A 72,089-nucleotide genomic window follows, 5' to 3' on the forward strand; every position below is an offset into this window, starting at 1 on the left:
TAAAATAACTCAGCAATGGAACAATAGGTTGTTTATGGGTCCTATCTCAGGGGCCCCATCTGTCTTTTTTTTCCTTTTTAATGGATCAATTCCTTTAAAGCTACGGCTCAGGTTTTATGAGTAGATGCAGTATTGTGGAAATCTGCAGTTCGAGGCTTGCAGTCACTGCTCTATCTTCAGTCCATAGAACCACATAGAATCCCAGGTGTGATACAACAATAGATGCTTCTTATTCTAGGCCAATCACTGAATAAAACAACACTCCTAAAGCTAGCCTTGGGGAACAACAAGGTTTTCAGGTTTGTTGTATAATTGAGTAAGCTTTATTTCTTTGTAGGAGGAAGGGCAATGTTAATTATTTAAATAGGTGTTTGGAAAGAAAAAGGAACACTGACTACTTTGTAACAAGCTGTTAGCTGGGCAACTCTAATGGAAAGCAGCACAGGGTGTGGGGGGTCCATGCAGTGACAGGGCTATAGAACGGAGAGATATTCATTAAATAGTGAAATGTTCTAACTTTACAGTCATCGAAATGCAGGAAACCTGTAATGTTCCAAAACAGAGTTTCACTTACCTGGGTCTTCTGTCAGCCCCCTGCAGCCTCCTTGTGCCTGCGCCATCTCTAAACGATCCTCCGGTCCCCTGGTGCGGGTCAGTATCAGAAGTCGCAGTCCACTGTGCCTGTGCGCGTCCTCGTTCCCCTTGCCGGGAGCATCCTGTGCAGATGCAGTGGGTGGCGTTCTCATATTTCGCCAGCGCAGGACGCTCCCAATGACGGGAGGCGGAGTGGCCGTCAACGTGTAAATCGTCGGTAACGAAACTGAGCCACAGCGGGGGACTGGAGAATCGTTCAGATATGGTGAGGGCCAAGGGAGGCTGCAGAGGGCTGGCAGAAGCCCAAGGTAAGTGAAACTCTTTTTTTAACATTACAGGTTTCCTTTATGTATCAGCTGCAGTTAAATTACTTTTTACTTTTTTTTTTTTGTAGCGAAATTGCTTTTTATTGTTTTAGTAATTGTCTACATAGCAGCTTTATCGTACAGTAGTTAAAACGGATTGTCTTCCTGTCCCTTGTGACATATGGAATATCGCAGAGAGGTCTGGAGTTGCTGCTGCCTGGAGGAAATGTTTTATGATCTGATGAGAGGCATTAACATTTCCAAGTTCCATCTCTCTCCCTGGCACCCCGGCTCTCTAGCCTCGGAGCCTTTGAAAACAGATTCATGTGTCATAAATGCACAAAATCTGATAACACAAAAATGGCATACGCACGTCTACAAAGTAAAATCTGGCTGTATACGTGCATGGCGTTCATCATATGATAGCTACATGGGAATTCACTTGAGCATCAGCCACCTGCTAAATACCTGGCCACTGTCCGGGAAGTGATTATAGAGAGATAAAATGTTTTGCTTTTTTAATTCAAATAAATTACAAAACAAAGAGAGTTCTTCTCTGTGATCTTCTTATCCCTTCGTGCAGACTAGTATTTACCGGGGAATTCACCGTTGATTCAGCAGGGGCTCTGACCCTTTGGCAGTATCAATTCCCATGTGCTGTGACAATGGGAGGCACCGTGGCAACCTTGCATACTTCTCAACTTGTAGATATTAGAAAGTAGGACACTTAAGCCACACCTATACCACACCCCTACCCACACCCCTGCTCACACATATCATAACAATTTCATAAAAATAAAATGTTGTTTTATAATTCAAACCACACTGGTCCTCTCTATCCTGGTTCATTTTCCTTCACATAAACATTTGAAAATAAGAAATATATATTAATTTAAAGAATGATGATAAAATGTAGAGTCAAATAAATGCATTGTCAATATAAAAAATACATATATTTACATAGGTCTATAGTGCTAAAAGAGGGACAAATGAGGAAGAATGAGGGGCAGAGGGATTGGGTTCCCAAAGAGGGACTATCCTTCCAAAAGATGGACAGTTGGGAGCTATGGGCCTATGGACAAGGAGCGCATCCTCAATTTTTGCTGAAAGTTGGTGAGAATAACTTACCACACACAGTTGGGGGTGAGACATATGCTGGAATCTGGGAGCCCCTTTTAATATTAAGATGACTCTTTTAATGAAAGAAGAGTTTCCCTTTAAAATTCTGTCTGAAGTGTTTCTAAATACAATACTCCAAAATAAAGTGCAATGCGTTTCGCAGGTCAAACCTGCTTCCTCAAGCAATACAGATAGGAGTAAAAAAGCATCTGCTAGTAACATCAAAGCTGAGCGCCTCTGACAGAGGCGCTCAGCTTTGATGTTACTAGCAGATGCTTTTTTTACTCCTATCTGTATTGCCTGAGGAAGCAGGTTTAACCTGCGATAAGCGTTGCACTTTATTTTGGAGTGCCCAATAAACGTTTTTTTGACTGAAAATCTACAGTCGTGTGTTCTGCTTGGAAGAGGTAAGTCCACCACTGCCTCCTCTATTACCAAATTGTTTTTTAAGCTCATTTAGTCCCTTTTATCCTTTTGGCACCTCTTATCTTATTGCTACATTGAGTCCACCCTAGGTGGAGGGTTGAACCCACTTCCTTCTTCTACTACAGAGAGCAACTTCCTAATCCTGAGTGGGGTCGGGACAATCTCCCCACCTGCCTTGACAGTGGTTGCCTGCTGGTGACCCTGGTTTGTGAGTATTACATTTTGAATTACTCTATAAATCTTCCATTACCAGTACATACTACACTATATTGGGCTCTTGGTGTTCTCTCCTTCTCATTTATGCTAAGTGATTAGTCTTCAGGAAATGATCCTAAATAACAATGCCCCTGGTATCTCCAGGCTTGTATACCGAGCAGCAGATTTCATGCTCAGCAGCATAGCAGTGGAACAGGAACAGTCAGATCAGTTATCTGACATGCTCAGAAAACACCCTATTGGGAATTTACAGCCTTTTGTTTACTGGATTTCTGATCAGTAAACAAGCATGGATAGAGCTAAACTATCTGTATGCTACTTGCCGTATATATACTCTAGTATAAGCCAAGTTTATGGGACAAAAAAGTAGCGCCAATGTGTGGGCCTCGGCTTATATTCAAGTCACTGTGTGCCCCTCCTGGAGCAGTATCCCTAGGTGACATCTGGGACCCCCGCATGTGCCCCCTGCCAGAGCAGTATGTTTAAATACAACCTTCACAGCCAGGGTGTTATTTGTAGTTACATGCCCCTAAGTGTCTCCCACATGTGCCCCCCCCCCGCCACCCAAGTGGTATTTGTAGGTACCTCTCCCTGAGTGTCCTCTTGTGCCAGAGCAGTATGTATAGTTACATGTTTTGGAATGTGTGTCCCGCCCCTTCTCCCCGGCAGAGCAGTATGTGTAGTTACATGTCTCGGAGTGTGTCCCCCCACCGAAGTGGTATGTGTAGTTACGTTACTTGGCATATGCAAATAGGCACATGGTATTAATCTCCAGCTTGTCCATCAGTCTCATTTCTATGACACCCTGCAGTGCACTTGACATTACGTGCGCCACTGGAGGGGGTCATAGAGGATAGACAAGCAAAGATGAATACTGGCAGTGGGAATCAGTGAGTGAACTCTCCACTGTGCACAGCTCTGCATATGCTGGGAAACACAACTACACATTCCAATACAGCTGGGGGCACACATAGCTACAAATACTGCTCTAAGGGGACAATACGGGTTCTACCTTTAATAAGTACGGGGCACATGTATTCACAAATACGGCTCTGGCGGGGGGGGAGGGGGGGGGTGAATAGGGGTGGCACATGTGAAAGACACTCTGAGACATGTAACCACAAATATGGCTCTGTTGGGGGCGCACGCGTAGGACACTGGGAGAGGTAATCACAAATAGGGCTCTGGCAGGGGGGACACAAGCGGAGGATGCACAAGCAGATTTCCTGATGAAACAGTATGTTTGAATGTAGGTTTTGATGAGCAAACTTTTTTCATCATCTTGCATTTTGCTGTTGTGCTGAACTTGCTTGGAGATGGCGTAAAGTTCATGAACCAGTTTGAAAATGTCAGTGCTTTGCTGCTGATCAGCCACCTAAGCATGAACTTTCTTCATGGATGTTGCTGCTTGCTGTGATGGACTAAGTTATGGAACTGTTTGTTAAATTGTTTGTTTAATGCCTAGTGTCAACTAAAGGACCATTTTAAAGGCAAATTGATAGCCATAGGTAAATGGTGATAAGTGCACTATTGTAAAGTTGATGCAATCAAGTGTGGTGTTTATGGGGCTCAGTGGGATGATCGGCGAGCCCTAGGAAGTCCTCAGGTATGCTGCCTTTCTCAGTAGGTGCAGCATTTTCTTACCTTAGGTTTATACTTGGGTCAATTATTTTTTCCTGTATTTCTTTCAAATTACAAGTTTGGGGGCTGGACTATACTTGGGCCAGCTTATACTCGAGTATACATGGTGGTTATAATATGGGTGCAGATAAGTTCAAGGTAGGGCCAGTTTACACGGGCAGTTAACAGCAGCTTGTTCAACTGATGCTAAGTGTTTTTTTTGCTACCAAACAGAAAATCGTTTGGCATTGGTTCCAGGCATTTCGTCTTCGCATTTAGAGCCCCTAGGGAAAAGAAAACTGTGCAAACGCAGCAGATGCTGGATGCTATACATACAGTAGGATTGAAGATGAGACATTGCTCCAATGCCAATTGCTGTCACGGGTGTAAAAACACAGTTTCTATTCATGAGAGTGGAATGGTGGAAGGTCCCTTTCAGACAACACATCCTTCAGCCTGTGAAAATGTTGCGTTTTCCTTGTGAACCAGATGAGTAAACATCGCTGTGTGTGAGTATTTAGAGAAGCATGACTGCCATTTTCCATACAGGAATTTCTGCACAGCACCAGACAGATTTTTGCCTCCGAGCAAACACTGCCTTGATAAAGGGGCCCCTACATGGCTCCAAAACTTTGGCCATATGCTTTTACATGGAACCGACAATGATTTACTTGCTGGATGTGCCAGCTCTTTTCTCTGTTTAATTCCTTGTTAACCATCCCTAAATGACAGAAGTCTTCTCTCTAAATATCAAAAAGATCAATGCAAAGAACATAGTATAAGGGCAATCTCACACATCTAAAGAACAACAGGAGCAACATTAATTTTGTAAATAGTGGGTACAGCTTCTGTCAGGGCAGTTTTTATGGCAAAGGCCTGGGGTTCCTTCTACTATATAGGGCACATTACTGTTTTGTTAAAATTCTGTAAGGGAGGGGTCACAGATTGTGCTTGGTGCACCAAATAATTCAAAAAACGGCCTGGCTTCTTCTCATGTTAATCAATAAAATTCCCAACTTTCTGGTATCAGAAAGAGGGACACCTTTAGACATACACCTGTCACAACTCCATTCACACACCCACTACACCCCTATTCACGCATACCACAGAGAATGAATGAGTAAAAAACAATGATAGTTAGATTCTCTAGTGGCTATTCAGGATCATGAGGTGGAAGATAGTGATTGAACAGGAAAATATTGGCAGCGCTCCTAAACAGGCTGGAAATGATAACCAACAGAGCCCCTGTGCAGAGCCCCTCAAGGGCTTAAATATACACCTTGAATACAAAGCAAATGCAAATTAATTATGCATTAATCCCTAAATATTCGAATGCAAACTGATACACATGGATGCAGCAAGCCATAACTAGACTTGCATTTTTTGTACAACAGGTCAGAAAATATTGGCAGCACTTCCAGATATAGGCTGCACCCGAATTGAGCAGCGGTATAGATGTGCAGAGCTCGAATCACGGGCAAATTTCACATAACAGATGCAGCAAAGGAGGGCGTTAGCTTCCTACTAGACTCCTCCACGGTGATGACGTGCCCTTGCAGAAGAGACCTAAGCACTAAACTAACAGTTAAAACATAATTCTTACCTGGAGCTGCTAGCCATAAATGGTCCACCCATTTTTTTCTTCCAAAGAAGACTAAAGATTGGCAGCGCTCCTAAATTCTGGGGGCTCTGCACACCTCTCTTGGCTTCATTTAATTAAACTAAATAAAACCAAGAGAGGTGTGCAGAGCCCCCCCAGGGGCTTAAATACACAACTTGAATACAAATCAGATGCAAATTATGCATCGCTGTGGAAGAGACTAGTAGGAAACAATCTGTGCACATACTGTTTGTTGGATCTAACAATGCTTAGTGTAATTTGCCTTCTTAACCTCTACAGGACCGCTCCATAGCAATTGGCGTGGATTCGGCGGCAGCCCTAGGACCGCCTAACGCAGATCGGCGTGCAGTCCTGGGGGCGTGTTTTGCAGGGGATCCCGCGCGCCGATGCGCGCGCATCTCCGCTTGGATGACGGAGTGGAGCTCTGTCATCAGTCTCCCAGCGGCGATGTAGGAGACTGTTAGGCATATATTTACAGTGTACATCGATGCGATCTACGGCGGCAATGTACTGGGGACCCTGAGCGGCAGATAAGTGATTCGCTGTCATAGACTAAAGCCTATGACAGCCGATCATGCTGATTGGCTGGCGGGGGGAGGGAGGGTTATCAAAATAATAAAACAATTAGTTTATTTATTGATAAAAAAGCATTTGTAGAAAAAAAATTAAACGTCCTGGGAGCAATCACAGCCCACCAACAGAAAGATTTGGTGGTGGGCAGAAAAAGGGGTGTGTGGATCACTTGTGTGCTGAATGTACGGCCCTGCAGAGTGGCCTAATTTGTGAAAAATATGACAGTCACTGAGGAAGGGGGGGGGGTTAAAACCTGTGGTCCTTAAGTGGTTAAAACAGAAGGAAATTTGCAGTTATTCAGCTACAAGTGAACATTTTTGGTGCTTGGTGTAATTTCCCTTCTTAAAACAAGTGTTTTAAAGGATACCTGAAGTGACATGTGACATGATGAGATAGATGATGAGATGTATGTACAGTGCCTAGCACACAAATAACTATGCTGTGTTCCTTTTTTTCTTTCTCTGTCTGAAAGAGTTAAATATCAGGTATGTAAGTGGCTGACTCAGTCCTGACTCAGATAGGAAGTGACTACATTGTGACCCTCACTGATTAGAAATTCCCCTTTTTATCTCTTTCGTGCTCTCAGAAGCCATTTTCTGCCAGGGAAGTGTTTTATAGTTGGAATTTCTTATAAGTGAGGATCACACTGTAGTCACTTCCTGTCTGAGTCAGGACTGAATCAGCCACTTACATACCTTATATTTAACTCTTTCAGACAGAGAAAGAAAAAATGAACACAGCATAGTTATTTGTGTGTTAGGCACTATACATACACATGTCTATCTCATCATGTCACATATCATTTTGGGTATCCTTTAACCAGTTCACCCCAAGGGTTTTTCTCTAACGGACCAGAGCAATTTTCACCAGTCAGTGCTCCTCCCTTTTATTCCCTAATAACTTTATTACTACTTATCTATACCTCGTTTTTTTCGCCACCAATTAGGCTTTCTGTGGGTAGTACATTTTGCTAAGAATTTTTTTATTCTAAATGCGTTTTAATGGGAAACAAACAAAAAAATTAAAAAAAATAATTATTTCTCAGTTTTCAGCCATTATAGTTTTAAAATTAAACATTCTCCTGTGGTTAAAACATACACATTTTATTTGCCGGGTTGTCCCGATTATTAAACCGTTTAAATTATGTCCCTATCAAAAGGTACGGCGACAATATATTATTTTGAAATATAGGTGTTAGTTTTCTGGGTTTTTTTTTGTTCTGGCCATAATTACAAGTCCCTATATAATAAATTAAAATTAATTTCCCCCCATAAAATATAGATTAAAAAAGCTGAGTCCCTAAGGCAACTATTTATTTATTTATTTTAAGCTGATTTTTATTTACAAGTGGGGTTTTTTTTGGGGGGAGGGGGAGGGTTGGAAGTGTAATTTTATTAATTTTATTAATAGTGTGTATGTATTTGTATATGTATGTGTAATATACTTTTTGGCCTCAAGATGGCACTAGTGAGTACTCTCCCGTATAGGAAGTGATTACTTTTTTTTTTTACTGTAATGATCTGCTCAGCTGTCTGCCCAGGCAGACAGCTGTTTGACCATTCCTTAGGTCTGGGTGCTGCAGGTCTCTTTAAGGGCTATCTTGCCCTGCATTGCTTTAACTCGTACAATTCCCAACTGGCATCTGTGGCAGTGCAGAGGCTGTGTTCGTCTGCACTCCACAGCTCCATCTGCCAGTGGGAATATCCCTCTACAGGTGCATAGCACCATAGCTGGGTTCTGTCTAATTATACGCTTGTGGAGGATTTCCGCAGTGTCGGCGCGCATTCTGTGCGCTGACCATGGAGATAATTCCACAATCGTTACAGTATGACCAGCCAAACCGAAATTCCCAGTGTAGAGGGAATTTCCGATTTGTACGACTTTGTCGAATATGGCTCTTATACCTTTAAGAGGTTTAAGAAACTTGACTCTGAAACCAAGGAGGACTTCCTGTCTGAATGTGTAAAAAATTTTCTGAATCCTACCTTTCAAATTACTGATTCATCCACATCGGCTCTCCAATTAGCTTATATTCTATTGCAAGGAGATCTGTTTGTGTGGGCTTATGAGATTTTGAAAAGTCATTCCTGGAATGATAATCCTTATCAGTTTCTTACATTGATTTTTTCCCACTGGTTTAAACTGCCTTGCTTACCATCTATCCTTGACGAGTGTGTACCTGCTAATCAGTCAGCTGTTCTATCCATTCCATGCAAAACCCTTCAGTGTGATAATGAATGCAGTAACAGCTCCCTTGTATCTAGACGGCAGCCACTTGTAGCGGCTAAAACTAAAAGGAGAAAATCTAGAAAGGCTTCACAGCGGAAAAATCCGTTGCCCATAGCAACTACTAATAACAAAATTATTTCTGTAAAGTCTGAAATGTGGAACACACTTGAATGCAGAGAGACTTCTCAGTCTCAGGTTTTGTTGCCCCAAGCAAAAGCATATGTGGATCCTATGATAGGCAGAATTATTCAGTATATTAAAGGTGTAAGAAAATCTATGCATGTTCCTGATCCCAACCCGTATGAATGTTACCTTGATACAGGGTTGTTTGAGCCTCCATTTGCTTCATGGGAGATTGGGGCTTTGATTGAGGAGTTCGAGATTGATTGGAAGGCGTTTTGCGATTTTTATATCGCAGAAAGCGAAGAGGTTCTTAAAGAGACTCCGTAACAAAAATTGCATCCTGTTTTTTATCATCCTACAAGTTCCAAAAGCTATTCTAATGTGTTCTGGCTTACTGCAGCACTTTCTGCTATCACAGTCTCTGTAATAAATCAATGTATCTTTCCCCTGTCAGACTTGTCGGCCTGTGTCTGGAAGGCTGCCAAGTTTTTCAGTGTTGTGGTTCTGCTTTGAACTCCCCCTTCCAGGCCTCTCTATGCACACTGCCTGTGTATTATTTAGATTAGGGCAGCTTCTCTCTTCTCTCTTATCTTTTACAAGCTGGATAAATCGTCCTCTGAGCTGGCTGGGTTTTCACATACTGAGAAATTACAGACAAGGGCAAAGCTGTTTGCAGGAAGAAAAGAACAGCCTGAAACTTCAGTGCATGAGAACTGCAGGGGGAAAGAAACACACAAATGATTGCTTGAGATTCAAAAGGAAGGGTGTATACAGCCTGATTGTGTATGGATGTATTTTCTATGTGTGGACATACTGTACATCAACCTACTTCCTGTTTTGGTGGCCATTTTGTTTTTTTATAAACAAACTTTTTAAAACTGTTTTTAACCACTTTTAATGTGGCGAGGAGCGACGAAATTGTGACAGAGGGTAATAGGAGATGTCCCCTAACGCACTGGTATGTTTACTTTTGTGCGATTTTAACAATACAGATTCTCTTTAATGCTTGTGTTAATTCTGTGTACACTTTGATTGATTCTGATGAGTGTGACGAATGTTTTGTGGATCCGGTGATTTGTGTGTGGCAGACGATTTTGGATGAATTGCACACACACCAACCAATTGACTCCAATAAAGAGACACCATTATCGGATGATTGTTCCTGCCTTTCTGGGGTAAAGCAAGTGAGTTCAGACACTGTGCGATCTAATGCCTGTTTCTCAGGCGTTCCTGCAGATTATGATCAACATAAATGTGTCAATTTTGTCAAAGATATGTGCGATCCCTTGTCATTTAAGAACAGATCTTTTTCTCCCAGTAATTTTTCAAGATCTTTCATCTATGATCCTGCTATGGGGAAACTTCCTAAACTATGCACCCTAAAAAGTAATGTTAATATGACTAATAAAGTTTCTCCTGTTGTTGTCACAACTTCTTCTGCAAATAAATCTATGTCTCACTCTGTTCACACCTGTAAAGGCACGTTGCCTGATGACAGTTGCTTCAGTGTTTCTGTCCTGAACACTTTGCAGTCTGGTCCACAGATTGCGGAGGTTTGCGCTTTGGAAGCGTCAGTTTCACAACCTAAAGCGATCTTGGATTCGCAAATTTTGCGTTCTGACTCCTCGGATTCGACATTGTTAGCCGAGTCTAAGGGTGAGACAGCATTTGGTTTTGTGAATCTGATACTGAGGGATCTTTGCCTTGTCCAGAGAAGGTTTCTGTGAGCCTGCCCTGTACCATGAATAAAACCATGATGTCCACTCGCACTGACATTTGTGAGTCCCTTTCTTGCTCTGAAGATAGTACTGACTCTCCACCCTGTACTCTGGATGAGTCAATATTGCCTTGCATAAAATCTCCTGCAGTGACCCTAGAGGCTCGTCTAGGTATTGCTACTATTCTCACCTGTTTTTCTGCTATTTTGGAATTGCAGTCTAGTCTGACTGCTATGCAGAATTCTGTGTACAGTGAAATTAGAGTTAGGGAGTCAGTGTGTGTTCCAGTAGATATTCCTGTGCATCCTGTTCATGAAGATGAAACTCAGTCTCAGCGGATTGTAGAACCATCCCTGGGACATTTGCTCTGTCCGCAAAATGTATTTGATGTTTTGCCCTGTAACATGGATAGTTCAGAATCCTTGATTTCTTTGTCAGAAAACTTGGGAAACAATGTTTCTGAGCTTTTGTTTGATGTTCTGGAGGTCTCTGAGTTCCTCCCGAAGGGTGCAGAACTTTTAGGAGGTGCCTCCTGCCCTGCAGGGCCGTCTGAAGTATTGCCCACTTCAGTAGGCATCGCTGCTATGCTGACTACTTTTGCAGCTCTTGTGGAGCTTCAGTCATGCGTAGTCAATGATGAGTTTTGGTTAGATACCATTACGGTCACAGAAATTTCTAAGTCTGAGTCCAAGTCTTCTTTTGAAAGTCCAGTACTTGTAACCACTACTCGTGATGATTCTCTGCCCGGTCCTGGTTTTGGTCTTGTCATGACGGACTCTGAGGTTGGCAGTTCCTCGACGTGTCCTGAGGTTTCTCTTGTGCTAGTTTACCCCGATGCGTTCTGTGACCCAGAAAGCCCAAGTGTGTCTCGGTTACCAGCATGCTCAGATGCTTCCTCGGTGGAGACATGTTCTGATATTGCCTGCCTGCCTGCATGCCCAGAAGTGGTCCCTGAAAGCCCTGATCTTGATGGTTGTCCTGGTAATCCTGAATCCGGAATTGTCATAGGTTCCATAGGGGTTCTTGGTAGTTCTCCATGTGAGCCTGGTGAGCGTTCTGGCCTCTTGGGATCTCTGCTGAGCTTCAAAGTGTTCTGGGAGATTCTGGGAGAATTTTTTCTTGGTAGCCTGGATGGGATTAACAGTGGCTTCTCTGTTGAAAGGGACACTTCAAATAGGTATTGTGGCAGGTTTGGTATTTTTGGACGCTACCTGGAAGGTGGTGGGTATTGCTTGGAGGGTGTTGATGGGTTCTTCCCTGGCATTCACAGTTCTGATGGGTGTTACGCTGAGACCTGTAGTACTGATGGGCATGTTTCGGTGGCTTCTGCTTCCGACGAGGTCGGTTTCGGGAGGATTGACTCTGGAATTGGGCCTTGTCGGGCTGACCTGACCTTCATGCACAGGCAGACAGCTGTTTGACCATTCCTTAGGTCTGAGTGCTGCAGGTCTCTGGAAAAGAGACCTGTCTTCACTTTGCACATTTCAGAGTTACTCTGCTGGTGAGGAATTTGCATACACTTGTCATGCAAATGGCTTAGCTGCTTCCTTTGATGGCTTGCAGTATAAATACCTTTTGCTTCCAGAATTACCTGCTGGTCATAGAGGTTTGTTCCTGCTAAACTCACCTGGAGTGTCAGCCATTGCTATCTTAGTGTAGTTAATTCTTGGGGAGTGCTCCTTGCATTCCTATTTAGTGCAGTCAGTTTGTGTATAATTTGTACTGCCTATTCTGGCTTGTCTTGTCTGTGCGATTTCACGGTCGCCAGCGGTTGGCGTTTGTGAATCGTTCTGTCTTGAACTTAGATCGCATTTGCTCTAGCATTAGAGGCGGTGGATCTTTCTAGTCCGTATCTTGGAGTATAACCTCGCCTGCGGTTGCTACTGGTTACTCCTTCTGTCTTGCGATTGTCTTGTCGACAGTGGCGGTCGACAGGAAATCGTTCTGTCTGTCTGGATCGCATCCGCTCTAGCGGTAGTGGCGGTGGTTCCTTCTGTACTCTGTCTGGGAGTGTAGGCCAGAGCTGCGGTTGCTACTGGCTACTCCTTCTGTCTGTCTTGTCTGATACGAACGCTTGCTGTAGGCTCGGTGAGGTAACCGTTTAGCAAGAGTTCGCGTTCTCTATTTTCGTGTTTGTGTTTCATTGGTTATTTAGGGTGGCACGCTTATCACTGGGCGCCTAACGCGCGGTGATCGTGTCTTAAACGCGTTCGCTGTTGCGAATGAGTGCGGTGTTCGCGTTTAGCTAGCGTTTGTTATTTTCCTTGATGTTCTGATAATTGTTATTTGCTATGTCTTTTTTGCTACACTTGTGCTCTGTCTAATTCAGTCTTGTGTCACTATTTGGCAATCGCCACTCTTGCGATTGCGTTCCCACTTCATTCCCGCTGTTGTGTGTTCACCGTCGCTGGGTGGCGACTAGATTGGTGGACACACATACATTCTGTCTCTGTGCTCTCTCTCTTTAAGGGCTATCTTGCCCTGCATTGCTTCAACTCGTACAATTCCCACCTGGCATCTGTGGCAGTGCAGAGGCTGTGTTCGTCTGCACTGCACAGCTCCATCTGCCGGTGGGAATTTCCCTCTACAGGTGCATAGCACCATAGCTGGGTTCTGTCTAATTACCGTCTTTCCCCTAAAGTAAAACATCCCCTGAAAATAAGGCCTAGCTGAAAAATCACATATGCTGCAAATATAAGGCATCCTCTGAAAATAAGGCCTAGCACTAATCGCAGCCCACATGACAAAATACACATACCGGTAGGTACCTGCTACTGTGTCATCAAAATTACAGTCCATCTCTGCGTGGACTCGGAGGATTCATGCCAGGCAGCATCGCTGCAGTGAGCTGTGGCCCGCATGACGTGTTGCACTGCCTGGTCTCTGGGGTCACTCTCTTTGTTCATGCCAGCATTGCCTCCTTCCTCCGCAATTTAACACAAGCTGGCTGCCTGTGAATCTGTGCCGGGGTCACTCTCTCCGTTCATGCCAGCATTGCCTCCTTCCTCCGCAATTTAACACAAGCTGGCTGCCTGTGAATCCGTGTAGCGTGAAAAACAGTTCAATCTGCTCCGATATTAAAGCGTTCTAATTGGCCACAGGTCTCAGAGGCAGGGTCATGCTCCGTTTTGGGGCCAATCACGGCACTCGCTGCTACTCAGCGAGTGCAATGATTGGCCCAGTACCGGAGCCATGATCCCGTCTCTGAGACTATTGTGGCCAATTAGAACGCTTTAATATCGGAGCATCTTGCACTGTTTTCCGTGCTACACGAATTCACAGGCAGCCAGCTTGTGTTAAATTGCGGAGGAAGGAGGCAATGCTGGCATGAACGGAGAGAGTGACCCCGGCACAGATAAACAGGCAGCCAGCGTGGGGACACACATCGTGCAGTGCCGATCAGGCACTTGTCATGTCATCCTTGCACACAGCAGATTTAACAACTGTGTGCAGGGATGACATGACAGGTGCCTGATCGGCACTGTAACATTACAGAAGCAACAATAAAAGTGGGCCAGCGTGGGGTCACACATCGTGCAGTGCCTATCAGGCACTTGTCATGTCATCCTTACACACAGCAGGTTTCACAACTGTGTGCAGGGATGACATGACAGTTGCCTGATTGGCACTGTAACATTACAGGAGCAACAATAAAAGTGGGCCAGCGTGGGGACACACATCGTGCAGTGCCGATCAGGCACTTGTCATGTCATCCTTACACACAGCAGGTTTCATAACTGTGTGCAGGTATGACATGACAGGTGCCTGATCAGTACTGTACTGAGGCAGGACAGTAAGGCAGGAGGACACAATTCAGGGGCCACAGGAACAGGAAGTGTTCTTTTGAGATGTGAGAGACACTTCCTGAAGCATTCAGAGTCACCACAGGTTCTGCTGAAGCTGGTCACCAATTCTGCTCCTCCACCCAGAGGTAATCTGCCAACAAACTGCACTTGAGGCATTCCCACTAAAATCAGTGCAGTGTTAAAGCACCACTGCCTACAGTACCGTACTCCTGAGTCAAAGCTGGGGAAGTTAAATCACCATCATCCCCCTCAGACATCATGAGTGCAAAAAGAAAGAGCTATTCTGTGGAATACAAAAAGGGAATTGTGGAAGACTCTCAGGGCAAAAATCTTACTGAATTCTGCAAAGATAAAAAGTTGGATATCTGACTGGTCCGAAAATGGCGGGCTGAGTATGGAAACCTTAGTCTGCAGGTTGAGAGGGGAAATGCTAAGAAGCGGAAGTGTGGATCAGGTCGGCAACCATTAGTTCCTGAGCTGGAGGATATGATCTGTGAGTGGATTGCTGACAGGAGAGCAAAGGCTTTGGTTGTGCGCAGGGCTGATATTCAAGAATTTGCCCTTTCAATGGCACCACAGTTAGACATATCAGAAGACTTCAAAGCATCACAACACTGGCTAGATGGCCTCCTAAAGCGATGTGAACTGTCTCTAAGACGATCGACAACACAGTTTAGGCTGGAAGATGCTGAAGTTATTAAACGTGCACTTGCATTCAAATCCTTTGTTGATGGCATTGACTTTTCCAAATACCAACTTTCCAACATGATTGCTATGGATGAAACTGCAGTGTATCTAGGCCAAGGATCTCAAACGACAATTGATCAGCGGGGTGCCTCTTCAATCTACATTCCCTCCACTGATTATGAAAGTGCTTGTGTCACCTGTATTTTGGCAATCCGCCTGGATGGAACTAAAGCTCCACCTCTTATCATTGCGAAGGGCAAAAAGGAAAAAATGGAACGCGTTTCTGGCGTTTATGTTCTTGAAACAGAAAAAGCCTTGTGCACACAAGCAGTTATAAGAAAGTGGGTTGATTTAATGCAGGAATGACTGCCTATCTTTAAACTCTTGATATTGGCATAAATAAGCCATTCAAGGACAGTTTGCGCATGGAAGTTAATGATTACATTGAACATAGAATGGAGAGAAATCAGCGTGGAAACTTCGTGAAGCCCAAACTGCAAGAGGTTGTGAGTTGGGTAAAGAATTCGTGGGAGAAAATTACCGACACTTGCGTTGCCAATGCACTAAAAGCAGGTTACATGGATAAGAAGTTCTCATTTAAGGAAAGTGTTATTGGCAGCCATGAGAAGTATGGGCCAATGATTTCACAGCAAATGGAGTCACAAGAAATTCCCAATGAAATTCAGGAATTGGAGATTTATGCTGATGTTCCGGAATGTGATGAAATGACTGTTTGTGAATAAATTAATTGGAATTGCCAGACATTCCTGATGGCATTCAGAGTTGTTCCAGAATGTGATACCGTAGCATAACATTTGTGTTTAGAGAGTTCTAGAGTGTGATAACGTTTTGAGAGTTAGGATGTTTTACAGTGTGATAACTAGAGTTGGGACAGTTCTGAGGATGTCCTTCAATGTGAAAACATTTAAGTTTCAAGAGTTATGATCCAGAATGTGATAACGTTTGAAATAAATGTTCATTTTTTTTGTTCAAGAATATTTGTAGTTTGTCGTTCATGGTGTTCATAGTAATATAAGGCATCCCCTGAAAATAAGCTCTAGCACACTTTTTGGAGCAAAAATTAATATAAGACACTGTCTTATTTTCGGGGAAACACGGTATACGCTTGTGGAGGATTTCCGCAGTGTCGGCGCGCATTCTGTGCGCTGACCATGGAGATAATTCCACAATCGTTACATTTACACTGTGTTAAACTGTGACAGCTTCCTGTTTTTATGAATGGATGCGGCTGCTTTTTGCGGTCGCGTCCATTCACTCCAGGCAGTGCGATTAGGTAGATGACCGCTTGGTCCTCTTCCCCAATCACTCACCACGGGATCCCGACGGAAACGGCGGCGGTAGCGGCGCGCACACGTGTGTAGCGACGGCGGGAACGCGCGACGTATTAAAACGTCATGTTGCCATTAACAGGCAAAAGCATGACGTTTTAATACGATAGATTGCCGTTAAATGTTTAAGAAGGCAAATTACAGCAAGCATTGCTTTTTAGTAGGAGGGCTTTTCGGTCTCTTTTATCCCCTATACATTCCTAGTGGTTCGAGTCACCCCGAGTTGCTTGGTTACTCTGTTGAAGCTAACAACAAACTTTTGCTGCATCTGTTTTGAATGCAAGTTGTGTAATCTGCCCGTGATTCGAGCTCAGCATATCTATGCAGCTGGTCAATTTCGTTGCAGCCTATGGGCTCGATTCATAAAAGGGTGCTAACTTAGTTAGCACGCCTAAAAACTTTGGGCGTGCTAACTAGGGTACTAAGCAGTTAGCATGCCCAAAGCTTTTATTGATTGCAAATTTTAGCGCTGCGCACGAAACGTCGCAACAGGTGCGACTAAACCGTTGCACCGGGCGTGCCCAAAACGTTGCACCGTGCGACGTTACGGGTGCTCCCGGTGCGGCGTTGCAGGCGCACTTTGCGTGTCCTACATCGCTTTAGGCATGCTAAGGGGCTTTTAGGTGTGCTAACTAAGTTAGCACCCTTTTGTGAATCAAGCCCTATGTCTGGAAGCGCTGCCAATATTTCCTGTTGTGGAAGATAGTGATTGGTTAAGATCATTAGACCCTAATGGCGGGCAGGAAATGATATTCAGAATTCTATTCTATTTCTTCCTGCATCATCTGAAGGAACTCTAGGCAACCTGTTTGATTACCACAGTGATCGGCTGGTACTGAATCCAGTTTTTTGGTATGTTTTATCATCTGCCTGCAGAATTACAAGGCCAGTTTTCAGTGAGTGATTTCCTGTGGATTGTAACTTTCACATAATCAGACCTCCCAGGGTCTTATGCAATGCTAGAGACAACAACTGTCATATTGGCCTAACAATCTGCTCTGGGGTGTCTAGGCCTATCAGAAGAGGTTCATTATATATATATCTAATAATCTAGCTTGTGTTATCTTTCCGCTGCTGCTCTCCTGAGTAAAGCTCCTTGTAGATTACAAATACTGTCTTATATATGAGCTCCAACTGCCGGCCTACTACTAGATTAACCTTTTTAGTGGTAGCCACAAGCTAGATTTGGGGTGGACACTACACTCGTGTTAGCTGCCGGGAGGTCCATGCAGAGCATTATGCGCAGCAGATGATTTCACTCACCTCCCGGGCAATCAAGAAGCTGGCGGCCATTCCTCTACCTGTTCACGGAGGTTCTGCATGCCCCTGGTGAGATCGCAGACTGTCATGACGACAGCCGGCAATCTCGCTACAGGGTTAAAGCACCACCCGGAGGACGGAGGAAGAACTGCAGCACTGGATCCCAGGGAGGTGCGTAAGTGCAGGGGCTACTCCAGGCTTTATTGTGGTATAATTTTTTCTTCCTTTTAGGGTCTAAAAACACATGAAAAAGTTGTACTGCTTTTAGACCCTAAAATCAGGAAGGAATCATTCTGCCTTTTTTAACATTTAAAGTGCACTTAATAATTTACTGTGACTTTGTTTGGCATCTCTGGATATTCTGGTGCTTCTTTGGGCCAAACCCTTCCCAGAAGCTTTGGAGGTGTCATTCTCTATTGCATTCCTTTGCAAGCAACTGTTGGTATTCCATTATTGCCATAACTGTGAGGTTAGATGCTATAAGCTATCTGTTAGAACATATTGCTAGAAGGCAAATTGTTAATTTTATCTTTATTCCTAGGTCTCCAGATCCAATAAAATTGCTTAGCATTATCCTGCTAGTTTATGTGTATCACTGGAAGTTGCGGGTGTCACCAGAGTTGGACAAGAGCAGGACCCATCTAACACAGCTACATATACGGGTGTGCTACAGTAGTACTACTGTATACTTACCCATATTTATCATGCTGCATGTCCATTCAGGTACACTTTAAGCTACTGAAGAAACCCAGTGTCCCCACACTATAAATAACAAGCTCTGAACACTGTACAGTATTTTAGAGAAAACATCAATAACCTACACTAGGTAATGTGAGGAAAAAAAAAACTATATTGGGCACCTATACTTAGCTATCTATACTGGGCACCCATACCTACTGTAGCTACCTGTACTGAGCACCTTAACTTAGCTACCTATACTGGGCACCTATACTTAGCTACCTATACTGGCCATCTACTCTTAGCTACCTATACTGGGCACCTATTCTTAGCTACCTATACTTAGGGTTGCCAGGTGTCCGGTTTTAGACCGGACAGTCCGGTTTTTGGCCGCTGTGTCCTGTCCAAAAAGGCATGTTAAACCGGACAATTAAGATGTCCGGTTTTATGCCTTTTGCCCATGCCCGTTTCTAGCCCCAGCAGCCAGGGAGGGAGCGCTGTATACAACATACCTCCCTGGCTCCAAGCGCTGCTCTCTCGCCGCCGGTCTTCTCCTCTCTGCATACACGCTTATACACACGCTGCTTCCTGTTTAGCCGGAAGCAGCGTATGTATACGCGTGTAGGCAGATGGAAGAAGACCGGCGACGAGAGAGCAGCGCTTGGAGCCAGGGAGGTATGTTGTATACAGCGCTCCCTCCCTGGCTGCTGCTGCTCACTATACATCTGAGGGGGGAGCACGGAGGGCGGCCCGGGAGAGGGAGGGAGAGGTCGGGTTGCCCTCCCCGCGGCTCCGGCTCCCCCCTCCATTATGGGGGACAGCTACCTATCTATTCTATCCTGGGGGCACCTACCTAATCTAACCTACGCTGGGGGGCAGCTACCTATCTAACCTATCCTGGGGGGCACCTACCTAATCTAACCTACGCTGGGGGGCAGCTACCTATCTAACCTATCCTGGGGGGCACCTACCTAATCTAACCTACGCTGGGGGGCAGCTACCTATCTAACCTATCCTGGGGGGCATCTACCTAATCTAACCTACGCTGGGGGGCACCTACCTAATCTAACCTACACTGGGGGGCAGCTACCTATCTAACTTACACTGGGGGGGCAGCTACCTATCTAACCTATACTGGGGGGCACCTACCTAATCTAACCTATGCGGGGGGGCAGCTACCTATCTAACCTATACTGGGGGGCACCTGTCTAATCTAGCCTATACTGGAAGGCGGGGCAGCTACCTAATCTAACCTATACTGGGGGGCACCTACCTATCTAACGTATACTGAGGGGCACCTACCTATCTAACCTATACTGGGGTGCAGCTACCTATCTAACCTATACTGGGGGGGGGGGGGGCATCTATTTATCTAACCTATACTGGGGGCACTTATCTAACCTGTATTGGGGGCACCTACCTACCTAGCTAGCCTATACAGGTGACAACTGTACTGGCTACCTATATTGGAGACACCTACCTAAATGACCTATACTGGGGGCACCTACCTATCTAACCTATGCTGGGGGCAACTATTGCATTATTTGCATAGTTTTCCAGTTTTGTAATAGTTTTCTGCTCTGTCTCTTATTATGTGCATTTACTGGTGAAAAGTGGTCTCTTATGTGCATGTACTGGTGAGGACAGTTAGTGACATGGCTATGTACTCTGTAATGTGCTGCAGAAGATGTCAGTGCGATATAAATACTGTAAAAAACATTTTTTAAAAAGCCCATTGCTTAGCCCCACTCTACATAAAAGTGCGCTTCTGACGCCCCTAACTCCACCCCCTGTCCGGTTTTCTCCATCAGCCGACCTGGCAACCCTACCTATACTGGGCATCTATTATTAGCTACCTATACTGGGCACCTATACTTAGCTACCTATACTGGGCACCTATACTTAGCTACCTATACTGGGCACCTATACCTAGCTACCTATAATTGGTACCTATACTTAGCTACCTGTACTGGGCACCTATACTTAGCTACCTATACTGGGTACCTATACTTAGCTACCTGTACTGGGCACCTATTCAAAGTAGCTCACGAGCCAAAAATGTGTGGGCACCCCGGCTGTACAGTATTTTAGAGAAAACATCAATAACCTACACTAGGTAAAGTAAGAAAAAAAAGAAACTCGGCAGGCAATTTGATACGCTGTCAGGCATCCACTAAGCAAATGTTTGTTGTACCTTGTATGATATTCACTCTTCTAACCCTCTAGCTAATCACTGTGGCCACTGCTTCATGGACAGTGTCAGAAGAACAGATTCAGCTCGCAGGATACTGTATTTCTTCTGCTCTGTGCCTAGTTTAATAATTCAGAAATGCAAGAGCGTAAAACGGGCAGTACATTTCAGAAATAGCATAAAGGCTTAGAATCTTGGCAGGTCTGTACAAACAGCACTAGGTAGGCTGAAGTCACAATGGAGTTTAAAACAAAGTTTGTTTTAGAATGCCAGTGCTTCAAATAGTTACCTATGAATAATTCTGGCAGCGTGCAAGAAAAAAGGGAGATAATAACAAAAATAAATTAACATTAAAAATTGTTACGTAATTAAACAATACAGCATAACCCAACCCTACTCTCACACAGAATCTTCCCCTGGTGGTGCCTAAAACTGACCACTCCCCTGGTGGCGCCTAACCCTAACCACTTCCCCGGTGGTGCCTAACCCTACCCCCCGGTTGTGCCTAACCCTAACCCCCCCCCCCCCCCCCCCCTCGGTAGTGCCTTATCCTAACTACTCCCTCTGCATAAAAATCATTTACATAGAAACGATAGTATCTTTGATAACGTAAAATCTGTGCATACAAACAAAATGATATGACAAAAACTATATCATTAAAACGATAATGTTTTAATGTTGTTAACGATATTTATCGGGCTCCCTTTTTCTGCTTTTTTAGCTGTATTAATGATAAATGCATTAGAGTCTATGGCGGCGCCCTTTTTGTACCACCAGCCACCAGTGCCCTTTTTTCCTGCTACCTTCTGGCATTTGATATAGAGAAAGTTCAAATAAAGGCTAAAAATAAAAACAGAAATTAGGGCTAGTGCTTACTAGTAGTGTTGGGCGAACAGTGTTCGCCACTGTTCGGGTTCTGCAGAACATCACCCTGTTTGGGTGATGTTCGAGTTCGGCCGAACACCTGATGGTGTTCGGCCTTTTTAGTTCGGGTTCGCCCGAACTATTCAATGCCCGCCGAACAGGGCCCTGTTCGCCCGAACATGCCGCAATACGGCCCCCCTATGGGGTCGCAGGCATAAGGGGGGAGCATGCCCCGATCACGGGAGGGGGGGGGGGGTCGGAAATTCCCCCCACCCCCTCCGCTAGCGCTCCCCCCTCTGCCCGCTTCCCCATAACAAAAGTTTGTTGAAAGTTAATACTAGTACCGGTGGCTGGCTGCTGGCCTGGCAGTGGAGTGAGTGAGGAGGAGGAGTCCGCCTAGGAGAGTGACGCGTTGAGGCCGGGCAGCGGGCGGTTCAGCGGTAGTACCCTTGTGGTACTTCTGCCCTTTCTCTGACCTCACGTCCTCTACGTGATGACGCATATGAGGGTACGCGTGACGCGTACCCTTGTATGCATCATCACGTAGAGGACGTTTTATTAGTTCTGTTTTACTCATATTAAGTTTTAGGAAGCGAGAGGACATGAAGGAGGATATAGCAGACAAGCAGTCTGGAACACGTTTGAGGAGGGAGTTAAGGTCTGGGTCCGAGAGGTACAGTTGCGTATCGTCTGTATACAGGTGGTATTGAAACCCGAATGAGTTGATTAAGTCACCAAGACCGTGCATGTAGATGGAAAAGAGGAGGGGACCAAGGACAGAGCCTTGAGGAACATCGACAGACAAAGCATGAGGAGAAGAGATCTGATCTGAGTAGGAGACTGTGAAGGACCTTCCAGAGAGGTAGGAAGATAACCATGTGAGAGCAAGGCCCTTTATTCCTACATTTGAAAGTATTTGTAAGAGTAAGGTGTGTTCGACCGTATCAAATGCTGATGACAGATCAAGAAGGATGAGTATGGAAAATTGACCTTTGGCTTTAGCTGTAAGAAAGTCATTGGCCACTTTGGTAAGGGCCATTTCTGTGGAGTGGTTGGAGCGAAAGCAAGACTGGAACTGATCAAGTAGGGAGTTAGCTGATAAATAATGGCTTAATTCTGCATGTATGTGGCGTTCAATTAGTTTGGATGCAAATGGGAGAAGTGAGACTGGGCGGTAGTTGGCGAGTGTTGTAGGATTTAGAGATGGTTTTTTAAGTAGTGGTGTCACAACAGCCTTTTTAAATGGCGATGGAAAGATGCCAGTGGAGAGGGACAGGTTAAATAGCGATATGAGAGATGAGGATATGGGAGGAAATAGGATCCAAAGAACAAGTGGTTAGATTAGCTTTGGATATTATAGAGGAGAGAGAATGTTCAGAGAGTGTAGAGAAGGCAGCTAGAGAGCAGTCAATGAGAGGTGTGGAGGTGGGATTTGAGGGCTGCATGGAGAATTCACTTCTGATTTTGTCAATTTTATCAGTGAAGTATGTTGCAAATTCTTCAGCTGATAAGCAAGATGAAGGAGGAGGATGAGGGGGATGGAGAACGGAGTTGAAGGTGCTGAACAAGCGTTTTGAATTGTGTACATGGGTGGATATTAGGGAGGAAAAATAGGACTGTTTTGCCACAGAGAGTGCGTTTCTGAAGTTGTTCAAGGCTATTTTATATGAGATGAAGTCCTTATTTGTGTTACTTTTCCTCCAACGCCTTTCCGCTGCTCTAGAGCAGCTTTTTAACTGTTTAGTGTCTTTGGTCATCCAGGGTTGGCAACTGACACGGTGAGGCCGGACATTGACGAGGGGGGCGAAGTCATCCATGACTTTTGTAATGTAGTTGTTGTAGTAGTGTATAGCAGCTGAGTCTGGGTCAGTGAAGGATTGTGTGAGGAGAGGTGGCAGGGCATCAGAGATGGATTGCATGTCTAGATTGCGATAGTTTCTGCGAATATGTGAGCGTGCTTGTGCCAGGGTGGTAGGAAAAGTGGAGGAGAGAAAGAAGCAAAGTAGGTTATGGTCAGAGAGTGGTAGTGGATCATTAGTAAAGTCAGTGACAGAGCAGAGACGAGTGAATACGAGGTCAAGCGTATGGCCAACAGTGTGGGTTGAGGTAGAGGACCACTGAGACAAGCCATAGGAGGAAGTGAGTGAAAGAAGTTTGTTGGAGACAGCATTCTTGGTGTCAATAGGAATGTTAAAATCACCCATAATGATGGTAGGGATTTCAGAGGACAGGAACTGGAGAAGCCAGGCAGAGAAATGATCTAAGAAAACAGAAGCAGGGCCTGGAGGGCGGTAAATAACTGCAATCTGGAGGTTCGAGGGAGAGTATAGACAGACTGTATGGACTTCAAAGGATGGCAGGGAGAGAGAAGGAATAGGAGTGAGAGGCTTGAAGGAGCATTTGTCTGAGTGAAGAATGCCCACCCCTCCACCATGTTTATTCCCACTTCTAGAAGTGTGGCTAAAGTGGAAACCTCCATAGGATTACAGGTATACAGGTATAGCATTACAGGTCCAGACAAATCTACTGTGACTTTAATTTTGCTGTATGGCGTTACCCTGCAAACCATTTAAATTGACAGGTGCTGCTTGGTGAGTAAGCATTGCCACTCCTTGTGTTGGAGTTACGTACATGCTTTTTGTTGCAGAAGTTTGCATGTGGGGGACCCCTAGACCACCCAAGCATGGCCTTGCCTTTTGTGTTCGACAGTTGTCCGAAGAGAACCCCAGATAGCCAGGTAGATTCATCTCTCTCTCTCTCTCTCTCTCTCTCTCTCTCGTAGGGATGGTCACCGCTTTCCGCGGAATTGTATTTTCCGCAATTTTAGGCGGAAATTGGTCATTCCGTTTCGTTTGGTCAGAATGGAATTGCTTTTTCAATCTGACGGAATTCCGAAATTGCCTGTGAAATTCTGCCGGTATCCGTTGATGGTTTTCAGCTGAAAATTCAGTTCAATGGCATCAAGTCCTAGAGAGAGAGAGAGAGAGAGAGCTCATTTTTCTCTTGGGTATATCACAATGGTACATGCTAGGCTGGCTTCAGCATGTAGCATTGTAGTGTGTTGTGTTGGTGGTATAATGGTTAGGATAGCAGCCTACTGAGCACTAGACCTGGGTTCAATTCCCGGCAAATTGTGAGTTGGCTTTTGACATGCTACAAATTCTTAAGCAAGCTAATTTTTCTCTTGCATATATCATAATGGTACATGCTAGGCTGGCTTCAGCATGTAGCATTGTAGTGTGTTGTGTTGGTGGTATAATGGTTAGGATAGCAGCCTACAGAGCGGTAGGCCTGGGTTCTATTCCCGGCCAATGTGAGATGGCTTTTGACATGCTACAAATCCTTAAGCAAGCTCATTTTTCTCTTGGATATATCATAATGGTACATGCTAGGCTGGCTTCAGCATGTAGTGTTGGTGGTGGTATAGTGGTGAAGTGAGCTACCTACCACGTTCTCAGACCTGGGTTCAATTCCCAGCCAAGGTATGTAAGCTGGCTTTTAAAATATTACAATTCCCTGGAAGACAAGACCCTCCTCCCTCCGGGAGAAAGGAGGAAATAGACAGGTTATCAGGCAGAAATTAGTTAGGGGAGGAAATAAATTTAAATTTCGTAAAATTCAGCGGAATTTAAAAATTTTCTGCGGAATTCCGTTTTACAGCTATAGCAATTCCGTTCCATCATATCGGAACCGGAATCACCAAATTCCGGCCGGAATCCAGCGACCATCTCTACCAGGGAGATCTGTGTAAGGGAGAGGGACCACAGGTAAAATGGGAAATGTAATAGAGAAACCATAATAATGGGGATGCAGAGAAAGCAATTACAAGAAAATATATTGTTTAATCACACCCACTTTTAAGTCCACAGCCTCTACAAAATAAAATTATTAATCTTCCCCTTTAAAGTTTTCTCTCCAATTTTTACCATTAAAAAATACTTTTTTTTGCTCAGTTCAAGGTGAAAAGTACACACTGTAGCAAAAACCCATCTTTCAGAAACAAATCTCATCACCATAAATTGTGACAAGAACATAATTTAAGTTTTGTGAAAAATGGAGGAAATATCCTAATAAAATGTGTGTTTTTTATCTACAGTAGTCTTTTTTCACTTAAAGGGGAACTTCAGCCTAAACAAGCACTGTCATTAAGTTACATTAGTTATGTTAATTAAAATAGATAGGTAATATAATCTCTTACCCACCCTGTTTTAAAAGAACAGGCAAATGTTTGTGATTTCATGGGGGTAGCCATCTTTTTCATGGGGGCAGCCATCTTTTTGGTTGAAAGGAGGTGACAGGGAGCATGAGACACATTTCCAACTGTCCTGTGTCCTGATCACCCCTCCCAGCTGCGCGTGCTAGGCTTCAAATCTCAAATAAAAAAAAAATTGCACCAAAACAGCAGAACGAGAACAACAACATTAGAAATCTCATCATGCTTTGCACAGCATCAGGGGAAAAAAATGAGCGGGCAGTTTTCTTCTGTGCAGCTAAAAATGAGGCTTGGGTAAGAAAAACAAAGTTCTGATGCTTCGAAACTGTTAAAGAAACACCAAGCCTTTTCAGTGCTGCTGACAGGGGTGTAACTAGGACCCACCGGGCCCCCCTCAGAAATTCTGAGGCCCCCCCTGGGGCCCGCTCGGGGCCGTTTTGGGGGGCTGGAGGGGTTGCAGCATGAGGGGAAAGCCATGCTGCACTTCAACGGGGAGGGGGGACGGTCCACCCCCTCCCTCACCTCGGGATCTCCCATCTGCGCTCCCCTCCAGCATTGAATTGTCTGTGCATGCAGTGGCGGGCAGCGGCAGACAAACATACCTTCCATGCGCTCCAGCATGGACGGTTCTCCCTCTAGTGTCTGACGCGACTTCCTGTATAAACAGGAAGTCACGTCAGAGGCTAGAGAGAGGAACATCCATGCTGGAGCGCACGGAAGGTATGTTTGTCTGCCGCTGCCCACCACTGCATGCACAGACAATTCAATGCTGGAGGGAAGCGCAGAGGGCAGAGCCCGAGGTGAGTGGCTGCTGAGTAGATTTTTAGTCTGGAGGTTCACTTTAAATGGGAAATAAAATTAACCTTGAGAGAAAATACTTCCAGAAGAAAAACTAATTTTGGCTCCCTCAGAAATCCAACCTAGCTGGAGCTGGACTGAGGCAACACAGGTGGAGGTGGCCACAGAGCTTTAGAAACACTTTAGGCAGCAACATGCTACCGGAGAGGAGGGGAGAGATTTTTACTGGTGAACAGGTGAGTTCTAAACCATGTGATTGCTGATTCTAGCTTAAGTTAGCATGGGGTTTAATTTAAATGTTTAAAGCAAACCTGTGAAATCTACAGGTCAAAAATTATGATACTTACCTCCGGGACCTCTAAAGGCTTCCCACATCCTCCTCTAGACCACTGACCCAGCATTGAGACCTTCAGAAGTTTCCTCCTAGCGCTCCTGTACCTGTACGAGTGCGGCTGCATGGGGCAGAACAGCTCACGTCTGTGCAGTAGCAAGGAGCCACCGCTTGTTTGGCGGAAAATTCCAAGCCCATTTGGCTTTGTGCTACTGGACAGGCACAAGCATCCTGTGCCTGTGCAGTGCAGCCTGTGCTCTGTCAACAAGCCATCTTCAATGAGCTTTGGGGGTGGGGGTGGGGGGGGTGGTCATGTTGCTGAAATGGCGAGGTGGAAGGGGGAAGCCTCTAGATCATGCATGTCAAACTCTGGCCTGTGGGCCAACTCTGTCCCGAAGACTCTTCTAAGTTGGCCCTCAAGTGGTTTCCCCACTTTGCATTATGTTTGGCCCACTCTAGACCACCAGGGAAACTATACTGGGGGTAAAGCCCTATATCAAAAGGGAAACCATAGGAGTGAGGGATGAAAGCAGACACCAGGAAGCTGTATAGGAGAGGGAATGGGGTTACTAGACACCAGGGAACTATACGGGGAGGGAGGGGGCCATTAGTCACCAGGGAACTTTATAAGGGAGGGAACTGGCCACTAGACATGGAGGTTGGCCCGCAATTTAGCCCCAGTGTTTAATTTTGGCCCACTGTGTACTTGAGTTTGACACCCTTGCTCTACATTATTCAGTGGCTTTCCACTACTTTCTGTAGGTAAGTTCCAAAGTTCCCATTTTGCACATTTTTTTTCTCTTCAGGTACACTTTACCTTAGAGGGCCTAAAATGAGAAGGATATGGATTTTTCCTTTAAAAATAATACCAGTTGCCTGACTCTCCTGCTGATCATGTGTCTCTAATACTTTTAGCCACAGCCTCTCAACAAGCATGCAGATCAGGTGCTCTGACTGAAGTCAGACTGGATTAGCTGCATGCTTGTTTCAGGTGTGTGATCCACTCACTACTGCAGCTAAAGAGACCAGCAGGACAGGTAACTGGTATTGTTTAAAAGGAAACAGCCAGATCCCTCTCAGTTAACTTTCCCTTTAAGATTTTTGGTATATTCTAAAAATATTTTACTTATCAAAATAGTTGAAAAAGCAGCTTTGCCAACTATCAGCTGGCATCCACTGAAGCCATCGCCTGTGGTATAGTGAAGGCAGGAATTACATTGAATTCCTGATATGATAACTCAGGTTCCGAGAAACTACCATTTAATAGCAACAAAGTAGTCCACATTTATTCAGTACCTCGTCCAGGGATTAAGATTGGGGGCCAGCTTCATTGTAATTCTACATATGTTGTAAACTTAATTACTGTAAGTGCCCATGTGGCTTGGGCTACGTGGGCAAGATAAAAGAACTGAAAGAATGAATGGCCTCACACAAATCTGCAATCTGTGGGGGAAACACTGAGCAAGCTATGCACATCTCTTCAAAGCACATAAACATACTGTCTCCCAGCTAAAATTCCATGCTATTGATCAGGCTCCACAACAGGTAAGAAAGGGGGGTGATTGCCACAGAGCTCTCCTTATTAAAGAAAGCTATGTGAATAAGGAGACTCGATACATTAGGCAGAGTAGGATTAAATAGAGATTACGATTTGTAAAAAGGAAAGTGTAGAGGGGTGCTGCTTATTTTTATATTAAAAATATAGTACCAATAACTATTGCAGATTACACAAGTAATCCAATCGGGATAAATCTAAGTAAAATCTCTTCTTGCTGCAACCAACTGAGGTGGGGTTCCCCCTCTCCCCACCTCCCAAGAAGGAAAAGGATCTTATATTCAAAAAGAAGGTGCACTGGACATATATGTTAGTACCCCCTTCGGGTCAAAAATCTTTATTTATAAAAAGCTGATATGCGCATATGCCTCATATACACAACAAATGTTCATAACCCACACACTCACACGGTGTGCTTTTTATAAATAAAGATTTTTGACCCTGAGGGGGTACTAACATATATGTCCAGCGCACCTTCTTCTTGAATATAAGAGATTACGATTTGCTTGCATGTTTATCATTGAAGTCACTGTTTTTATCTATGTGTGGGTTTATGGCTTTGTGCATTTTGTAAAATAACTTAAAGGGGTTCTGTGGGGGTTGTGGAAGAGAAAAACGGACACTTACCTTGGGCTTCTATCAGCCCCGTGCAGCAGTAATGTCCCACGACGTCCTGCTCCCATCCGCTGTTCCCCGCAGCCGGCACTGGGCTATTATTCGTCTGACATACAGACAAATAATGCGCGTTGCCGTGCCTCCGCTCGCGTCATCTGAGGCTTACTGCGCAGGCGCAGTACAACGGAGCCTTGTACTGCGCTTGCGCAGTAAGCTTCCGATGACGCAGGCGGAAGCGAGCGGGTGCGCGGCCACTCTAGCGCAGCCGCAGTTGGATCCCATGCCGCTTAGACTGGGGCCGGCGGCGGAGAACAGCAGATGGGAGGAGGACGGCGTGGGACATTACCGCTGCACGGGGCTGATAGAAGCCCAAGGTAAGTGTCCGTTTTTCTCTTCCACAACCCCCCACAGAACCCCTTTAAGTATGATTATTATTTCATATGACGGCTGTGGACATTTTGGGATACGCCTTGTGGATGAGCCAACTCTGGGGTGTGGCATCTTATTTCACCAGTCTGGTTGGCCCGCCCCCCCCCCCCCCCTCCCTTCCTCCCTTAGCACGTTTGTCCATCGTATTGACTACCCATAGTGGCGTCTCTGTCTTTGTGACCCACAGACATGTTACGTCACGTCAGTAACTACATGCCTGCATGGAATGGAAGAGGAACCAGCAGGGAGATACAGGAATCTTGACAGGCAGTTTTGAAGCACAGTTACTATCTGTTGCTATCCTTATGATATTTGTACAGACTCTTTGCTTTGGCTCAGTATTCCTACTGATGTCATCATCGTCCCAATTCTTTTTCCTACAGACTACCGTATTCATTTTAATCTGCTTATGCAGTTAGAGTGCTTCCACTCTCTAGCCCACATTTGTATTCCATTGCAGAATTGAGATCTGCTTTCTAATATGAGTATGATATGACCCTTCAGGTTATTGCTATGCATATGGCGTAGGCCTGGTGTTAATTATGTTATAGTATTGTGGTGATGGATTTCATTGTCATATGAATTTAGGGATAGGTGGTGTTTTAGACTTTTTGGTTTTGCTGGTTAATACTGCAGGCATCAGAATGTATGCAGTGGATAGAGAAGGATATCGTGCAATTTGCTAGGCTTTTCCCTATTGTTCCTTGTGTGTCCCTTGTGTGTTCAGCTTTCACTTAAATATAGCTATATTTGCAGTAGTGTAACTACAATTCATGGGTCTCCCAAGTGAAACTTTGATACCGCACCCCTTCAATGTTTGCACTCCTTTCCTCGCCCCCCCCCCCCCCCCTGGTGCCCTTCCTTCACAGCCTTGGGGTCCATCTCACAAGGGTCAGAAAACAAGGGTAGCCACAAAAACACCTGATCTGAAGTATAGTCCCCTGTATTGGAGGAATGCAAGATTAGTAGTTGAGGCCTCAAAACAGCTCTGGGCACCCCTGCTCACCCCTAGTTATCCCCCTGTATACTTGCTTAATAATCATCAGGCCCAGATTTACCTTATAGGAGCCTATAGTCACAGATGTCTTGGCACCCTAAACTTTGCCCTCCATGAACCTACATGCCCCCACTAGACAGCTGTCCCAGCTGTCACTTCTCCCTAACTTCCCTTGCCCATCATGGGTAGCTACAGGTGACCCTTAGCATTAGGTAGCCAGAGGTACCGTCAGTATTAAGTAGCTAGAGGTGCCCTCGATTGAATGGAGATCTGTTCAGTGGAATGCCGAGAGCTGGGCGAGTAACCTCCAATTTACTATCTGCTTTGGACTCTGCATAGGGATGGAGGCACTAGGGGAGTGGAGTGAGCCGCCTTCCCATCATCAGGCGCCTGTAGGCACATGCCTACAGTGCCTTATAGTAAATTCTGCCCTGATAATCATTGAATATGACTGCAATAATAATTAAATATTTAAAAGAGTACAACCTACTGTGCTTGTTGAAAGGAAACCTACATTTCCAGGAATATGGAGGCTGAGGCAATTTGCCTGGCTGTCCTGCTGATCCTTTGCCTCTAATACTTTAAGCCCTAGACCCTGTACAAGCATGCAGAGCAGATGTTTCTGGCTGAAGTCTGACTAGATTAGCCGCATGCTAATTTCAGATGCGTGATTTAGACGCCACTGATGCCAGAAAGATCTGCAGGACAGTTAAAGAGACTCCGTAACAAAAATTGCATCCTGTTTTTTATCATCCTACAAGTTCCAAAAGCTATTCTAATGTGTTCTGGCTTACTGCAGCACTTTGTACTATCACAGTCTCTGTAATAAATCAATGTATCTTTCCCCTGTCAGACTTGTCGGCCTGTGTTTGGAAGGCTGCCAAGTTCTTCAGTGTTGTGGTTCTGCTATGCACTCCCCCCTCCAGGCCCCTCTATGCACACTGCCTGTGTGTTATTTAGATTGGAGCAGCTTCTCTCTTCTCTCTTATCTTTTACAAGCTGGATAAATCGTCCTGTGAGCTGGCTGGGTTTTCACATACTGAAGAATTACATACAGGCAGAGCTGTCTGCACTCTGCAGGAAGAAACAGCCTGACACTTCAGTGGAAGATAGCTGCAGGGGGAAAGAAACACACAAATGATCTCTTGAGATTCAAAAGGAATGCTGTATACAGCCTGCTTGTGTATGGATGTATTTTCTATGTGTGGACATACTGTACATCAACCTACTTCCTGTTTTGGTGGCCATTTTGTTTGTTTATAAACAAACTTTTTAAAACTGTTTTTAACCACTTTTAATGTGGCGGGGAGCGGCGAAATTGTGACAGAGGGTAATAGGAGATGTCCCCTAATGCACTGGCATGTTTACTTTTGTGCGATTTTAACAATACAGATTCTCTTTAAGCAACTAGTTTATTTAAAAGGAAATAAATATGTCAGCCCCCATATCACTCTTACTTTAGGTTATTTTAAGTAGTTTTTTTACTACCTTCTCTGGTAAATGACATGTTTTTTGTGCTTTTTATAGTCCTTGTGACCATTCTTGTTTTTGCCAGTGTTCCATTTTTGGGCAAGCTGAGCATATTAAGTGATACTTGTCGTAAACGGACCAGTTACCTTGACTGTTGTATGGGAAAACTATTTTATGCTTCTTTGCTTGTTATATGGCTTATGTTCCTAGGATAGAAATGGAGTTGATGATGAAAAGGGGTTTTGAGAAGAAGAGAGAAAGGGAAGAAAAGAAAGAGAATGAGAATTTTAGATGGCAAAGGTTATGCTAAAAAAAAAAATGTATTATGTGTCATCAGGAGTTATCCTTGAGGCTGATAAGAAAAAATTGAATGTCACTGGTTTTGAATAATGTATAAAGGAGGATATAAGTTCAAGAGGTTTAAGGGAACTAGCTAAGGCAGCAGAATGCTTGCTTGAGGACCTGTAGATACCTACCTGAATGGAAGGAACCATGTATAAAACACGGGTTCAGAATAATGGAAATCATAGTGAAAGAAGAAAAGTGTCAAATATCTTGAGAGATATGCCAGAGAAGGACCAGGGGAAAATGTCCATGAAATTGCATGGCGTCACAGATCACCCTTGACCTGATGCTCATAATATAATCGGGTAGTATAATGGAGAAAGAACAAGAAGGGATTGGCAAGATTTTGCTGTGGGAGATATTTTTTTACATGCATGAAAGTTGGAAAGGGATAGGGGGAAAATCGTATAGAAATATTGAGTAATACGCCTGGACATAAAGTATATTCAAAAAAGTTGAGAAGGCAAAACAAAACAAAAAAATAAATACATAAAAATATGTTTTTAAAATAAAATATTTGAAAAAAAAAAGAAAACAGGCAAATTAGAAAAGGGAATGGAAACAAGAAGGGGAACTATGACTTACAAAAGCAGAAAAATGTACCGTATATCCTCGAGTATAAGCCGAGATTTTGGGTCAAAAAAAGTGGGCCAAAAGTGGGGGTCTCGGCTTATACTCGAGTCTCGAGTGCATGACACTGTGTCGCCCTAGTGCCCCGAGTTCCTTCTCGTCCCCTGCCTGTGTCCCCGCTATAAGCATCTGTAACAACAGTGCGGATATAATTTACCAGTATGTCAGCGGCTCCCTTGAGTCCCCCGCCATATGCATATAGAGTATGAGACCTGCTCCAATGTATGCGAGCGCTGCGCCCCATGCGTATTTGTTTCCCCCCCGAGTCTCTCCCCAAGCCAGAGAGGAGCAGTATATGTTCTTACCGCTGCAGTGTCCGATCTTTAAGAATATTGGTCCGCACAGTGTTCACTCCCCGGACCACGCTGGATGTAGTAGGAGTCTCATCTCTCTGACGCTCTCTAGTGTCTCCTTCAATTATGCGCCGCTGCAGAACGTCAGAGAGATGAGACTCTACATCTAGCGTGGTCCGGGGAGTGAACACTGTGCGGACCAATATGCTTAAGGAATGGACATTGCAGCGGTAAGAACATATATCGCTCTGCTCTGGATTGGGGAAAGACTCGAGGGGAAACAAATATGCGAGCAGCGCAGCGACTCCCAGGGAAACAAATATGCGAGCAGCGCAGCATTCACATACATTGTAGCAAGTCTCTTTCTCTACATACATATGGCGGGGGACTCGGGGTAAGCTGCAGAAATACCGGTAAATTGTAGCCGGACTGTTATTCCATTGATTCATTCAACATAAATTATGGGGGTGGACACAGGCGGGGGATGAGGAGGCACTTAAGGGTGAGTGAACATTGTGCATCACTATAACTGAGATCTGGCAGGGGTAAGAAACTTGGGGGGAGCCAAAGATTAGCTCCATTATATGCTATCCTAGTATTAAGCCAGTTACTGTCAGAGATAGTGGTAATATTCCACAGCTAGCTGGTGTTATTGCTATTTTCTGACTTAAGCTGCTTTTCTCGTATATGGTTGGTCGTGGTTGTGAGTGGTGTGTTGTGGCATTTCCTACCCCCGGCTTATACTCGGGACAATGTATTTTTCCTGTTTTTTTAGGTAAAAGTTAGGGGGTCGGCCTATACTCGGGTCGGCTTATACTCGAGTATATACGGTATATTTAGAACAAGTATGTTTAAAATAATGTAAAATGCTACTAATATTTTAAAATACTATACTTGTTTTACTTATTTTGTTTGGCTTCTAAAATGCAGTGTTCTCCCCTGCAGAGTTTACACTACAAAAAAAACAAAACCCAGAGACCCAGATGATCACCACTGCTGAAAATAACAGCCCCTATGTGAGGACTTTTATGGTTGTTGTTTTTTTTTTTAAGTGTATTTTTGACAATCACAGATAAAGTTTATTTTAACAAAATGATAGCAATATTTTTGTGAGGAGCTGGTATTGGTAAGGGGCACAAATCCATGCTCGATTGCTCCACCAATCTTTGCACTGGGTTTATTAAGGATTAAGGGGGAGAAGAGCTGTAATTTTTATTATAAAAAATACTGTATATACTCAAATATAAGTCTAGAAATTTAGGCCTGGCTCACTAAATAAAAGTATAGGGGTCGACTTATACACAAGTCACAAGCAACACTGAGCACGCTGAGTTATGTGTGTACTAATAGTGACATTCCCATTTACAGCAAGGTACCCAGTGGAAAAGCCAAGAAAACACAGGTCTGAAAGTCCTTGCCTCAACAATCAACAAGGAAAGGGGTGAGGGAAAAAGATACTGGGCTGCAGGAAGGGGAGTGAATAATTGCTACACTTGGGGGCCTAGGGGAGGTATTGGCTGCACAATACCTTCAATAACATTCACAATAAATACCAAATATAATACATAAATAATAAATATAAACAATGTAAACAAATAATAATAAATAAATAATCCCAAATGATTCCAAAACATCCCCTGAGTACAGCTTTAGTTTAGTGCTGCTAAGCTAAAGTGGTGTTCTGGGCGCCAGTTTCATTTTGTCCTTTAAACTCATGACATCACATGTTGCACCTAAATACAATACTGTATGAAGTGTAGTCAATAACCCCTCCTGGTCCCCAAGTGCAGCCGTTAAATTTGCTGGGTAGATTTATACTTGAGTCAGTACAAAATTCCAGCCTAAGAGGGTCAAATATTGGAGTCGACTTATACACGAGGTCGACTTGTATTCGAGTATATACGATAACTATAAAAAAAAGTTTATACAGGTGAAACTCAGAAAATTAGAATATCATGCAAAAGTCAATTTATTTCAGTAATTCAACTTAAAAGGTGCAACTAATATATATGAAATAGGAACAATTTGCAGGTGTTTTGGATTAATTATCTAATTAGAGTCTGACAGTTTGAACATAGAATATGGAATATTTTCACTGTATTCTAATGGTCTGAGATTTTGATTTTGGAGTTTTCATAAGCTGTAAGCCATAATCAACATTATAACAAATAATGGCTTGAAATATTGTGCTTGGCATGTGATATTTCATATATTACTTTCACCTTTTAAGTTGAATTACTGAAATAAATGGACTTTTGCACGATATTCACATTTTTTGAGTTTCACCTCCATAAAATTTATAGAGTGAGAGTTTGCATTCTCAGCCATATGATGGCACTTATTGTAACCATTGCCAATGAGCATAAAGCTGCTGTGTTAAGAGTGCAAATAATTTCATACTAGCCTCATACCATGCCATTGTGAGTAACATGAGTTTCCCTCCCATGAGTGGTACTTTTTTTTTCTTAGTAAATCTGTGGTCACAATTTTTTTTCCTTGACACAGGACATAACTTCCTACCACAGCAGATGGGTTAAAACTGCTTACCATAGAAATAAGAAGTGTGAATCACCTGATTCATACATCACTCTTCTGCTGCTCATAGAATGCACTGACTCAAATATAATCCATGTTACACATTTATTGTAAAGAAAAAAATTATTGTCCTCTCGTGTTTTCATATTACAAGTACATGATGTAATGATTGCGGAATTATTTCCGTGGTCAGCGCACAAGATGTGCGCTGACACTACGGAAAACCTCCACAAGCGTGTAATATAACAGAACCCAGCTATGGTGCTATGCACCTGCAGAGGGAAATTCCCACCTGCAGATGGAGCTGTGGAGTGCAGAGGAACACAGCCTCTGCCCTGCCACAGATGTCAGATGGGAATTGCACGAATCGAAGAAATGCAGGGCAAGATAGCCCTTAAAGAGAGAGAGAGCACAGAAACAGAATGTATGTGTGTCCACCAATCTAGTCGCCACCCAGCGACGGTGAACACACAACAGCGGAAACTAAGTGGGAACGCAATCGCAAGAGTGGCGATTGCCAATAGTGACACAAGACTGAATCAGACAGAGCACAAGTGTAGCAAGAAAGACATAGCAAATAACAATGATCAAAACATCAAAGAAAATAACAAACGCTAGCTAAATGCGAACTCTGCACTCATTCGTAACAGCAAACGCGTTAAAGACACGATCACCGCACGTTAGGCGCCCAGTGATAAGCGTGCCACCCTAACTAACCAATGTAACACAAACACAAAAATAGAGAACGCGAACTCTTGCTAAACGGTTATTACACCGAGCCTACAGCAAGCGTTCGTACCAGACAAGACAGAGAAAAGGAGTAGCCAGCAGCAACCGCAGCTCTGGCCTACACTCCCAGACAGAGTACAGAAGGAACCACCGCCACTACCGCTAGGGCGAATGCAATCCCAACAGACAGAACAATTTCCTGTCGAGTGCAGCTGGTGACAAGACAATCGCAACAGATAGACAGTAGAAGGCAAGCAGATAATACAACCTGACTACGCTAGAAGGAATGCCTAGAGCACTCCCAAAGAATTACTGTAAGATAATCTTAACAAACGATTAGCAAAGGCTGAGACTCCAGGTAAGTCAGCAGGAACAAACCATCATGACCAGCAAGGAATTCTGGGAGCAAAAGGAATTTATACTGCAAACCATCAAAGGAAGCAGCTGAGCAATTTGCATGACAATTGTATGCAAATTCCTCACCAGAACAGCAACTCTGCAGCTTGCATAGTGGAGACAGGTCTCTTTTCCAGGGACCTGCCGCACTCAGATTTACAAAAATGGTTAAACAACTGTCTGCCTGTGACAGACAGCAGAGCCAATCATTACAGTACCCCCCCCCCCTCTAGGGATGGCTTCCAGACGTCTCTCAAAACTGACGTTTCCCCCAAAAAATTTGACTGAACACTCATGAAGGTCGGGACAGCCCGACAAGGCTCAATTCCAGAGTCAATCTTCCCGAAACCGACCTCGTCGGAAGCAGAAACCACCGAAACATGCCCATCAGTACTACAAGTCTCAGCGTAACACCCATCAGAACTGTGAATGCCAGAGAAAAACCCATCGATACCCTCCAAGCAATACCCACCACCTTCCAGGGACCGTCCAAAAATACCAAATCTGCCACAATAGCCATTTGAAGTGTCCCTTTCAACAGAGAAGCCACTGTTGATCCCATCCAGGGTACCAAGAAAAATTTCTCCCAGAATCTCCCCGAACACCTTGAAGCTCTGCAGAGATCCCAAGAGGCCAGGATGCTCACCAGGCTCACATGGAGAACTACCAAGAACCCCTATGGAACCTATGACAATTCCGGATTCAGGATTACCAGGGCAACCATCAAGATCAGGGCTTTCAGGGACCACTTCTGGGCATGCAGGCAGGCAGGCAATATCAGAACATGCCGAGGAAGCATCTGAGCATGCTGGTAACCGAGACACACTTGGGCTTTCTGGGTCACAGAGCACATCGGGGTCTAGCACAAGAGAAACTTCAGGACACATCGAGGAACTGCCGACCTAAGAGGTCGTCACGACAAGACCAAAACCAGGACCGTGCAAAAAATCATCACGAGTAGTGGGTCACAAGCACTGGTCTTTCAAAAGCAGACTTGGACTCAGACTTAGAAGTCTCTATGACTGTAATTGTATCCAACCAGAACTCATCATGACTGGAGCTCCACAAGAGCTACACAGGTAGTCAGTATAGCAGCAATGCCTACTGAAGTAGGCAAAACCTCAAACGGCCCTGCGGGGCAGGAGGCACCTCCTAAAAGTTCTGCACCCTTTGGGAGGAACTCGGAGACCTCCAGAACATCGAACAAAACTTCAGGAACATCATTTCCTAAGTTTTCTGAGAAGGATTCTGAACTATCCATGTTACAGGGCCGCACATCAAATACCTTCTGCGGACAGAACAGATGTCCCAGGGGTGGTTTTACCATACACTGGGACTGACTTTCATCTTCAAGAATTAGATGCATAGGAATATCCAGTGAAACCAACACTAACTCCCTGAGTCTTGTTTCACTGCAGGCAGAATCCTTCATAGCAGTGAAACCAGACTGCAATTCTGAAATGGCAGAACAACAGATGCAATTAGCTGCAATACCTAAAGGAGCCTCTGGGCTCCCTGCAGGGGGTTTATTGTAAGGTAATATTGACTCATCCAGAGTACAGGGTGGAAAGTCATTACTTTCCTCAGTAGCAGATTCGCAAAACCAAAGCGCTATCTCACCCCTAGACTCGGCTAACAATGTCGAATCCGAGGAGACAGAATGCAAAATTTGCAAATCCAAGATCGCTTTAGGTTGTGAAACTGAGGCTTCCAAAGCACAAGCCTCCGCGATCTGTGGAGCAGACTGCAAAGTGTTCTGGACAGAAACACTGGAACAACTGTCATCTGGCCACATGCCTTTACAGGTGTGAACAGAGTGAGACATAGATTTATTTGCAGAAGAGGTTGTGACAACAACATGAGAAACGTTATCAGTCATATTAACATTACTCTTGAGGCCGCATAATTTAGTAATTTTTTCCATAGCAGGATCATAGATGGGAGATCTCACAGAATCACTGGGAGAAAAAGATCTGTCTTTAAATGACAAAGGATCCCACACATTTTTTACAAAACTGACACAATGATGTTGATCATAAACTGCCGGAACATCTGAGAAACAGGCATCAGACCGCGCAGATTCAAACTCCCCACAAGCAGGAGAGAATCTTTCAGAAATCACGCAGGTGTCAACCACAGTAGTACACCCATTCATTTCAGATCGCACAGTGTCTAAACTCACTTGCTTTACCCCAGAAAGGCAAGAACAATCATCAGACAACGGTGTCGCTTTATTGGAGTCAATTGGTTGGTGTGTGTGTGCAATTCATCCAAAATTGTCTGCCACACACAAATCAGCGGATCCACAAAACATTCGTCACACTCATCAGATCCAATCAAAGCGTACACAGACTCAATACAAGCATTAAGTATCACTTCGCTTTTTGCGATGTAAAAATCGCAAAACGCCTTCCAATCAAACTCAAACTCCTCAATCAAAGCCCCAATCTCCCACGGAGCGAATGGAGGCTCAAACAACCCTGTATCAAAGAAACACTCATACGGGTTGGGATCAGAAACAAGCATAGACTTTCTTACAACTTTAATATAATGTAGAATTCTGCCTATAATAGGATTCATATATGCTTTTGCCTTGGGCAATGAAACCTGAGACAATTCGAACATTCCCTCTACACTGGGAATTTCGGTTTGGCTGGTCATACTGTAACGATTGCGGAATTATTTCTGTGGTCAGCGCACAAGATGTGCGCTGACACTACGGAAATCCTCCACAAGCGTGTAATATAACAGAACCCAGCTATGGTGCTATGCACCTGCAGAGGGAAATTCCCACCTGCAGATGGAGCTGTGGAGTGCAGAGGAACACAGCCTCTGCCCTGCCACAGATGCCAGATGGGAATTGCACGAATCGAAGAAATGCAGGGCAAGATAGCCCTTAAAGAGAGAGAGAGCACAGAAAGTAGGCAAAACCTCAAACGGCCCTGCGGGGCAGGAGGCACCTCCTAAAAGTTCTGCACCCTTTGGGAGGAACTCGGAGACCTCCAGAACATCGAACAAAACTTCAGGAACATCATTTCCTAAGTTTTCTGAGAAGGATTCTGAACTATCCATGTTACAGGGCCGCACATCAAATACCTTCTGCGGACAGAACAGATGTCCCAGGGGTGGTTTTACCATACACTGGGACTGACTTTCATCTTCAAGAATTAGATGCATATGAATATCCAGTGAAACCAACACTAACTCCCTGAGTCTTGTTTCACTGCAGGCAGAATCCTTCATAGCAGTGAAACCAGACTGCAATTCTGAAATGGCAGAACAACAGATGCAATTAGCTGCAATACCTAAAGGAGCCTCTGGGCTCCCTGCAGGGGGTTCATTGCAAGGTAATATTGACTCATCCAGAGTACAGGGTGGAAAGTCATTACTTTCCTCAGTATCAGATTCGCAAAACCAAAGCGCTATCTCACCCCTAGACTCGGCTAACAATGTCGAATCCGAGGAGACAGAATGCAAAATTTGCAAATCCAAGATCGCTTTAGGTTGTGAAACTGAGGCTTCCAAAGCACAAGCCTCCGCGATCTGTGGAGCAGACTGCAAAGTGTTCTGGACAGAAACACTGGAACAACTGTCATCTGGCCACATGCCTTTACAGGTGTGAACAGAGCGAGACATAGATTTATTTGCAGAAGAGGTTGTGACAACAACATGAGAAACTTTATCAGTCATATTAACATTACTCTTGAGGCCGCATAATTTAGGAATTTTTTCCATAGCAGGATCATAGATGGGAGATCTCACAGAATCACTGGGAGAAAAAGATCTGTCTTTAAATGACAAGGGATCCCACACATTTTTTACAAAACTGACACAATCATGTTGATCATAATCTGAGAAACAGGCATCAGACCGCGCAGATTCAAACTCCACACAAGCAGGAGAGAATCTTTCGGAAATCACGCAGGTGTAAACCACAGTAGTACACCCATTCATTTCAGATCGCACAGTGTCTAAACTCACTTGCTTTACCTCAGAAAGGCAAGAACAATCATCAGACAACGGTGTCGCTTTATTGGAGTCAATTGGTTGGTGTGTGTGCAATTCATCCAAAATTGTCTGCCACACACAAATCAGCGGATCCACAAAACATTTGTCACACTCATCAGATCCAATCAAAGCGTACACAGACTCAATACAAGCATTAAGTATCACTTCGCTTTTTGCAATGTAAAAATCGCAAAACGCCTTCCAATCAAACTCAAACTCCTCAATCAAAGCCCCAATCTCCCACGGAGCGAATGGAGGCTCAAACAACCCTGTATCAAAGAAACACTCATACGGGTTGGGATCAGAAACAAGCATAGACTTTCTTACAACTTTAATATAATGTAGAATTCTGCCTATAATAGGATCCATATATGCTTTTGCCTTGGGCAATGAAACCTGAGACAAATCGAACATTCCCTCTACACTGGGAATTTTGGTTTGGCTGGTCATACTGTAACGATTGCGGAATTATTTCCGTGGTCAGCGCACAAGATGTGCGCTGACACTACGGAAATCCTCCACAAGCGTGTAATATAACAGAACCCAGCTATGGTGCTATGCACCTGTAGAGGGAAATTCCCACCTGCAGATGGAGCTGTGGAGTGCAGAGGAACACAGCCTCTGCCCTGCCACAGATGCCAGATGGGAATTGCACGAATCAAAGCAATGCAGGGCAAGATAGCCCTTAAAGAGAGAGAGAGCACAGAAACAGAATGTATGTGTGTCCACCAATCTAGTCGCCACCCAGCGACGGTGAAAACACAACAACGGAAACAAAGTGGGAACGCAATCGCAAGAGTGGCGATTGCCAATGTATGTGTGTCCACCAATCTAGTCGCCACCCAGCGACGGTGAACACACAACAGCGGAAATGAAGTGGGAACGCAATCGCAAGAGTGGCGATTGCCAATAGTGACACAAGACCGAATCAGACAGAGCACAAGTGTAGCAAGAAAGACATAGCAAATAACAATGATCAGAACATCAAAGAAAATAACAAACGCTAGCTAAACGTGAACTCCACACTCATTCGCAACAGCGAACGCGTTAAAGACACGATCACCGCGCATTACGCGCCCAGTGATAAGCGTGCCACCCTAACTAACCAATGTAACACAAACACGAAAATAGAGAACGCAAGCGCTTGCTAAACGGTTACCACACCGAGCCTACAGCAAGTGTTTGTACCAAACAAGACAGAGAGAAGGAGTAGCCAGCAGCAACCGCAGCTCTGGCCTACACTCCCAGACAGAGTACAGAAGGAACCACCGCCACTACCGCTAGGGCGAATGCGATCCAGACAGACAGACAGATGGGGCTACCAGTAGCAACCGCTACTCTGGTTAGCACCCCTAAGACAGAATACAGAAGGAACCACCACCACTACCGCTAGTGCGAATGCCAACAGACAGAACAATTTCCTGTCGACCACCGCTGGTGACAAGACAATCGCAACAGATAGACAGTAGAAGGCAAACAGATAATACAACCTGACCATGCTAGAAGGAATGCCTAGTGCACTCCCAAAGAATTCCTCTAAGATAATCTTAACAAACGATTAGCAAAGGCTGAGACTCCAGGTAAGTCAGCAGGAACAAACCATCATGACCAGCAAGGAATTCTGGGAGCAAAAGGTCGTTATACTGCAAATCATCAAAGGAAGCAGCTGAGCAATTTGCATGACAATTGTATGCAAATTCCTCACCAGAACAGCAACTCTGCAGCTTGCAGAGTGGAGACAGGTCTCTTTTCCAGGGACCTGCCGCACTCAGATTTACAAAAATGTGCAGACAGCAGAGCCGATCATTACACATGAATTATAAAATTAGGGGGGGGGGGGAATGAAAGGCAACCAAAATAGTGTATATAGTTCTTGGTACTGTCTATAGAAGAGCCATGTCGGGGTGCAAGTGCTAGTTTGACAGTTCCACCATGAAGAGACTTTGTAAACACATCTAAACTGGATTGATTGGCCAATTTTATCACCTCCCTGTAGTATGTCAGCTTACCTACGGTGTTCAAAATGTGTTGACGATCATACTGCATGGAAGTAGTAAAATTGGGCGATCAAGGCTGAATGTGTATACGTGGCTTAAAGTGTATCTGAGGCGAACCTCACGTCAAAAAGAACATACATACCTAAGAAGCAGGAAGCCTCTGGATCCTGTAGAGGCTTCCCACGCCATCCTCCGGACCTCTGATACTGCTCACAACCCCCCACCCAAGAAATCCGGCAAGAGCTGTCGGACTGAAGATGCGGGCTGTGCTCCTCATCAAGCACAGTGCACCTGCGTGAGTACAGCAGTGTCTTCTCCGGCATGGCTATGCCTGCACGGGTGCAGCAGGGCCATGCTTGTGCATTTGGAGTAGCATGCCCCAGATCTTCAAGAGGGTCCTGGTGAGCAGCGGTAGTGGCAAAGAGGACATGGGAAGCCTCTACAGGATCTAGGTGTTTCCCTCTTCTTAGGTAACTATGTGTTTTTTGACTCGAGCACTTTAAAGGGATACCTACAGTAACTAAAAAAAATGGCCAGTTACTTACTTGGGCTTCTTCCTGAAGTATTCTTGGGTCCTCGCCATCAATCCACACTGCTTGGATTTCCTAGTGTCCCCCTCTGTGAGCTGGGCAACTCAGCAAGTCGAGTTCCACTGCGCATGCCTAGCACTGACTGCACGCCTCCTTGACCACGCTCTCACATGCGCAGTAGCAATTTTTGCTTACTGCATAAGCGTAGCGTTGGAGAAGGAATTGGAGGGTGACACAGAGGGAACCAAGCAGCTTGGCATGATGGTGAGGGCCCAGGAAGACTTCAGGGGGCTGGAAAAGCCCCAGGTAAGCAACTGGCTATTTTTATTCAGTTAATGTTTCTGTTAAGGTAAGACTTGAGCTTGGCACATGCGGCGGAGCAGATAAATAGCCACAGGGGCTGAGCTGCTTAATGCTCATCTCCCTATTGGCAGGTATGTAAGTATGTTTAGCACTTTAGGCACTCTAGGCACTTAGCACTTTGGTTACCCCTGATGAAGTTTCCAATTAAGGAAACGAAACATGTAGGGTTGTGTGTGGGGCTGTTACTATACATGCATTGTGAGTTTGGAGGAGAGTCTGACAGACAAATGACCTTTATCCCCAACCCAATGTATCACTTTTTGCACTAAAGGGTAGTATAATCTGTTCGAATTATCTATTTTAACCCGAATTTATTAAAAGTTATGTTTTATTAACAATAACCAATCTCCGAATAAGGTTTATCTACTGTTTTTTCGTATTGCAAATCAGGTGTGTTTTTTCAGGTATGTAAGCAGGCAGGCCACCAATTAGCTCAATGAGAAAAAAATATGTCCTTGCAGAACACCATTTTCAAACACTAAAATATGATCACTTCAAAAAGCACCTTTTTTATTCTGAGTAGCGACAGTATCTCTAACTAATGTATACTGTATTTTGATACCCACTTTACAGATTAATTTTAAGGCTTGAAAACATGAAACCGATTGCTTTCTCAGAAGCTTGGGCACGTGACATTCAGCTCCTCTAGGGGGAAGAAAATGTATTGTTCGGCAAGAGGATTACACAGCAGGGTGACTGCAAGAAAGTGTAACAACAAGGAACAAGAAGATATCATTATCAGCAACAATATTGCAATAGGTTTTATTTTACCAGACTCTAGATCAACTTAACGATAAATCAATAGTGACAGCAACATGTGTAGAAGGTATTAGAATTACATCTCTTCTTGGGTTCAGCTGCAGAGAACATTGCTTCTGAAATTATGTGCAGCTCACAAAACATTTCATGCCGTTACAAGAAACCAGGCCAGTGTGTTTTACACCTGAAACAGAAGCTTTTACTTTCATCTCTGGACCTGCACCTCATACTGTTCCCAAGCCAGATACCTTGAACAACCTCCACATGCAGAACTCCTAAAACTTGGATTACGCTAATATTCACATTTGTAAAATTAATAATTTTTTAAGTCAAGTAACAAAAATGTTTAAAGCTGATCTCTACGTTTTTTTCTGTAAACCTCACTTACCTATAGAGCTCACTCATGTCTCAAGTATTTCCGAAGATGAGCAGGTTCTTACTGCGAATGCAAGAGTCCGGGCTGGTGCATGCACAGTACAGATGCACCCGTCTTTGGAAGCACTCAGGAATGCAAGTGCATCTGAGCATGCCAAGGAGTCTTCCCTCTTCATGGGTAAACATCTAACCTGAAGGGAGTTTCCTTGAGGTGCCACTGAATTAGATATCGGCACAGAGGATGGTGATTATGTTACAAGGGAAAATGCCTATAGATCCCTATGGAACACCTAAAATGGTCTTTAGATCTTGTCTGGCGATCTTTTGAACATAAACTAGGCACCTCCCCCTTACCCCTTTGGTCATTATGGTTGTTGTTAGAATGTAGGCTACATGGGGATGACTGCTGTCATTCATCAGATTGTAGCAGTCTCTTATAGAGGTCACATTTGCATTATTATTCTTTACCCCTCTAGTGATGTATAATACAGTAGAACCCTGATTATCTAGAACTCAACTAAGAGTCTTAACCAACCAGCACACATTGCTGGTAGTACGCACAATGGTGAAGGCCAACTTCTTATTTGTTTGTGGGCTCTGCTGTGCTTAATGACTGGATTTCATGGCTCTCCCAAGATTAATATACTTTCAATTACTGTATTAATACAGATTCATGGAAGGTGTATAGAGTGGGGTATAGTACTGTATTAGCGAGGCCTATTTTTAACATTGAGTCTCAAGCAACCAGAAAGCACGCTTATGCGGCATCCCCGTCTGCATCGGATAACTGAAGATTTACTGTAGTACAGTAATAAAAATATTTTAACTTTTATCTAAATTTGGAATGCCTCCCCACAACTCGGACAGCACAGTTTTCATCCCAGACACCTCCAAAAAATGACACAGCAATTGTGTTTAGATAGACCATGGCGCCTAGTGTGTTGGTACCACGGCCGTTAAAATTTTTTGAACCAGGCTTATTAGTCATGGAGCCAGGAGGTTGTGGTGGTAAAGGGTGGTAAGGCAGGTATAGTGATTTCCAGCCACTTCATGTCCCCCTCTTGCCAACAAAAGGGGCCAGAAATTCACCAACCACCCAAGCCTGGTTTATTTTGAGAAACGTCAGTCTGTCCACAGACTGTGGGGACACACGAGAGTGCTTCTCGGTCACCACGTCACCGGCCGCACTGAAGCACCTCTCGGACAGCACGCTGGAATTGGGGCAAGCAAGGACTTCCAGGGCGTACTGCGCCAGCTCGCTCCAAATATCCAGGTGCTTGACCCAGTAATCCAAGGGGTCCACAGGGGTGTCGCTGTCAAGCCCGGTGTAGGACCCCATGTAGTCTGCCACAATCTGGGCCAGGCACTGGTTCTGGTTTGGATAGCCAGATGCTGCTGCAGGCACCTCCTCAGTCGGCGGCTGTACTGGCGTGGCGTAGAGCGCCTTTGTGAGAGACAGCAGGTTGGTTGGGCACCTGCTGCTGATGGACGCAGGCACCTGCTGCTTTGCTGGCTGGACTGTGACAGCAGGGGGGGCGGAAGCCTGGGGGAAGGCTTCCTCCAAGCGCTGAACTAGGGACCGCTGCAAGCACCTCATTCGGTGCACAGGGTCTCCTCCTGCAGGCAGGAACTGATGCAGCTTCCCCTTCAGCCATGGGTCCAGCATCAGGGTGATCCAGATGTCCTCCTGAGCACGCATCTGCTTCACCCTTGGGTAACTGCGCAGGCACTGCAGCATGTGCACTGCCATGGGGAAGAGGGCTGCCATCTCTTCTGATACATAATCATCACCCCCAGAGCTGACAGTGCTGTCCTCCTCCTCTGATTCCTGAGCCTCCTCCTGCTCTCTCCATCTGCCGCACCACTGCAGCAGCACTCGGCTGTGCTCCCTCATCTTCAAGGTCAGGGACCTCCAACTTCTCCTACTCCAACTCCAAGTCCTCAACCTCCTCCTCCTGTCGCACAGAGGTGGACTGTAAAGGTTGCTGCTGCTGCTCCTGCTGGATCAAGGCTGCTTCTCCCACTTCCAGCAGAGCATAGAGGGCCTTGTCCAGCATGCACACCAGGGGCACCCACTCACACAGCAACGCACGGTCCCAGTTGACCATGTTGGTGGCCTCCAGGAAGGGTGCCAGCACCAAGCACACCAGCTGCATTTTTACCCACTCAGCATTGAGGATGATGTTCGGGAGGTGGGTGGTGCCCGTCCCGAACACAGTGGCCTCCGCGGTGGCTTTGGCCAGGTATCGGTTGACAGCCCGCCTCTGTTCAACCAGATATTCCAACATGGCCAGGGTGGAATTCCACCATGTTGGAACGTCTATGATCAGACGGTGTTGTGGCAGGTTCAGCTCCTTCTGCACGCCTTCCAGGGATGCTGAGGCACCACCCGAGCTGCGGAAATGACCCACTGTTTTCCTAGCTGCTTTCAAAAGTGTTTCCATCCCCTGGTAGGTGCTCAGAAATTTCTGCACCACCAGGTTCAGGACGTGGGTGAGACAGGGGATGTGGGTGAGGTCTCCCCGGTGGATGGCAGCAACAAGGTTGGCCCCATTGTTGAACACCACCTCTCCGACTCACAGGCCTCTGGGGGTCAGCCAACTCTTCTCCTGCTCTAGGAGTTTGGCCAGGACGTGGTCTGCCGTCAGTCTGTGCTTCCCCAGGCTGACCATCTCCAGCAGCGCTTGGCAGTGGCGGGCCTTCATGCTGCTGCTGAGGAGGTAGTGTTTGGTGGCGGGTTTGCCGGAGGATGGAACCGGCTCAGAGGAACCTGCTGCACTTCCCCTGACCCTGCTGCGGGTTGACACCACCCACTTGATTGCTGCTGTGCCCGGTGCTGCTGTCCCCTCCTCACCCCCTTCCACCAAACTGACCCAGTGTGCCGTGAATGACAGATAGCAGCCTGTCCCGAACCTGCTGCTCCAGGAGTCCATGGTCACATGGATCCGCTCACCCACCACATGATCCAGCCTACGCTCCACGTTGGCCATCGCGAAGTGGTGCAGTGCTGGGATGGCCGTGCGTGAAAAGTAGTGCCGGCTGGGTATTGGCCAATCCGGCGCTGCGCTCTGCAGGAACGCATGCATGTCGCTACCCTTCTGCAAAAACGAGTACGGGAGTAGCTGGGAGGATATGGCCCGTGCAAGCAGGCCGTTCAGCTGGCGGATGCGACGGCTGCCGGGAGGCTGAGCCCTGACCACAAAGGACTCGCTCAAAAGGGTCTGGTGGCTTTTTTTGGTTGCACGTGAAGAGGAGGAGGGAGCAGAGGAGACCACTGAGGAGGACTGGCTGCCTGAACAGGCCTCAGTGTCAGCAGGAGTGGCACTGGCAAAGGGGGTTCTGGTGGTGCTTTTGGTCAGAACACTGCCAGTGCCAGCTTCCTTCAGCCTCTTGAACTCCTCATGCTTGTGATGATGTTTCTTGGCCAGATGGGTGATGAAGCTGGAGGTGCCGTAGTTAGAGGGGTTACAACCTCTGCTCAGCTTCATCTTGCACACGTTGCAAGTCACAAACTGGCTGTCCACTGAGGGCAGATGAAAAAAACTGCCAGATTGGGGATTGAAATTTTCCTTTACGCCCTGAATAAGCTGCTGCCCTTTTTTTCCCTGCGGTGGTTGGGGCCTGGGGTTGAGTGGTGCGGCTGGTGATAGCGGCAGAAGATGAAGCAGCAGGCTGTGGGTCCCGCATTCCATGCCCACTGCTGCTCCTGCCAATGTCAACAATGCTGATCCTCCGTGCCAGACCCACCGACGCATCCTCCTCCTCAGACTCAGAGCCAACATCCCCCTCCTGTGGATGGTAGTCATGGTCCTTCATCTCATCATCATTAATATCAGCATCATACTCCCCCTCCTCAAACAATTGCTGGGATGTTAATGACCCCCCAAACTCCACTTCTGCAGACACATCAGGCAAGGACCCCCATCTGTGACTCCTCCACATACCCAATTGCGCCCAGAATATCCTCCTCAAAATCAGTGGTAACAGTCCTGATTGCGCTCACGGTATCTGGACTAAAGAGCGCTAACTGCGGGTAGGCTGCCCGCTGGGGTCGACGTGATGACCGACGAGTCCCCATGCACTGCTGGGTGGCTGCTGCTGCTCTTGCGAACAGGAGTGGTGGTGGGGGTGGAGCTCTCTGTTGTAGAGCTGGTTGTAGTGGCCTGCTCATCCACAGGCTCAGTGTCTTTCTCCTCAAATTTGCACCGCCGACCCTGCTGAAAAATGGCCGCTACACGGCGCTGCTGCGTGACTCCCCCATCAGCTGGGCACCCAGTGGGTTGAGATCTGGTGACTTTGGGGGCCATTTTAGTACAGTGAACTCATTGTCATGTTCAAGAAACCAATTTGAAATGATTCAAGCTTTTTGACATGGTGCATTATCCTGCTGGAAGTAGCCATCAGAGGAGGGGTACATGGCGGTCATGAAGGGATGGACATGGTCAGAAACAATGTTTAGGTAGCCCGTGGCATTTAAATAATGCCCAATTGGCACTAAAGGGCCCAAAGTTGTGCCAAGAAAACAGATTCCCCACCATTACACCACCACCACCAGCCTGCACAGTGGTAACAAGGCATGATGGATCCATGTTCTCATTCTGTTTATGCCAAATTCTGACTCTATCAAGACTCATCAGACCAGGCAACATTTTTCCAGTCATCAACTATGTAATTTTGGTGAGCTTGTGCAAATTGTAGTCTCTTTTTTCCTATTTGTAGTGGAGATGAGTGGTACCCAATGGTGTCTTCTGCTGTTGTAGGCCATCCGCCTCAAGGTTGTGCGTGTTGTGGCTTCACAAATGCTTTGCTGCATACCTCGGTTGTAACGAGTGGTTATTTCAGTCAACGTTGCTCTTCTATCAGCTTGAATCAGTCGGCCCATTCTCCTCTGACCTCTAGCATCAACAAGACATTTTCGCCCACAGGACTGCCGCATACTGGATGTTTTTCCCTTTTCACACCATTCTTTGTAAACCCTAGAAATGGTTGTGCGTGAAAATCCCAGTAACTGAGCAGATTGTGAAATATTCAGACTGGCCCGTCTGGCACCAGCAACCATGCCACGCTCAAAATTGCTTAAATCACCTTTCTTTCCCATTCTGACATTCAGTTTGGAGTTCAGGAGATTGTCTTGACCAGGACCACACCCCTAAATGCATTAAAGCAACTGCCATGTGATTGTTTGATTAGATAACTGCAGTAATGAGAAATTGAACAGGTGATCCTAATAATCCTTTAGGTGAGTATATATATATATATATATATATATATATATATATATATATATATATATATATATATATATATGTATATATATATATATATATATATATATATATATATATATATATATATATATATATATATATATATATATATATATATTCCCCTGTTATTCCCCTCCATAAGTATAGATGCTTTTCAAATACTCCTTTGTTTTATAAATACTATTCATTTAATTATACATTTTTTTTCATCTCAAAACTTACTATTAAAAATTGACTATGACCAGCTCAAGTATCCCCTGAAGAAGCCCACTAAAGTATCTCCTATAGTATGCGTAATGTGTTGAGAACCTAGGGTGAAGACCAACTACTTTGTCCACCAATGTTAGATGGTAGTAACAACCATTGTGACTCAACTCCATAGGGGCTCCATACTATAGTACCGCTGTGCATGCCTCTTCTTTCCCTTCACTGTCTCTCATTAGACATATGGCTACTGTGCTGCATTATGGAAATGGGCACATGCTATACTGGCAGGGTACTGGACATGGTTAGGCTTTCTGGCTTACTGGAAGTATAGTCATCTGATACCTAAATTTAACCCAGGAAATAATGTATTTTTAGCACCTTGTACAATACAGTACTGTCGTTAAAAAAAATGTACAAAGAAGTAAATGCTGGGCACCAGAAAATGTAAAGATTCTTGAATTCTACTTTTAAAAAGTTTTTAAGCAGTTGATTTGTAATTTTAACGCATTAACATTTCCTTAGCTGATACTGCTGGAATCTAATCTTGTAAGCATAGAATACTCCAGGAAATAACACTACTGTCAATGGTTAAACACTGCACTTAAAACAGTCCCATTTTCTATGTAATTGGTCTTTGCTGCTGAATAAGTTACCTGTGATATGTGAACTAATCTAGAGTGACCAGTTTTTTGTGGGTCCAACCTGGGACAGGGAGGGGGGGCGCGGGGAGGAGGGGCGGGCAAGCGCCACAGCGAAAAGTGGGGAGGACTGAGGAGCGCGCAGCGATGAAGACCGGGGGGGGGGCGCGGCGAAAAATGGGCGTGGCCATGACATTGTATGGGCGGAGCTAAAGTAATGATGTAACAGCGAGGCATAAGAAAGCAGTGTTTACGCCATGATGTGGACAAACGAGACTTTGCATCATGGGTGTGCAGAAACTGTGTGATGCTAATAGTATACCGTAACCACAAAGCAGCAAACATAGCCATCTATGACCATTAAATAATAAATGCAGTAACAGTTACCCCGGACACCAGAAAATAAACGCAATGGGCAACATGTCAGCACAAAATAAACGCAATGCGGGCAACATGTCAGTATAAAATAAATGCAATGCGGGCAACATGTCAGTACAAAATAAACGCAACGCGGGCAAACATGTCAGTACAAAATAAACGCAATGCGGGCAAACATGTCAGTACAAAATGAACGCAATGCGGGCAAACATGTCAGTACAAAATAAACGCAATGCGGGCAACATGTCAGTACAAAATAAACGCAATGTGAGCAAACATGTCAGTACAAAATAAACGCAATGCGGGCAACATGTCAGTACAAAATAAACGCAATGCGGGCAAACATTTCACCAGAAAATTAATGCAATGCGGGCAAACATTTCACCAGAAAATTACTGCAATGCGGGCAAACATTTCACCAGAAAATTAACGCAATGCGGGCAAACATTTCACCAGAAAATTAAAGCAATGCGGGCAAACATTCCCCCAGAAAAGAAACGCAATGCGGGCAAACATTTCACTAGAAAGTAAACGCAATGCGGGCAAACATTTCACCAGAAAAGAAACGCAATGTGGGCAAACATTTCACTAGAAAGTAAACGCAATGCGGGCAAACATTTCACCAGAAAAGAAACGCAATGCGGGCAAACATTTCACCAGAAAAGAAACGCAATGCGGGCAAACATTTCACCAGAAAAGAAACGCAATGCGGGCACACATTTCACCAGAAAAGAAACACAATGCGGGCAAACATTTCACCAGAACATAAACGCAATGCGGGCAAACATTTCACCAGAACATAAACACAATGTGGGCAAACATTTCACCAGAAAAGAAACGCAATGCGGGCAAACATTTCCTCAGAAAAGAAACGCAATGCGGGCAAACATTTCCCCAGAAAAGAAATGCAATGGGAGCGAATTTCACTTGGAAAAGAAAGCATTTACTCACCTGGCAGAAGTCTCCGGTCTCTGGCGCACTGCTCCCGGGACCACCTTCCTCCTGCTCGTCTCCCGCGCTGACAGGGCTACGGCAAGATGGCGCCCCGAAGCCCTGTACTGGAGACACAAATAGTCTACAGTACAGGGCTTCGGCAGCCATCTTGCCGTAGCCCTGCTCGCCTGCCGGTGTCGGAACAGACACCGGAAGAAGGAGGATGGAGGGGGGCTGCGGGCAATGAATTGGCATGGCGTCTATAGACGCCGCTGCCAGTTCATGAGGATAGAGTGACCAGAGTCCCGAGGCAAGGACGTCCCGCTGCTGAAAGCGGGACGTTTCCCGGGACCTCATGCTGCCTGGGACAGCGGACCCCGAATCCGAGACGCGTCCCGGGCAATCCGAGACGTCTGGTCACTCTAATTAATCCCCCCCCTTTCCCCGCCCAGTACCATGCCGTTGCTGCACTGCAATTCATATGGAAGGTGTCTGGTTGGGGTCAGTGAGTTTTACAGAAAGGTAGTCCTCCTTGATTATTCCTATCTGGGCAGAATTCACAATTTCGCTCACAGTGAACTGATCCTTGCTTCTAGATCTCAAGGCATACGACTGATCTGGCAGCTGGGTGCTACAGACTTGTTATATTGCTTTTCTCAGTGAATAATTGAAAGCACATTGTTTATTCAAGCTCTCCTTTTGGACTGAGCCTCTCGCTCATTTGGATGTTTCTGCTGTCACTCATTTTGCTAACATATCCAGCTGGCTAACAAATTAAACCTCTGCTTCACCGGCCTCAGAAAATGTCTTTCTTGGAAGTGTGAATAGCTTCAGAAACGTCATCTGTTGTTGCTTAGAGCCTGAGGATCATGTAATGTCATTCCTTACATAAAGTGTCTTACTACAGGTCTGCTAACTTAAAGGGAACCTGAGGTGACAGTGATATGGAGGCTGCCATATTGCCAATTGCCTGGCAGTCCTGTTTATCTTCTGACATACATAGTGTCTGAGTCAAAACCCTGGAACAAGCATATGGCTAATCCAGTGAAACCTGAGTCAGCTGAGTCAGAGTGCCTATTCTGCATATGCTTGTTCAGGGTTTATGGCTAAAAGTATTAGAGACACAAAATCAGGAGGACTGCCAGGCAAATGGTATAGTTTAAAAAAAAAAAAATATGGCAGCCACCATATCACTCTCACCAGGTTCCCTTTAAAGGGAAATTCCATGTTTATTGTCTCTTTATTGAAAGCTTGAAAGGCCAGGGTCCTCCCCCTGGTGTTTTTTGTCTCTGTTGTACTTATGCAGTCACATGAATGTGTAAAGGCACTTTAACACTACAAAGTGCAAAGCTCACAGGCGGGGCATAACTATAACTTCCTGAGCAACCCAGCAAAATCTAACCAGCTGCCCCCCCCTCCCCCAGCAGGGTCGTAACTAGATTTTATAGGGCCCCCCTGCAAAAATGCAAAAAGCTGTAAGGCACAAGGTTACAGAGGAGTGAGGAACCATGTAAGCACAGGAGCATGCTTAGCCTCTGATACCCCCCCTCCCCCCATGCACGGGGGTCATAGGGACCGGTAATGCAGTTGTTTTCTGTCAGCCTGCTTTTTGATGCAATTGATGTTTGCTGCAATTGCAAAGTCCAATTGAATGGGTCTAAACAGCAGCGCACCAATAATGCACCATGCAGTGTGTTTGCCAATCGCAGAGAATCAGATTGAACTAATGGGAATGCTGCACCGCAGTTTACATTACTCCACTGCCATCCTCATGATTGGAAAACCCCCTACAATTTGAAAAATCTGTTTGAAATGCATGCATAGTGAAAGAGTTAGATGACCCTGGATGGTACAGACTACAGAGGCTTCCCGGATCCTCCTACACTTCACCGTTCCAGTGCCGGGTCCCTCTTCATATTTTAGCCAAACTCCTGGTCATGGAAGAGCACATTTGGGCTGGGCAGGGCATACACAGACCCCACTGGTGCAACAAAGCCATTTATGGAGGTAAGTTGGTTAGAGTGCTGCACACTATAGGGTAATGCCCAGGGTAGTGCTTGGGTGCTCTGGTTATGGTAACTGGATGAACCAAAACGTACAAACAAAGGTGGGGCACTCCATTTAAACATACAAATCTTTGGGGGCAGTGCCTGGAGGCTGAGCGAGGCAGACGCATAGCTTCCTATCTCCTCCACCACCTACTCTGCAGCCACAAGTTGAAAGGATTCCCCCTCCGGAGCATGAGTGGACCACGGTGGCTTTGCATAGAGACTCGAGATCCCCTCGATCCTCGGTTCCAGCTTCACCTTCACCTTCTTCGCCCACTTCAGATGGTTTGGCCGGGTGAGAGTATTGTCATCTTTTATTTCTCATACCTACTTGGCATAATCTCTACGGCGCTTAGGCACCCATTTTGGATGGGGCTGTTCCCCGCCTCAACTGACCGAGACATTGCCATTCCTTTTATTGCCCTTCACAATCTAAATTGATTGGCTTGGTCTCGCTGCATTTTTCCTTATGTTGGCAATCTGCTTATAAACTAACTACTACCGGAGGCACGTGGCTGCCCGATGGCATCCAGGATGCTCAGTTCCCGCTCTAAGCCGCAGTTGATTCTGCAGCGCGAACTAACTCTCATTGAGATATTGTTTTCAAATATCTCCCCCCCCCCTCCCCCTCTTATAGCAGGGGCATTTTATTTTTCTGCATTTACTTCACACTTCTGCTAAAATTGAATTATGTTTTTTTGTGTTACTGTTCTTGTTCATTAGTTTGTAAAGTGTCCGACAAAAAAACTAAGCAACATGGTTGTATTAAATATTTCAATTAATGGGAACTCGAGGCATGAGAGTCAGGCAGACCTTAGGTATGCTCTTACGGCTGCCACCCTTTTAGTATACAATGAGACCTAAACTAAATTTATCCCAAAACCCAAACCCCTCCTCCATTAATGTAAAAGGCCTTAACTCTCCAAACAAACGCAGACTAGCGCATAAATATTAAGCAAATATTCCTGCAGGAAACTCACTATAAGAGAGGCCACAAACCTAAATTCTGGCACAAATCTTACCAATCGGTATTCTATGCTTTGGCTTCCCAGAATAAAGGCAGGGTTTTGATCCATAAGCGTGTCTCACTCACTACAAATTTCATCCATAGGGACAAGGAAGGGAGGTTTATAATAATTGCAGGAGAAATTCAGGGGACACCTGTTACATTAGTATCGGTGTATGCGCCTTATGAGAGACAACAACGACCCTTTTTCAATGCTCTGTTAGATAAAATTTCTCTATATAAAAAGGGGAGAGTGATGATTTGGGGAGATTTTAATTCATCCCTAGATGGCAGAGGCTCTGGTTCTCATAGATGCAGCTCTTCTACTAGAACACTTTTGCAATTTCTGAAAGATACCAATACCTGGGATGCTTGGAGGACGACTCACCCGGGGGAGAGAGGGCACACTTTTTTCTCGCACCCTCACCACTGCTACACTCGAATAGACTACACCTGCTGGATGCATACAGTCAGAAATGGCGCAGAGTAAAAAATGGCGCACCGTTCTGCCGATCATAAAACGCTATTTACCGTTTTAATGTAAATACATTAAAACGGTAAATATCGTTTTATAAAACAGAACAGTGCGCCATTGAAAAATTCAGGGAGCTAGTCAGAGGAGGTCGGGCTGGAGGAGAGGCAGCGGGCAGCGGGCAGTGGGCTAGCAGCGGGGGTCGGGCTGGAGGAGAGGCAGCGGGCAGTAGGCTGGCAGCGGGGTCAGGCTGGAGGAGAGGCAGCGGGCAGTGGGCTGGTAGCGGGCAGTGGGCTGGCAGCGGGGGTCGGGCTGGAGGAGAGGCAGCGGGCAGTGGGCTGGCAGCGGGGGTCGGGCTGGAGAGGCAGCGGGGTGGAGGGAGTAGGATTAGGTAGCATGTGTATACATTACATTGTCCTGGCCCGACGTTCGCTCCTCACTTCACAGCTTGCACGAGTCCTGCATCCAGCCAATCACCATGCGGCTTCAGTTTCCGCATGGTGATTGGCTGGATGCAGGACTCCTGCAAGCTATGAAGTGAAGGAGCGATCGCCGGCCGGGACAATGTAATGTATACACATGCTACCTAATCCTACTCCCTCTACCCCGCTGCCTCTCCAGCCCGACCCCCGCTGCCAGCCTACTGCCCGCTGCCTCTCCTCCAGCCCGATCCCTGCAAAAAAAAAAAAAAACACATATAAAACGATAAATATAATTTTAAGTGCAGCGCCATTCTGACACTATTGGCGCTGTGCACCATTTTTGCCTGTCCCCCTGCTGGATACCCTCTCCCTTGGTAATCTTGACATGACTGATATTCTGGAGATCTCATGGTCGGACCATGCTCCAGTAGTGGCTAGCTTAAACTCTTTAATGGTCCTTAATGCAGCAAAAACTGTGGAAATGATTATCGATTTCAGGAAGCATGCACCCTCACCTCCACCAATCCACATTGACGGCACTGAAGTGGCGATAGTTCCCGGTGTCCACCTCCTGGGCACCACCATCTCAAATGACCTGAGATGGAAGGCTAACACCAGCTCAACCGTGGCAAAGGCCCAGAAAAGGCTCTACTTCCTCCGTCAGCTGAAAAAGTTTGGCATGCCCCATCAGGTCCTCACAAGATTTTACTATGCCACCACAGAATCTATCCTCTGCTCTTCCATCCTGGTCTGGTACGCTGGTTCCTCCGTCAGCGACAGACAAAAACTCCAGAGGGTCATTAGATCAGCAGAGAGAATCATCAGGAGACCCCTCCCTCCACTTGACCTTCTCTACAACTCGAGACTACGCACTAGGGCGCTGAAGATAGCCATGGACCCCTCTCATCCTGGCCATTGCTACTTCAGTCGCCTGCGTTCAGGGTGTAGATTCCGGGTCATCCCAACCAGGACCACGAGGCACAGGAACTCCTTTTTCCCCTCTGCAGTCAATCTCTTGAACTCCACTCACGTTCCACCTCCACTCCATCCTTCTTAGGTTCTCAGACTGGGTCCTGTCATAGGCATTCTGCCGTTCCGTGCCTGGTACTTATGCACTGTCATTGGCACTGTCATAGGCAACTTATGTTCTGCCACTCTGTGCTTGGAACTTATGCACTGGCTGCCCTCACGGGCTCGGCCCTCATAGCTTGCTACCAATATCTGTAGTATCTTGCTAATGCTTTAACCACTTGCCGACCGCCCCCAGCCGATGGGTGGCGGCAAAGACTGGGCCTAAACGACCGCAATACACCCATCGGTGGAGGCGGCGGCAGGCATGGTTATGCAGCGATCGCGTCATACGTGACGCGATCAGCCGCTGGTGACTGGCTCCGCCCCCCTCGCGCTGTAACCCGCCGGCCGTTCGGAAGCGCCGGCGGGTTACTAGCACCCGGATCGCCGCATATACATAGCATAATAGGCTTTGTAATGTATACAAAGCCTATTATACTGGCTGCCTCCTGCCCTGGTGGTCCCAGTGTCCGAGGGACCACCAGAGCAGGCTGCAGCCACCCTAGTCTGCACCAAGCACACTGATCCTGCCCCCCCTTCCCTCTGATCGCCTAGTGCAATATTTACATCTGTAAATAACCCACTGATCACCTGTCAATCACCTGTCAATCACCTATCAATCACCCCCTGTCACTGCCACCCATCAATCAGCCCCTAACCTGCCCCTTGCGGGCAATCTGATCACCCACCCACACTATCAGATTGCCCCAGACCTACCCTCAGATCACCTCCAAAGTGCATTGTTTACATCTGTTCTGCCATCTAATCACCCACTGATCACCCATCAATCAGCCCCTGTCACTGATACCCATCAGATTAGACCCGCCCACACCCTCAGAACGCCCTCAGACCCCAGCCCTGATCACCTCGCCAGTGCATTGCTTGCATCTATTTCCCCCCTCTAATCACACCTTGAGACACCCATCAATCACCTCCTGTCACCACCTGTCACCCCCTAGCACACCTACCCATCAGATCAGGCCCTAATTTGCCCCATGTGGGCTCTTGATCACTCAGCCAAACCCTCAGACTCCCTTCTGATCACCTCCCCAGTGCATTGATTGCATCTATTTTCCCCTCTAACTACCCCCTGAGACACCCATCAATCACCTCCTGTCACCCCCCTAGCACTCCTATCCATCAGATCAGGCCCAATACAACCTGTAATCTAAGAGGCCACCCTGCTTATGACCGGTTCCACAAAATTTGCCCCCTCATAGACCACCTGTCATCAAAATTTGCAGATGCTTATACCCCTGAACAGTCATTTTGAGAAATTTGGTTTCCCGACTACTCACGGTTTTGGGCCTGTAAAATGCCAGGGCAGTATAGGAACCCCACAAGTGACCCCATTTTAGAAAAAAAACACCCCAAGGTATTCTGTTAGGTGTATGACGAGTTCATAGAAGATTTTATTTTTGGTCAACAGTTAGTGGAAATTGATTTTTATTGTTTTTTTCACAAAGTGTCATTTTTCACTAACTTGTGACAAAAAATAAAATCTTCTATGAACTCACCATACTCCTAACGGAATACCTTGGGGTGTCTTCTTTCTAAAATGGGGTCACTTGTGGGGTTCCTATATTTCCCTGGCATTTTAGGGGCCCTAAACCGTGAGGTGTAGTCTAGAAAACAAATGCCTCAAAATTACCTGTGAATAGGACGTTGGGCCCCTTAGCGCACCTAGGCTGCAAAAAAGTGTCACACATGTGGTATCGCCGTACTCAGGAGAAGTAGTATAATGTGTTTTGTGGTGTATTTTTACACATACCCATGCTGGGTGGGAGAAATCTCTCTGTAAATGGACAATTGTGTTTAAAAAAAATCAAAAATGTGTCATTTACAGAGATATTTCTCCCACCCAGCATGGTTATATGTAAAAATACACCACAAAACACATTATACTACTTCTCCTGAGTACGGCGGTACCACATGTGTGACACTTTTTTGCACCCTAACTGCGCTAAGAGGCCCAAAGTCCAATGAGTACCTCATTTTCCACCAACTTGTGACAAAAAAAAAATCTTCTATGAACTCACCATACACCTAACGGAATCCCTTGGGGTGTCTTCTTTCTAAAATGGGGTCACTTGTATGGTTCCTATACTGCCCTGGCATTTTAGGGGCCCTAAACCGTGAGGAGTAGTCTAGAATCCAAATGCCTCAAAATGACCTGTGATTAGGACGTTGGGCCACTTAGCGCACCTAGGTTGCAAAAAAGTGTCACACATGTGGTATCGCCGTACTCAGAAAAAGTAGTATAATGTGTTTTGGGGTGTATTTTTATACATGCCCATGCTGGGTGGGAGAAATCTCTCTGTAAATGGACAATTGTGTGTAAAAAAAATCAAACAATTGTCATTTACAGAGATATTTCTCCCACCCAGCATGGGTATGTGTAAAAATACACCCCAAAACACATTATACTACTTCTCCTGAGTATGGCAATACCACATGTGTGGCATTTTTTTGCACCCTAAGTGCGCTAAGGGGTCCAAAGTCCAATGAGTACCTTTAGGATTTCACAGGTCATTTTGCGACATTTGGTTTCAAGACTACTCCTCACGGTTTAGGGCCCCTAAAATGCCAGGGCAGTATAGGAACCCCACAAATGACCCCATTTTAGAAAGAAGACACCCCAAGGTATTCCGTTAGGAGTATGGTGAGTTCATAGAAGATTTTATTTTTTGTCACAAGTTAGCGGAAAATGACACTTTGTGAAAAACACAATTAAAATCAATTTCCGCTAACTTGTGACAAAAAAATAATAATAAATGATTCTGATTCTGATTCTTATGCAGCAAAAGCCCCCCCCCCCCCCTTCCCTATTTGGAGACTAAATGATTCACTGTTACTTAACACTGAATCAGCTTGTAGAGATCAAACATTTTTTTTCTCTGAATGCCCCTACTGACACCTCACAAGCAATCAGATGGGCAGCTCATAAAGCTACTATTAGAGGCAAACTGATCCAGATATCAGCCAGAATGAAGAGGCAAGCTAAGGCTATGTCTGATTCTTTAATGAGAGAGATCAGACCGCTCGAATTACTGCACGCTGCTGGAAGTGATCTGACCATCTTTAGGCAACTCCAGACTCTAAGACAAGAGTCATGCACTTTGCTTTACTCTAAAGCTGACCACTCTCTTCGTCTAACTAACCAAAGGTACTACAAAAAGGGCAACAAACCTGACACAATGCTAGCCAGAAAACTAACCCAGAGGCTAGCCCTCAATAGACTTAATCCAATACGGGACCCCAGGAACAGCTACTTCACGATCCCCAGTCAATCCTACAACAATTTGCTAGCTACTATAGTGACCTCTACAATGGAAGCACTACTGAAAAATTCTTGACCCCTGCGCCGGCAATCTCGGAATATCTTTCCCGGATCCCTATACCCAGATTTGATACTGCCCATGTAGCTAATTTGAATGCTCCAGTGACACCTGATGAAGTCCTGGAGGCTATTAAAACCCTTAAGCCCTCAAAGGCCCCTGGCCCTGACAGATACTCCCCCCAGTATTATAAAGTCCACAAAGAATTACTAGCTCTAGAACTAGCTACACTCATGAACCGTCTAATGTTAGGGGAGGAGGAACTCCCTTCTGAAATGCTCAGAGCCACAATAGTGGTGATACCCAAGCCAGGCAGAGATTCGGGAGAGGTCAAAAATGTCCGTCCGATCTCTTTAAAGCGGCATAAAACCCTGACATAATATTCAATAAAAACATGTTTTCCTGTTTTTTATATGCCTTACGGTTAGCATATTTGCTATTGTGCATAAGTATTATTATTCATTTAAAAATTATACATTCCTAAAGTACACTAATTTTACTCTGAGAGCTGACTTTGCATTTTATTTATAACTGCTTTATTCATCCTCTAACTTAATCAGAAAGCATTTATTTTTGTCTCACTGTCTTGTCTAGTGTCTTTGTGACTCCCCTAGGAGAAGACTTTGTTTACATTCCTAACTTGATACAATTAAACACTAGATAAGATTATGCAGTTCCGGAAGCGGCCAGCTCTGCTGGAATGGCAAGCTTCTAAATGCTGGTTGTATATAATATGCTGTAAATAATCTATTAGAGCAAAGTAGAAATGCTGGGTTTCATGAAAATGACCCTCTTACCCAAGCTGCTTTACTTATTTAGGGCCCTACCCGTAGGCATAGGCACAAGAGACATCCGGGAAGCTTCAGTCCCACATAACTAAATTTATATGGGGAAATAGACCACTAAGGATTAAATACCAATATTTGGCTAGAAGTAAACTCCAGGGAGGGTTTGGTGCCCCTAAGTTAGTACACTATTTTAGAGCTGCCAGACTAGCTCAAACTATCCAATGGGTGACACTTATGGGCAGAAATAAATGGGTTGAACTCGAGGCATCCCTGATCCGGCCTTTTCCTAATTTTAGTCTCATATGGACAGATAAACCGATCACCCCTTCATTAAATCGATTGCTTATTATCCAAACCACTATGACTTTATAGAAACATGTAGCCAAATCATTAGGCCTCAATAAACACAACTCCCAACTTTAATTTTTGGCAACTTCGATTTTACCCCAGGCCTAGAGTTGGGCCAAACGGTCCGCCTGCGAACGGTTCCATGCGAACTTCCGTGGTTCGCGTTCGCGTCCCGCAGGCGAACCTTTGCGGAAGTTCGGTTCGCCCCATAATGCACATGGAGGGTCAACTTTGACCCTTTACATCACAGTCAGCAGGCCCAGTGTAGCCAATTAGGCTACACTAGCCCCTGGAGCCCCACCCCCCTTATATAAGGCAGGCAGCGGTGGCCATTACGGTCACTCGTGTGCCTGCATTAGTGAGAGTAGGGCGAGCTGCTGCAGACTGTCTCTCATAGGGAAAGATTAGTTAGGCTTAGCTTGTTCCTGGCTGCATACCTGTTCTGTGAACCCACCACTGCATACCTGTACTGTGAACCCACCACTGCATACCTGTTCAGTGAACCCACCACTGCATACCTGTTCTGTGAACCCACCACTGCATACCTGTACTGTGAACCCACCACTCCATACCTGTTCAGTGAACCCACCACTGCATACCTGTTCAGTGAACCTGCCACTGCATACCTGTTCAGTGAACCCGCCACTGCATACGTGTTCTGTGAACCCACCACTGCATACCTGTTCAGTGAACCCACCACTGCATACCTGTTGTGTTCAGTGAACCTGCCACTGCATACCTGTTCTGTTCAGTGGACCCGCCACTGTATACCTGTTCAGTGAACCCGCCACTGCATACCTGTTGTGTTCAGTGAACCTGCCACTGCATACCTGTTCTGTGAACCCGCCACTGCATACCTGTTCTGTTCAGTGGACCCGCCACTGTATACCTGTTCTGTTCAGTGAACCCGCCACTGTATACCTGTTCAGTGAACCCGCCACTGCATACCTGTTCTGTTCAGTGAACCTGCCACTGCATACCTGTTCTGTGAACCCGCCACTGTATACCTGTACTGTTCAGTGAACCCGCCACTGCATACCTGTTCTGTTCAGTGGACCCGCTACTGTATACCTGTTCTGTTCAGTGAACCCGCCACTGTATACCTGTACTGTTCAGTGAACCCGCCACTGCATACCTGTTCTGTTCAGTGGACCCGCTACTGTATACCTGTTCTGTTCAGTGAACCCGCCACTGCATACCTGTTCTGTTCAGTGAACCTGCCACTGTATACCTGTTCTGTTCAGTGAACCCGCCACTGTATACCTGTTCAGTGAACCCGCCACTGCATACCTGTTGTGTTCAGTGAACCCGCCACTGTATACCTGTACTGTTCAGTGAACCCGCCACTGCATACCTGTTCTGTTCAGTGAACCTGCCACTGTATACCTGTTCTGTCCAGTGAACCCGCCACTGTATACCTGTTCAGTGAACCCGCCACTGCATACGTGTTCTGTGAACCCACCACTGCATACCTGTTCAGTGAACCCACCACTGCATACCTGTTGTGTTCAGTGAACCTGCCACTGCATACCTGTTCTGTTCAGTGGACCCGCCACTGTATACCTGTTCAGTGAACCCGCCACTGCATACCTGTTGTGTTCAGTGAACCTGCCACTGCATACCTGTTCTGTGAACCCGCCACTGCATACCTGTTCTGTTCAGTGGACCCGCCACTGTATACCTGTTCTGTTCAGTGAACCCGCCACTGTATACCTGTTCAGTGAACCCGCCACTGCATACCTGTTCTGTTCAGTGGACCCGCTACTGTATACCTGTTCTGTTCAGTGAACCCGCCACTGTATACCTGTACTGTTCAGTGAACCCGCCACTGCATACCTGTTCTGTTCAGTGGACCCGCTACTGTATACCTGTTCTGTTCAGTGAACCCGCCACTGCATACCTGTTCTGTTCAGTGAACCTGCCACTGTATACCTGTTCTGTTCAGTGAACCCGCCACTGTATACCTGTTCAGTGAACCCGCCACTGCATACCTGTTGTGTTCAGTGAACCCGCCACTGTATACCTGTACTGTTCAGTGAACCCGCCACTGCATACCTGTTCTGTTCAGTGAACCTGCCACTGTATACCTGTTCTGTTCAGTGAACCCGCCACTGTATACCTGTTCTGTTCAGTGAACCCGCCACTGTATACCTGTACTGTTCAGTGAACCCGCCACTGCATACCTGTTCTGTTCAGTGGACCCGCTACTGTATACCTGTTCTGTTCAGTGAACCCGCCACTGCATACCTGTTGTGTTCAGTGAACCCGCCACTGTATACCTGTACTGTTCAGTAAACCCGCCACTGCATACCTGTTCTGTTCAGTGAACCTGCCACTGCATACCTGTTCTGTGAACCCGCCACTGTATACCTGTTCTGTTCAGTGAACCCACCGCATCAGTGCGCATACCTGTGCAGTTAAGTGAACCCACCTACCTACGTGAGTGCACGCAGTGTGATATACCACTCCGTGCATACCCGATATGGACAAAACAGGTAGAGGAAGAGGTAGTGCCAGAGCCAGAGGAAGGCCACCCGGCAGGTCTGCGCGAGGTCGTGTAAATGTAATTTCGTGTGGACCTGGCCCACACAACAGTGCTCGGAAGAAGGCACGTCCCATCACCTCCCAAGATTGTCAGGACGTGGTTGAGTATTTAGCGACACAGAACACCTCATCTTGCTCGCCACCAGCGCTACTACTAGCACCACTTCCGCTGCATTTGACACTTCGCAAGAATTATTTAGTGGTGAAATCACTGATGCACAGCCATTGTTGTTACAGCCAGATGATTTTTCACCAGCTCATATGTCTGAGTTACGCGGCAACACTATGGATGTAACGTGTAAGGAGGATGAAGGACCTACTGATGGTGCATGTTTGGATTTGTCTGAGGCAAGCGAAGCTGGGCAGGATGATTACGATGATATGGATCCTCTGTATATTCCCAATAGAGGAGATGAAGAGGGGAACAGTTCAGAGGGGGAGTCAGAGAGTAGTAGGAGGAGAGAAGTTGCTGAAAGAAGCTGGGGCAGCTCTTCGTCAGAAACAGCTGGTGGCAGTGTCCGGCACCATGTATCGCCACCTATGTACAGCCAGCCAACTTGCCCTTCAGCATCAGCTGCTGAGGTCCCCATAGTGCCCACATCCCAGGGTGGCTCAGCGGTGTGGAAATTTTTTAATGTGTGTGCCTCAGATCGGACCAAAGCCATCTGTTCGCTCTGCCAACAAAAATTGAGCCGTGGAAAGGCCAACACTCACGTAGGGACAAGTGCCTTACGAAGGCACCTGGAGAAAAGGCACAAACAGCAATGGGATGGCCACCTGAGCAAAAGCAGCAGCAGCACACAAAAGAAAAGTCACCCTCCTTCTCCTCTTCCTCCTTCAGGTGCATCATCTGCTTCTGCCGCTTTCTCCCTTCCACCTTCACAGGCACCCTCCTCCACTCCGCCTCTGCCCTTGAGCGCTTCCTGCTCCTCTGCCCACAGCAGCAATCAGGTGTCTGTGAAGGAAATGTTTGAGCGGAAGAAGCCAATTTCGGCCAGTCACCCCCTTGCCCGGCGTCTGACAGCTGGCGTGGCGGAACTGTTAGCTCGCCAGCTGTTACCATACCGGCTGGTGGACTCTGAGGCCTTCCGTAAATTTGTGGCCATCAGAACACCGCAGTGGAAGATGCCAGGCCGCACTTATTTTTCGAGAAAGGCCATACCCCAACTGCACCGTGAAGTTGAGAGGCAAGTGGTGTCATCTCTTGCGAAGAGCGTTGGGTCAAGGGTACACCTGACCACGGATGCCTGGTCTGCCAAGCACGGGCAGGGCCGCTACATTACGTACACAGCCCATTGGGTGAACCTGGTGGTGAACGATGGCAAGCAGGGCGCAGCGGACCAAATTGTGACACCTCCACGGCTTGCAGGCAGGCCTCCTGCCACCTCCTCTCCTCCTGCTACATGCTCTTCGCTGTCCTCCTCCTCCTTGGCTGAGTGGCAGTTCTCCTCTCCAGCTACACAGCCCCAGCTCCGCAGGGCCTATGCTGCATGCCAGGTACGACGGTGTCACGCCATCTTAGACATGTCTTGTCTCAAAGCGGAGAGTCACACTGGAGCAGCTCTCCTGGCTGCTCTTAAGAAACAGGTGGATGAGTGGCTGACCCCGCACCACCTGGAGATAGGCAACGTGGTGTGCGACAACGGCAGCAATCTGCTTGCCGCTTTGCATATGGGGAAGCTGACACACATACCCTGCATGGCACATGTCATGAATCTAGTTGTTCAAAGATTTGTGGCAAAGTACTGAAGCAGGCCAGGAAGTTCTGTTGGCATTTGAGGCGGTCTTACACAGCCATGGCACGCTTTGCGGAAATTCAGCGGAAAAACAACATGCCGGTGAGACGCCTCATTTGCGATAGCCCGACTCGCTGGAATTCGACCCTGCTCATGTTCTCCCACCTGCTAGAACAGAAGAAAGCCGTCACCCACTACCTCTACAACTACAGTAGAATGAAACAGTCTGGGAAGATGGGGATGTTCTGGCCCGACAACTGGACACTGATGAAAATGCATGCAGGCTCATGCGGCCGTTTGAGGAGGTGACCAACCTGGTGAGCCGCAGTGAGGGCACCATCAGCGACTTAATTCCCTACGCTTACTTCTTGGAGCGTGCTGTGCGTAGAGTGGCGGATGAAGCTGCGAATGAGCGTGACCAGGAACCGTTACGGCATTATTTCTGAAATGTACTCAATAATATGGTATCAAACCCTGGATGACTCTACCTTAGCAATGTGCAAATAGCAGGATAGATTACAACGTTCTCTGGACGATAAGTCTTGGACATCTATCTTTAGCAGTATGGCCAAATCCTCCATAAATGTTATCCTTAAGGAACGCTCATATAATATTTTATACGACTGGTACCATACACCATCTAAACTATTCCAATGGGGTTTGATTCCCTCTGACTTGTGTTATAGAGGATGTGGCCAAAGTGCTGATCAATTGCATTGTTGGTGGGGAAGTCCCATAGTTTACTCATTCTGGCTTATGTGTTTCTGGTTGATTTCAGAAGTCCTGGGGGACGAGATCCAGCCGGACCTGTGGGTTGCCTTGTTCCATAAACATATCCCTAAATATTCAAAGAATACCAACGCATTCATAGCTCAGGTCTGTAATGCAGCCCTGTCTCTGCTGGCCAAATCATGGAAAAATCTCCCACCCCCTAAAGGGGCCCATACACCTAACGATTTTCCCGCCGAAATACGGCCGTTTCGATCACAGTGATCGAAACGGCCGTGAAATCGCTGCGCACACCGCTGACAGAACGATGGATTTCCGTCCGAAATCCATCGGTCCCGTCGACTCCCGTCGATCCATACGTGCGGAAGATTTTTCTCGGGTCGGGAGTGCGTCGACAGCGCGTTCGAATGCCCGACGACCGACGCAATACAGCGGGTATACATTACCTGCTCCGCCCGGCGCGAGTCCCCTAGTCCACTGTCTTCTTCTCCGCTCCGGACCGTTCCTGCTACACAGAACTTCCTGTCCCGGCAGAAAGTTTAAACAGTAGAGCGCCCTCTACTGTTTAAACTTCCCCTGGACAGGAAGTTCAGTAGCCGGAGCCCGGAGCGAGAAGAAGACAGCAGAGACCAGGGTACTCGCGCCGGCCGGAGCAGGTAATGTATGCAGGGTGGGGGGGGGGGCAGAGGCAGCTCCACAGATTGTGATCGGTTTCAGGCTGAAATCGATTCACAATCTGTTTGCAGTAAAGGTGGCCATACGATCCCTCTCTGATCAGATTCGATCAGAGAGGGATCTATCTGTTGGTTGAATCTGATGGCAAATTGACCAGTGTATGGCCACCTTAAGGAAACCTTAATTCTCAAAATAAATTATAATATATCACCTCCTCTTTAACTAACAAACCAGACCACTTCCTGGGGACATGGGGCCCGTGGTCTGATTGGACCTTCTCTCATTAACCACTTAAGGACCGGGCAGACCACATCAGGACCCTCCTCTTAACATCCACGCTCGAATAAATACATAAGACCTCTCTGATCGTGCCTGATCACTTGGTCACCATAGAATTTTGAGTACCTCTTATGGTCTGATTATGAGAGGAATCGGACACTGTCTTTTATGTTGTTGTTTTCTGTTTATTTGTTTTATTAGCATGTTGTAATTCAGCTCCTTCTCACAGCAGTCAAAATGATAGTGTGTATGTTAGCCTCATTGGATATCAAAAATCTGTATTGGACGGTATGCTAGATATATCAAATTACATAAATGTCCACCATTGCTGTAAAATATATGGCTGCTGACTATTGATAATCTACTACTTGTATGTACATGCAAATTTTATTTGTTAATAAAAATCAAAGTTGAAAAAAAAAATTACAAATCTTTATTTGCTGCTCATTAATCCAACATTTCGGGGCAGCCCAGACTCTTTTGATGGTACTTCAATAACGCCAGTCTCCCAGGTTCGTTGCCTAGATGTAATACTGGACTCAAGGCTCTCATTCAAACCTTACTGAACAGGAAGAGCCAAGATTTGAACCCAGGTTGTTTATGTTGGAGGCAGAGTCCTGAACCATTACACAGCTATAGCCGAGGGACACATCTGTATGAGCTCTTGCACAGAACTGTCACCCTGTCAGGACAATAGGTCCTGTTCCTTAGTTATGAGCGAGTCACTGACAGCGTGCCTGCAGCCTGCTTAGAGCTGAGGATGGAAAAAAAATACAATTAAATAATAAGAAAGAAAAGAAGTTCCGCGTTGGTAAAACTTGTCCTTTTTTCATTTGATCACTCCTACATATTGCAATATTAACTATTATATTACGTTTCCCTTTTCTAATATGAAAATAAATGGCTACATATGGCTAAAGCCCAAGCAACATTATTCACTCTTGCAAGAATTACAAGAAAATATATAATGCAAAATCATTTTCTAAAGAAGAATAATGGTATCAAATTGGCAATTAACCTGAATAATACAGTTTGTCTACAATTGATGAAAGCAGGCGTTTTATGGTTTATTATAGCATTAAACAATCTCTAGCACTTATAGCCATTGCCAGGAGCTTAACATGCGAGCTTGTAAACAGCCGCGTGCAAAGCATTACGCCTAATACAATAGGCAGTGACACAATATACACATAATAACAGGTTTCTGCTGCCAGGGAAAGAATTTATGCAAGGCACTAAAATAGCTTCAATAACAGAAGTCCATTTTCTTTAATTGGAGGGAATAAAGTGTCATCTGTGACATAATACCATTCAAAAAAAAGAATAAAGTCTCTGGAAAAAATAAGTTGTCAGTCAGTCAGTTATAAAATGCTGGCAGGGGTGGAAAGACGATAAAAGGAGTTTTATGGTAGTAATCACTGTTATTTGTTGTTACCACTGCAGTGGGAAGTAGTAAGTGCGCTGAATGCGACAAGAGCATGATCGAGGACATGCGCGGCCACGACTGCACATGCCCAGTGCCTGTTGACTCGCCAGTCAGCCGTCCGGAAGAGGGTCGCTGCGGGGGACTGGGGGATCACAGTGACAGCGCAGGCACAGGGTGGTTGCAGGGGGCTGGTAGAAGCCCCAGGTAAGTTAAAATCTTTTATTTACTTCAGTTTAGGTTCCCTTTAATGTATCCAATGCATATAATAGGGAATTTGCATTAAAATCAATTTACAATATTTTGTGCATTGCACTTGTGTACTGTCAGTAATGTTCTGAGTATTTTCTTGCTTGATGGTGGATTAAAAGGCATTTCAAGGAAAACAGAGACATAACACAAACATTTTTTTTATACATACCTGGGGCTTGCTCCAGCCCTTTGCCCGCAGAGATACATAGAGGGCACACTTTTCTTGCGCAGAGTGGCTGTGAGGGACAGAACTTACGGAACCAGGTACCGGAGCTGGATAAGAGTAAGAACAGCGGCGTGGGAGCGATCTGTGGGCATGGGGCTGAAGAAATCCCCAGGTATGTATAAAACTTTTTTGTATTACGTCTCTGGTACACTTTTATTTATAATGTGAAAATATCACCTCGGAAAAAACTTAGGAGAAAAGTGAATTTAATCAGGTCCATAATCTCCCCTCCAACTAAGAACCACCTTTTCTACCTCCATTAACACAGTACAGTGGAACCTTGGTTTACGAGCATAATTTGTTCCGGAAACATGCTTGTAATCCAAAACACTCTTATATCAAAGCAAATTTCCACATAAAGATTAATGGAAACTACAAAGAAAAAATGTAACCAAGACATTCACTATAATAATCTTTGCTATTTGTTGGCTCTGAGGGGGAGGGAGCTGCCTATGCTAAGAAACTGTGAGAATCTCTGACTGGAGTGCAGACAATTCCCTATGTAATAAAAACTTGTAGTATACTGTAATATGAGATATATATACACAAACATCACTTCCTGGTTAACGGCCATGTTTTTTGTTTGTAAACACTGCCTAAAACTGGCGGTTAAAAGCCAGGATCGCGGCGGGGAGCGGCGGAAACGGCAAAGAGGGATCCAGGAGATCACAGTGACTCGATTGGCATGTTTTTTATTGTACAGATCGTACAGTACAGATTCTCTTTAAGGCCTCTTGCACACTACATGCGATTCGGATTTCTTTATTCAACCCAATTTTTGATTTTGAAAAAAAAAACGTAGCAGCATGCAGTACTTTTGTAGTCGGAATAAAAAATCGGATCGTATAAAAAATCAGAATCGCATTTAGTGTGCAAGAGGCCTAAAAGGTGAAACTAATATATGAAATAGGAAACCTTTGCAGGTGTTTTGGATTCACTAGCTTATTTGAGTCTGGCACTTTGAGCCTAGAATAGGGATGGCCAGAATGCCGATTTCCGATTCCGCGGTAAATCCGCATTCCGTCATGTACCGACTACCGATTCCGCTTTCCGCTACCAATTTCCGCATTCCAAGGCGGAATTTCCGTCGGAAATCGCGGAAATTCCACCCGACTTTAACATCGATTTTCTTAAAAACTATAAGGTCTTTTTGAAAACTTTTTTTGCATCTTGTTCAGAAGATTCTGTTTAATAAACCCTGAAAATATGGTGTTTCTAGGACTTACGGGGGCTTTGCTATTAACTGCTCAAATCGGCGGATTTTTACTGTAATGTAAAATGCAGAAAATAGGCAGATGCAGATTTTCTGCATTTTACATTACAGCAAAAATCCGCCGACTTTAGCGGTTAATAGCAAAGCCCCCTTAAGTCCTAGAAACACCAAAAAAAAGTTTTCAAAAAGACCTTATAGTTTTTGAGAAAATCAATGTTAAAGCAATGTTTTTTTTTGCATTTCTGCGATTTCCGGCGGAAATTTCCGCGATTTCCGGCGGAAATCTGCCTACGGCACTTGCATTACCGATTTCCGCATTCCGATGCGGAAATGCAATTTCCGATCGGAATTTCGGAAATTGCATTTCCGCGGAATTCGAATGAGCATCCCTTTTCACAATACTGTAATGGTCTGAGATTTTGATTTTTGGGGGGTTTTCATAAGCTGTAAGTCATAATCATCAATATTATAACAAATAAAGGCTTGACATATCTCGCTTTGCATGTAATGAGTCTATATGATTTATTTCTTTCACCTAAGTTACGTTCATGTCAATTTGGCTCCACCCATGACTACACCCACATTGTGTTGCATGGCCACACCCATTTTTCAGCTGGAGTGCCCAAAAGTGCCCCGGAACTCTTAGGATCCTAGCAACGCCCCTGTCACCTGTACTTACCTATGCTTTTAATGGCATAAAAAAGTGCAAGTATATGACACCTTAGAACCTGATACAGTGAAGCCAATCGCATTTCTTCTCACATACTCAACATTTGAAATACATATTCCTTAGTGTAAAAAAAAACCCACAAACCTTAAAAGGCACTTTCTATTTTCTAAAATTGTATTTCTTGAATTCCTTATATAATTCTGTATAATTGCTGTTTGTCACTTTACATGGTTGGGACTCTCAGCATGCACTGCTATTCCCTAAGGTCTTTATGTTATCTATGGTGACAATGATTTAGCAGGCATCCGGCAGTGAAAAATTTGAACAAAGCGAACTAGATACTTACAAATACTGTAGATCACACAATCCTGTTAGTACAATCTAAAAATGTGTGAGGTGTCAAAAGGACATACTAAAGTGTAACAACACAAATGTTTTTAAAAAGTAGACAAACTAGAGAATCTGTTTAGTGAGCACATTTATTTAACTAATAATTGTAAGGCAAACTTAAAGAGACTCTGAAGCGAGCATAAATCTCGCTTCAGAGCTCATAGTTAGCAGGGGCACGTGTGCCCCTGCTAAACCACCGCAATAGCGCCGCTAAACGGGGGTCCCTTCACCCCCAAACCCCCCACTGCGACACTTGGTCGCAGACTTGGTCGCTCCTGGAGGCAGGGCT

The sequence above is a fragment of the Hyperolius riggenbachi genome, chromosome 3 (genome assembly GCF_040937935.1).
Source record: "Hyperolius riggenbachi isolate aHypRig1 chromosome 3, aHypRig1.pri, whole genome shotgun sequence".
Classification (NCBI taxonomy): domain Eukaryota; kingdom Metazoa; phylum Chordata; class Amphibia; order Anura; family Hyperoliidae; genus Hyperolius; species Hyperolius riggenbachi.